We start from the raw sequence: 72,089 nt of genomic DNA, 5'->3' as shown, positions 1-72,089 counted from the left end.
AACCAACTTATTGGAAATCATACATACTGATGTGTGCGGTCCAATGAGTGTTGAGGCTTGCGGTGGCTATCGTTATGTTCTCACCCTCACCGATGACTTGAGTAGATATGGGTATGTCTACTTAATGAAACACAAGTCTGAGACCTTTGAAAAATTCAAGGAATTTCAGAGTGAGGTTGAGAATCAACGTGACAGGAAAATCAAGTTCCTGTGATCAGATCGTGGAGGAGAATACTTGAGTCATGAGTTTGGCACACACTTAAGAAAATGTGGAATAGTTTCACAGCTCACGCCGCCTGGAACACCTCAGCGTAATGGTGTGTCCGAACGTCATAATCGCACTCTATTAGATATGGTGCGATCTATGATGTCTCTTGCTGATTTACCGCTATATTTTTGGGCTATGCTTTAGAGACTGCCGCATTCACTTTAAATAGGGCTCCGTCGAAATCCGTTGAGACGACACCGTTTGAATTATGGTTTGGGAAGAAACCTAAGCTGTCGTTTCTAAAAGTTTGGGGATGCGATGCTTATGTCAGGAAACTTCAACCTGAAAAGCTCGAACCCAAGTCAGAAAAATGCGTCTTCATAGGATACCCTAAAGTAACTATTGGGTATACCTTCTACCTCAGATCCGAAGGCAAGATCTTTGTTGCCAAGAATGGATCCTTTCTAGAGAAGGAGTTTCTCTCGAAAGAAGTAAGTGGGAGGAAAGTAGAACTTGATGAAGTATTACCTCTTGAACCGGAAAATGGCGCAGCTCAAGAAAATGTTTCTGAGGTGCCTGCACCGACAAGAGAGGAAGTTAATTATGATGATCAAGATACTTCTGATCAAGCTCCTACTGAAATTCGAAGGTCCACAAGGACACGTTCCACACCAGAGTGGTACGGCAACCCTGTCTTGGAAATCATGTTGTTAGACAACGGTGAACCTTCGAACTATGAAGAAGCGATGGCGGGCGCGGATTCCGACAAATGGCTAGAAGCCATGAAATCCGAGGTAGGATCCATGTATGAAAACGAAGTATGGACTTTGACTGACTTGCCCGTTGAGCGGCGAGCCATAGAAAATAAATGGATCTTTAAGAAGAAGACAGACGCGGATGGTAATGTGACCATCTATAAAGCTCGCCTTGTCGCTAAGGGTTATCGACAAGTTCCAGGGGTTGACTACGATGAGACTTTCTCACCGGTAGCGAAGCTGAAGTCCGTCCAAATCATGTTAGCGATTGCCGAATTCTATGATTATGAAATACGGCAAATGGACCTCAAAACGGCATTCCTTAATGGTTTCCTTAAGGAAGAATTGTATATGATGTAGCTGGAAGGTTTTGTCGATCCTAAGGATGCTGACAAGGTGTGCAAGCTCCAACGCTCGATTTATGGGCTGGTGCAAGCATCTCGGAGTTGGAACATTCGCTTTGATGAGATGATCAAAGCGTTTGGGTTTACACAGACTTATGGAGAAGCCTGCGTTTACAAGAAAGTGAGTGGGAGCTCTGTAGCATTTATCATATTATATGTAGATGACATAATTTTGATGGGAAATGATATAGAGCTTTTGGACAGCATCAAGGCCTACTTGAATAAGAGTTTTTCAACGAAGGACCTTGGAGAAGCTGCTTATATATTAGGCATCAAGATCTATAGAGACAGATCAAGACGCCTCATAGGTCTTTCGCAAAGCACATACCTTGATAAGATATTGAAGAGTCCAATATGGATCAGTCTAAGAAGGGGTTCTTGCCTGTGTTGCAAGGTGTGAAATTGAGCTCGGCTCAATGTCCGACCACGGCAGAAGATATAGAAGAGATGAGTGTCATCCCCTATGCCTCAGCCATAGGTTCTATTATGTATGCCATGCTGTGTACCAGACCTGATGTAAACCTTGCCGTAAGTTTGGTAGGAAGGTACCAAAGTAATCCCGGCAAGGAACACTGGACAGCGGTCAAGAATATCCTGAAGTACCTGAAAAGGACTAAGGAAATGTTTCTCGTTTATGGAGGTGACGAAGAGCTCGTCGTAAAGGGTTACGTCGACGCTAGCTTCGACATAGATCTGGATGACTCAAAGTCACAAACCGGATACGTGTATATTTTGAATGGTGGGGCAGTAAGCTGGTGCAGTTGCAAGCAGAGCGTCGTGGCGGGATCTATATGTGAAGCGGAGTACATGGCAGGCTCGGAGGCAGCGCATGAAGCAATTTGGGTGAAGGAGTTCATCACCGACCTAGGAGTCATACCCAATGCGTCGGGGCCGATCAAGCTCTTCTATGACAACACTGGAGCTATTGCTCTTGCCAAGGAGCCCAGGTTTCACAAGAAGACAAGGCACACCAAGCGTCGCTTCAACTCCATTCGTGAAAATGTTCAAGATGGAGACATAGATATTTGTAAAGTACATACGGACCTGAATGTAGCAGATCCGTTGACTAAACCTCTCCCTAGAGCAAAACATGATCAACACCAGAATTCCATGGGTGTTCGGTTCATCACAATGTAACTAGATTATTGACTCTAGTGCATGTGGGAGACTGTTGGAAATATGCCCTAGAGGCAATAATAAAAGCATTATTATTATATTTCCTTGTTCATGATAATTGTCTTTATTCATGCTATAATTGTGTTATCCAGAAATCGTAATACATGTGTGAATAAAAGACACCAACATGTCCCTAGTAAGCCTCTAGTTGACTAGCTCGTTGATCAACAGATAGTCATGGTTTCCTGACTATGGACACTAGATGTCATTGATAACGAGATCACATCATTAGGAGACCCAATCCTAAACATAGCATAAGATCGTATAGTTCGTTTGCTAGATTTTTCCAATGTCAAGTATCTTTTCCTTAGACCATGAGATCGTGTAACTCCCGGATACCGTAGGAGTGCTTTGGGTGTACCAAACGTCACAACGTAACTGGGTGACTATAAAATTATACTAAGGGTATCTCCGAAAGTGTCTGTTGGCTTGACACGGATCAAGACTGGGATTTGTCACTCCATATGACGGAGAGGTATCACTGGGCCCACTCGGTAATGCATCATCATAATGAGCTCAAAGTGACCAAGTGTCTGGTCATGGGATCATGCATTACGGTACGAGTAAAGTGACTTGCCGGTAATGAGATTGAACGAGGTATTGGGATACCGACGATCGAATCTCGGGCAAGTAACATACCGATTGACAAAGGGAATTGTATACGGGGTTGCTTGAATCCTTGACATCATGGTTCATCCGATGAGATCATCGAGGAGCATGTGGGAGCCAACATGGGTATCTAGATCCCGCTGTTGGTTATTGACCGGAGAGCGATCTCGGTCATGTCTACATGTCTCCCGAACCCGTAGGGTCTACACACTTAAGGTTCGGTGACGCTAGGGTTATAAGGATATGTATATGCAGTAACCCGAATGTTGTTCGGAGTCCCGGATGAGATCCCGGACGTCACGAGGAGTTCCGGAATGGTCCGGAGGTAAAGAATTATATATAGGAAGTGCTATTTCGGGCATCGGGACAAGTTTCGGGGTCACCGGTGTTGTACCGGGACCACCGGAAGGGTCCCGGGGGTCCACCGGGTGGGGCCACCTATCCCGGGGGGGCACATGGGCTGTAGTGGGTGCACCTTGGCCTACATGGGCCAAGGGCACCAGCCCCAAGAGGCCCATGCGCCTAGGGTTTCAAGGAGGGAAGAGTCCCAAAGGGGGAAGGCACCCCTAGGTGCCTTGGGGAGGAGGGATTCCTCCCCTTGGCCGCACCCCCCTAGGAGATTGGATCTCCTAGGGCCGGCGCCCCCCCCTTGGCCCTCCTATATATAGTGAGGAGATGGAGGACTTCTCACCCCACGCCTTTGGTGCCTCCCTCTCCCTCTCCAACACCTCCTCCTCCTCCATAGAGCTTGGCGAAGCCCTGCCGGAGTACTGCAGCTCCACCACCACCACGCCGTCGTGCTGCTGCTGGAGCAATCTCCCTCAACCTCTCCTTCCCCCTTGCTGGATCAAGAAGAAGGAGACGTTACGCTGACCATATGTGTGTTGAACGCGGAGGTGCCGTCCGTTCGGCGCTAGGATCTCCGGTGATTCGGATCACGTCGAGTACGACTCCCTCATCCCCGTTCTTTGAACGCTTCCGTGCGTGATCTACAAAGGTATGTAGATGCAATCCAATCACTCGTTGCTAGATGAACTCCTAGATGGATCTTGGTGAAACCGTAGGAAAAATTTTGTTTTCTGCAACGTTCCCCAACAGCCCAACACCCCTCCAATTTGGCCCAAGACCCACCAAACTCTGCTCCATGTCCTAGAGCATTCGATCACGATCGCGTGGCTGAAAACCGCACCTCATTTGGACTCTCCTAGCCCCCTCTATGCCTATAAGTATCTCCCCCATCCGAAATCATGGGCGAAACCCTAGTCCCCCTCCTCCTCCAGCCGCCGGACAAAATCCGGACGGCCGGACGTGTCCAATTCAGCCGCCGTCGCCACATGGCGCTCTGCGATTCGCGCCGCCACCGCGCCCACTTCGCCGCGTCTACCCACGCGCCGGCCCGCCGGGGCCCAGGCGGGGCCCTCCCGGCCCGACTCCTCCCGCCGCCCGCCGCCGACCGGGCGCGCCACCCGCGCCGCTCGCCGGCGTCCTTCGGCCTTCGCCGCGCCGCCGCAGATCCCGGCTCCGGCGAACTCCGCCGCGGCCGCCCAGCTCGCCGCGCCGCCCGAAGGCCGGCAGCCACCCCACCGCCCATCGCCGGATCCGCCGCCTCCAGCCGCTGCCGCGCCGCCCGCCGGCTCCGGCCGCATCGCCGGACCGCGTCGCCGCCGCCGCCGGCGACCTCCCTCCGGCCGCCGTCGTCCTCTCCGATGAGGTCCGGTGGATCGGGACGAGATCCACCGGGATCTCATCCAAACGCAGCCCTGCACCGCCCGGTTCCCTCCGTCCCGGGATATCCTCGTCCCGTTGACTTTTGCACAGGGTATAAATTTCGTCCAAGTCCCAGAATTCCTGATCCAAGTTGCTCTGTTCAAGGCCCCGTAACTTTGCATCCGTAGCTCCGATTCATGCATATAGCATATCAAAATGCTCATCTCAGAGAGTACATCAGTTCACTCCATTGCATCATTTTCATTTGAGTTCATCTTGATGCCCGAAATGCTGTTAGAAGAGGGCTACTTGAGTTAATTGTCAGATCTGTTACTCCGTTTAGCACTTTTGTCATTTTTGCCATGATTATTGTGTGCATGCTATGCCCATGAGTTCTTCATATGTTTTGTTAAGGGTTTTGTCATCTTTCCAGAGGTGCAACCCATGTATTTTTAGGATGTGTGTGGTGACTTGTGCAAGATTGCAAAGAGGTGCACTTGCTAATTCTGTTTTCAGGGACTTAGTGATTTCACTAAGTCCTGGGATTGTTTAGTTCATGATGCCATATGTTCTTGTTGTTTCCTATTGATCCGTGCCTCTTTTGAGGATGATCAGTAAGGGAGTTTTGTTAATATTGTAGTGCTCTATCCATCCATGTCTTTGTTTGAAATTATGGAGCACCCTAGCTTGAGTCAATCGAGCTCTACTTTTGCTTCGTTGTGAATCTGGGCAGATCGTCAACTTGTTTGCGATTTTGCCGATGTTATTGTAGTTGATCCGTGCATGCTATGCTATTGTGCTTGCCATGTCTAGCTTGTATTTTGTGCCTTCTTAAAGGATATATGCTTTTCTTGCCATGACTTGCACCGTGGTGAGTGCATCGAGCTCGTAAACATGCCTTCGTGAGTTATGCTTCAGCATGTCCCAGTTTTCACTAAGTCTAAAAACTGATTATGTTTTTGCTATGTTCGTGTGCTTGTTAGTATATTTTGTGATCCCTTCTGGCTCAAGGTCACTAAGGGACTTTTGTTAAGATTGGTGAGTAGCTCCATGCCATGTCTTTCTTTGTCATGTTCAGGTCCTGTAGCATGTTGTTTTATTGCTCCGAAGAGGGCTATATGATCTGAAATTCCAGACAAGTGTTAATTTCACTAAGTCTGAGATCTGGTTGTCATTTGCGTTTTTGCCATGCTTGTTTGAACCTCCTAATGGATGAATTGGCCGTAGCTTAGTGCTAGACTTTTGTTAAGAATCTTGTGTGCATCCCTGCCATGTATTTTGTTGTCATGTTTGGTGGCTGTAGCATGTTCATTTCGTTGCATTTAGATGCCTACTTACTATAAATTGCAGACCGGTGTCATTTTTGAAATGCTTGCCATTTCCAAACCGTAACTCCGATTCCGGCGTTCTTTATATCGTTTTCAAGCGATTTCATCTCATCTTTCCAGTGCCACCCTTGGAATTCCAAGTTGAGGCCAGGTTCATGCATTTTCTGTCATATCTTGCGTTTTGCATCCCGCATCGCATCCCGCATAGCATATCATCTTTGCATTGTGTTGTTTGAGTTTGCACGTGGTTGATTGTATCCTTGTTGCTTGTTTGTCTTGTTTGGGTAGTGCCGGGAGACGAGTTCGCTACCGAGGAGCCCATTGAGTTTGCTTTCGAGGATCCAGTCAACTCTGACAACTGTGCAGGCAAGATGATCATACCCTCGAAATCACTACTATCTTTGCTATGCTAGTTTGCTCGCTCTTTTGCTATGCCATTGCTACGATGCCTACCACTTGCTTGAAAGCCTCCCAAATTGCCATGTCAAACCTCTAACCCACCATTGTCCTAGCAAACCGTTGATTGGCTATGTTACCGCTTTGCTCAGCCCCTCTTATAGCGTTGCTAGTTGCAGGTGAAGATTGGAGGCCGTTCCTTGTTGGAACATTTATTTACTTGTTGGGATATCATTACATTGCTATGTTATCTTAATGCATCTATATACTTGGTAAAGGGTGGAAGGATCGACCTCTCGCCTAGTGTTTTGTTCCACTCTTGCCGCCCTAGTTTCCGTCATATCGGTGTTATGTTCCCGGATTTTGCGTTCCTTACGAGGTTGGGTTATAATGGGAACCCCTTGATAGTTCGCCTTGATTAAAGCTTTTCCAGCAATGCCCAACCTTGGTTTTACCATTCGCCACCTAGCCTCTTTTTCCCTTGGGTTACCAGAGCCCAAGGGTCATCTTATTTTAACCCCCCCGGGCCAGTGCTCCCTCTGAGTGTTGGTCCGAACTGAGCTGCCTGCGGGGCCACCTCGGGGAAACTTGAGGGTTGGTTTTACTCGTAGCTAGTCTCATCTGAGTGTGCCCTGAGAACGAGATATGTGCAGCTCCTATCGGGATTTGTGAGCACATTCGGGCGGTGTTGCTGGTCTTGTTTTAACCTGTCAAAGTGTCTTGAGTTACCGAGATACCGAGTCTGATCGGAACGTCTTGGGAGGAGGTCTATTCCTTCGTTGACCGTGAGAGCTTGTCATGGGCTAAGTTGGGACTCCCCTGTAGGGATTGAATTTTCGAAAGCCGTGCCCGCGGTTATGGGCAGATGGGAATTTGTTAATGTCCGGTTGTAGAAAACTTGAACCTTAACTTAATTAAAATGAATCAACTGAGTGTGTTACCGTGATGGCCTCTTCTCGGCGGAGTCCGGGAAGTGGACACGGTGTTGGAGTAATGTTTGCGCAGGTTGTTCTCTAGTTTCTCGCTCGTGCTTTGCCTCCTCTTCTCGCTCTCTTTTGCGAATAAGTTAGCCACCATACTTGCTAGTCGCTTGCTGCAGCTCCACTCATATTTTACCTTGCCTTACCTATAAGCTTGAATAGTCTTGATCGCGAGGGTGCGAGATTGCTGAGTCCCTGTGGCTCACAGATTACTATTACACCAGATGCAGGGCCTGATGATTCCGCTCCAGGAGACGCATACGAGCTCAAGTGGGAGTTCGACGAAGACTCTCAACGATACTATGTTTCCTTTCCCGATGATCAGTAGTGGTGCCCAGTTGGGGGTGAACGGGACCGGTATCACATGTTGGGTTCTCTTTTATTTTGGCGCCATAGTCGGGCCATGAGTGTTTGGTTGATGTAATGTTATTTATGTACTTGATTGACGTGGCGAGTGTAAGCCAACTATGTTATCTTCCCTTTCATCATTATATTACATGGGATGTTGTGAAGATTGCCTAACTTGCGACATATGCCTTCAATGCGATTATGTCTCTAAGTCGTGCCTCGACACGTGGGAGCTATAGTCGCATCGAGGGTGTTACACAACACTCTTCCCTCTCGTTGCTATGCATCACCATGATCTTGTGTGTGCGTAGGAAATTTTTTGAAATTACTATGTTCCCCAACACTCGCACCAGCCGGAGCAGGTATATTTCTGTTTTATCAAGTATCTTTCCGATTCACCACGTGATGTCCCGTTTGTGGTCGACTGAATGTCTTTTGATCGTTACTCTTTCAGGCCCTCATTGAAATGTACTCGATGCCCAACGGAGTGTAGGACCCAGGCGCTGAAGAAGAAGGGAGCGGGGGCGAGAGCGGCGAGGAGCATTCGGAAGCCGAGGAGGACGAGGAGAGCGATGAATCGACCGATGAGGAAGAAGTCGACTCGCCTCCTTGCAGGGAGAGGAGGTCCAAGCACACTCATGACCCGGCACGCGCTCCGGAGTTGGTGACTGCGCCGATCGGGCAATCCTCGAAGTGCCCCAGGACGTCTTCCCCGACGCCGACTGAGAAGCCTCCAAAGCAATCCAAGGTCGCGTCGCTTCCAGCGCCGAAAGTGCCGAAAGCCATCTCTTCCAAACCGCCCAAAGCTTTGCCTCGGATCAAAGTGACCGTTCCTACTATCTCCGTGTAACCATCTGACTTGTCCTTTATGTGGATTCGATTAACTGGGTGTAACCGATTGAATGCGGGCCTTTGCAGTGCTGCTACGTCAGGGACCTCTTCATACCAGTACCGGACGAGGAAATGGAGGATGCGGTAACCTCTAACCCAGGTATGAACTCTTGCGATTTCGATTCTTGATCCTTTTAGGGTCGAGTGGTTCACTTGGGGTCGAATGTTCTGTCTTGCAGATCCACCCAACATCATTGACCTTCCGGACAACGACGAAGATGTGGCTCCTAAGCCTAGGAAGAGCAAGAAGGTAACAGCTGGCAGGGTGGCTCGGCAAGAACCAACTGCAACGCCTCCCGTCTGTCAAGCTGAAGGCGCGGGCAGGGCCACTGAGGCATTCGCTGCACCCTTGCCGAGTGGGTATCCCACGCGGTCGACCGCACCTGTGGTTCCTTCAACCATCCAAATCCACACCACGGAGCCTCAAGCAGCCGCACCTGGGTCGTCTGCACTTTTTTTCACCAGCTACCCCGTCCCAGACAACCAGTCGGAAGCGGCTGCGGAAGCCATCCGACAGGCTGATATGATGATGGAGCGGGTGAAGATAGTGCACGAGAGCAGTCAGGCTGCCTACGACGCTAGTGCCGCCCTTCGGGCCAACGTCTAGGTGAGTAGACTTTCTGACTGTTTTTGTTCTTGAAAAATCTTCTTCTGCACAATCTCCTGTTGTTTGCGTTGAATTAGAGCACCCACTGGGTGTTGTTGTCGTTTTTGGTAGTTCCGCTCTTCCACTCGGTCTGGGCGAGTGGGATCAGAACCGGTGGGGGCACGCCAAGTGCACCCACTGGGTGTAGTCCCCGAGACCGCGGTCGACTGCTGGCAGTCGACTGTGGTCTGAGTTCTTCTTTCTTGACAGCGCAATTGTTCTTCCTCTCTCTTTTTTTACTCCTTGCACTCGACTCCGGCGGGCCGGTCGAGTGGGATCAGAACCGGTGGGGCACGCCAAGTGCACCCACTGGGTGTAGTCCCCGAGACCGCGGTCGACTGCTGGCAGTCGACTGGGGTCTGAATAGCTTGTTGTCCACTTCTTTAGGTTTTATTCACTCGGAAATGAACTGCCTTCGAACCTATTGATTGATCTGCCCCTTGCCTCCTGCATAAGTCTTGTACTCTTATCTCCAAGTTTGCCAAACTCTAAGAGAAGCAGAGGCAACTCAACTTAGACTTGGAATTGGCTCAGCAAAATCTAAAAAAAGCTCAAGACGAGGCCGCTGGTATGGAAGGTAACTGATTGCTGACTGAACTTCCATATATCTCTTTGATCTCTTTTTTGATTCGATTATTTCTTTTGCAGAGAAAATGAAGTTGGCTCTGGACAAGAAGGACTCGGACCTCGCCGCCGCGCAAAAAGCAGCCCAGGACAAAACCGTTCTCGCAGACAAGAAGCTTGCTTTAGTCGGAACGCTTGAAGGAGAGGTGACTAGACTGACATCTTGTCTTAATGAAGCTAACCGCGAAGTGACCAGCCTGAAGAAGGATAAGGTCGTCCTGAACAAAAAGTTGGAGTCTGCGATCTGCAAGAGGAACGACACGGAAGCTTATCAGAGGACCCTCGCTAAGAAGCTTTATCTCGTGCTGGGAGGTATTTCTTTTAATCCGACTGTCTTGATGCTTGCCATCGAATTTTGCTCGGTTGATTGAACTGACTTTTGGCTGCAGAACTCTGTCAAGACTTTGACGAAGAAACTGGAAGGGTCGAGACGGGTCTGGACCCTATCGCTTCCCCGGTCTGCGATAAAACTGTGATGAACGTGCTCCGACTGGAGTCCCGTATCGCCAGCGCCACAAGCTACCTCGCACGCCTGAAGGAGGTTGTCTCTCGAATCGACTCGACGCTTTGGTCGGGGGCGACGCTTCAGAATGATCTGGAATCTCTGATGACTCGACTGAATGAGATCCCTGACCGAGTGCAAGAATGGAAGAAATCCTCCGCCCGCTGTGGTGCTGACGTGGCGTTGTCCCTGGTGCGAGTCCATTGTAAGGAGGCTCGTGAAGAAAAGCTGGCTGCGATCAAAGTCGCTAACACCAAAAAGCACGACTTCCAGTCCTTCATGGAGACTTTCATTGCTGCCGCCACTCGGATCGCTGATGGGATCGATCTGGACTCATTCGTGGAGCCTGCCAGCCCTCCTCCGGCCGAGTGAACAATCTTATGAAACTTGGATACGCTTTAAATTTGCCTCGGAATGCCGAGTGGTTTCTGTAACCGTTAAACTCCTTCGGGCTTGGTGCTCGAGTACCTTTGATTCGCTGCTTGGAACCTTTTAGTATTTATCTGAATTTGGTTTATCTCCGAATGTGCTTGTGTTTGCCTTTGGATGGACTTTGCTTGCTGCACCTCTTCGTCCTTGCGGATAGGGATGGAGCGGACGTTGTATTTGTGCCGCAGCTCTGAAGGAGAAGGTGGCAGTCGACCTGCACCTCGTCGTCCTTGCGGATAAGGATGGAGCGGATGTTGTATTTGTGCCGCAGCTCCGAAGGAGAAGGTGGCAGTCGACCTGCACCTCGTCGTCCTTGCGGATAAGGATGGAGCGGACATTGTATTTGTGCCGCTGCTCCGAAGGAGAAGGTTGCAGTCGACCTGCACCTCGTCGTCCTTGCGGATAGGGATGGATCGGACGTTGTATTTGTGCCGCAGCTCCGAAGGAGAAGGCTGCATTCGACCTGCACCTCGTCGTCCTTGCGGATAGGGATGGAGTGGACGTTCTATTTGTGCCGCAGCTCCAAAGGAGAAGGTTGCAATCGACCTACACCTTGTCGTCCTTGCGGATAGGGATGGAGCTGACGTTGTATTTGTGCCGCAGCTCCGATGGAGAAGGTTGCAGTCGACCTGCACCTCGTCGTCCTTGCGGATAGGGATGGGTCTCAAACTTAGGCGAGTACTGGACTGCAGCTAAGCCCCCGAGTGGGAGGATTGCTCTCCACTCGGTAGGATTTTTCCAAACTTAGGCGAGTGCTGGACTGCCGTTAAGCCCCTTAGTGAGAGAATTTAGGCGAGTGCTCGACTGCAGCTAAGCCCCGAGTGGGAGGACTGCTCTCCACTCGGTAGGGTTTTTTCAAACTTAGGCGAGTGCTGGACTGCCGTTAAGTCTCTTAGTGAGAGAACTTAGGCAAGTGCTCGACTGCAGCTAAGTCCCCGAGTGGGAGGATTGCTCTCCACTCGGTAGGAGTTTTTCAAACTTAGGCGAGTGCTGGACTGCCGTTAAGTTTCTTAGTGAGAGAACTTAGGCGAGTGCTCGACTGTAGCTAAGCCCCCGAGCGGGAGGACTGCTCTCCACTCGGTAGGATTTTTTCAAACTTAGGCGAGTGCTGGACTGCCGTTAAGCTTCTTAGTGAGAGAACTTAGGCGAGTGCTCGACTGCAGCTAAGCCCCCGAGTGGGAGGATTGCTCTCCACTCGGTGGGATTTTTTCAAACTTAGGCGAGTGCTGGACTGCCATTAAGCCTCTTATTGAGAGAACTTAGGCGAGTGCTCGACTGCAGCTAAGCCCCCGAGTGGGAGGATTGCTCTCCATTCGGTAGGATTTTTTCAAACTTAAGCGAGTGCTGGACTGCCGTTAAGCCTCTTAGTGAGAGAACTTAGGCGAGTGCTCGACTGCAGCTAAGCCCCCGAGTGGGAGGATTGCTCTCCACTTGGTAGGATTTTTTCGAACTTAGGTGAGTGCTGGACTGCCGTTAAGCCTCTTAGTGAGAGAACTTAGGCGAGTGCTCAACTGCAACTAAGCCCCCGAGTGGGAGGATTGCTCTCCACTCGGTAGGATTTTTTCGAACTTAGGCGGAACGGATTCGCGACTAAGCCCACCCACTGGGGGATTTCAGGAGTAAATAAGAACAACACAATTGAATGAGAGAACCGTAAGCTCTTGTCTTTGATAAACTAATTACAAAAGGTGTTTCTTATTACATTTTATTCAAACGAGAGTTTAAGTATAAAAGGGGTGGAGCAGCTCCGCGTTCCAAGCCCGTGGCTCGTCTTTCTGATGATCGATACTGTAAAGATGGTATGCTCCGTTGTGGAGAACTTTGGTGACGATGAAGGGGCCTTCCCAAGTTGGAGCGAGCTTGTGTGGTTTCTGCTGATCCACTCGAAGAACCAAGTCTCCTTCTTGAAAGGCCCGACCCCTCACATTCCTGGTGTGGAATCGACGCAAATCTTGCTGATAAATGGTCGAGCGGATCAAGGCCATCTCTCTTTCCTCCTCTAAGAGATCGACTGAATCTTGTCGGGCCTGCTCTGCTTCTGCTTCGGAGAAGAGTTCAACTCGGGGTGCGTTGTGGAGCAAGTCACTTGGCAGAACAGCTTCGGCTCCATAGACTAAGAAGAAAGGAGTTCTTCTAGTCGACTGATTAGGAGTTGTCCTTAAGCCCCACAGAATTGACGGAAGTTCATCAACCCAAGCACCTACTGCGTGTTTGAGATCACGCATCAGTCGGGGCTTCAGTCCTTTGAGAATTAGGCCATTGGCTCTCTCTGCTTGTCCGTTCGACTGCGGGTGGGTAACAGAAGCATAGTCGACTCGAGTGCCCTGAGAGGCGCAGAAAATTCTGAACTCATCGGAATCGAAGTTCGACCCATTGTCCGTGATGATGCTGTGTGGGACTCCATATCTGAATGTCAATTCTCTGATAAAACTGACAACGGTGCTAGCGTCAAGGTTCTTGATAGGTTTGGCTTCGATCCATTTGGTAAACTTGTCGACTGCAACGAGCACGTGAGTGAAGCCACTTTTGCCGGTCCTCAGCGGTCCAACCATATCCAGTCCCCAAACAGCAAAGGGCCAGACGAGGGGAACGGTCTTCAGGGCTGACGCTGGCTTGTGAGACACATCGGAGTAAAATTGACAGCCTTCACATCTGTCGACTATATCTTTCGCCATCTCATTTGCTCGTGGCCAATAGAATCCAGCTCGGGATGCTTTAGCCACGATGGCCCGAGAGGACGCATGGTGGCCACAGGTCCCCGAGTGGATGTTATTGAGGATCATTCGACCTTCTTCTGGTGATATGCACTTCTGACCGACTCCAGTCACACTTTCTCTGAACAGCTGCCCTCTTATCACAGTAAAAGCTTTAGATCGGCAAACGATCTGCTGAGCTTCTTCTTCATCCTCTGCGAGCTCTTTCCTGAGGATGTACGCAATGTAGGGCACCGTCCAGTCGGGAGTAATGGCCAGAACCTCCATGATTAGGTCGACCACAGCTGGGACCTCGACTTCAGTCGGATCCGTGGCGCTCTTGGGTTGTGGGGGCTCTTCAGTGAAAGGGTCTTCCTGAACTGTCGGTGTGTGAACATGCTCCAAGAACACATTGCTGGGAATGGCTTCTCTCTTGGAACCTATCTTTGCCAATTCATCGGCTGCTTGATTTTTCAATCGGGGGATGTGGTGGATTTCTAACCCCTCGAACTTCTTCTCAAGCTTTCTCACCGTGTTGTAGTAACCAGTCATGATTGGGCTTCTGACGTCCCACTCCTTCATCACTTGATTAACTACCAAATCTGAGTCGCCATAGACCATGAGGCGACGGACGCCGAGTGAGATGGCCATGCGCAACCCATACAGGAGTGCTTCATACTCTGCTTCATTGTTGGAGGAATCAAAGTGAATCTGGAGGACATATCTGAGCTTGTTTCCTCGAGAGGATACAAGAACTACTCCAGCACCAGAACCGTTCAACATCTTGGATCCGTCAAAGAACATGGTCCAGTGCTCCGAGTGAACTTGAGTTGGCAGTTGCTGTTCGATCCACTCGGCGAGGAAATCTGCTATTGCTTGGGACTTGATAGCTTTCTTTGCCTCAAACTTGATATCCAAGGGAAGGAGTTCAATCGCCCATTTTGCCACTCGACCAGTTGCATCCCTATTGTGCAGAATCTCTGACAATGGTGTGTCGCTAACGACTATAATAGAGTGATCTGAGAAGTAGTGTGCAACCTTCTTCGTGGTCATGTAAATTCCATAGACAAGCTTCTGATAGTGAGGATATCTCTGCTTTGACGGGGTCAGGACTTCGGAAATATAATAAACTGGGCGTTGAACTTTGTACGTTTTTCCTTCTTCTTCCTGCTCGACCGTAAGTACTGTACTGACGACTTGTCCAGTGGATGCTATATAAAGCAAAAGAGGCTCTTTGTTGATTGGAGCAGCAAGCACCGGCTGGGTGGAAAGCAGGGCTTTTAGCTCTGCAAATGCTGTATCAGCTTCTGGAGTCCACTCGAACTTACCTGATTTCTTCATCAGTCGGTAAAGAGGCAGCGCCTTTTCACCGAGGCGAGAAATGAATCGACTTAGGGCGGCCAAGCAACCAGTAAGCTTCTGGACATCATGCACATGCACAGGGCGTTTCATTCGGAGTATAGCGCCTACTTTCTCTGGGTTAGCATCGATTCCTCGTTCGAAAACAAGAAAACCGAGCAACTTTCCGCCTGGAACTCCAAACGTGCACTTTGATGGATTGAGCTTGATATCATACCTTCTGAGGTTGGCAAAGGTATCAGCGAGGTCGGTCAGCAGGTCGGAACCTTTACGTGACTTGACCACAATGTCATCCACGTATGCTTCCATATTCCGACTGATCTGAGTGAGCAGGCACTTCTGAATCATTCGCATAAATGTGGCTCCAGCGTTCTTCAAGCCAAATGGCATTGTGACATAACAGAAGCACCCGAACGGGGTGATTAAGGCTGTCTTTATTTCGTCGGGTCCGTACAGACGGATCTGGTGGTACCCGGAGTAGGCATCCAAAAAGGACAAACGCTCGCACCCAGCAGTCGAGTCGACTATCTGATCGATGCGAGGGAGAGGGAAGTGATATTTCGGGCAGGCCCGATTGATATGCTTGAAATCAATGCACATGCGGAGTGATTCATCTTTCTTTGGGACCATGACAACATTGGCTAACCACTCGGAGTGGTAAATCTCTCGGATAAACTCAGCTGCCAAAAGCCGAGCCACCTCTTCGTCGATTGCTTTTCTTTTCTGTACGGCGGACCGTCGAAGATGCTCTTTGACTAGTTTCACTTTCGGGTCGACTCGCAAATGATGCTCAGCCAGTCCCCTGGAAACACCTGGCATGTCAGAAGGCTTCCATGCAAAGATGTCCCAGTTCTCACGGAGAACTGGATGAGCGCTTCTTCCTATTTGGAGTCGAGTGTGGTCGAAATGTGGGTCGGAGCTGCATTGGGGTCCGTCGGGTGGATGTGAACAGACTTCGTCTCGCCAGACAACTGGAATGTTGAATCCGTGGCTGGCTTCTTGGCTCGCAACAAGGCACTCGGGTCTACATTTTTCTGGTATTCTTGCAATTCTGCCACGGCCATCTGGGCATCGGCGATCTTTGAGCCCTTCTGGAAACACTCTTCCGCCTTTTTCCGATTACCAGAGATAGTGATCACTCCTCTGGGACCAGGCATCTTCAGTTTGAGGTACATGTAACAAGGTCAAGCCATGAATCGTGCATAAGCCGGCCTGCCCAGAATTGCATGATATGCACTCTGAAAATCCACGACTTCAAACGTCAACTTTTCTTTGCGGTAATTTTTGGCATCACCGAAAACCACGTCGAGTGCAATCTGACCGAGGGACGCAGCCTTCTTGCCCGGGATGACCCCATGGAAACTCATATGGCTTTCACTGAGTCTGGACATCGGAATGCCCATTCCTTTTAACGTTTCTTCATACAGAATGTTCAGGCCACTGCCACCGTCCATCAGGACCTTTGTCAGTCGAGTGCCTTCGACCATCGGGTCGACCACCAGCGCTTGCCTCCCAGGGGTGGCGATGTGCGCTGGATGATTAGACTGGTCGAATGTAATGGCAGTCTGCGACCATTTCAAGTAACTGGGTGTCGCCGGAGCGACCATGTTCACTTCTCTGTTGATGACTTTCAATCGACTCTTGTTTTCAACATCAGCAAAAATCATCAGAGTGGAATTCACGTGAGGATAACCATCATCATCTTCTCCTTCACTCTCAGCCTTGTCTGCCTCCTTCTTCTTTTCCTTGGGCTGTTTCTCTCGGAACTGCTGGATCAGGAGCCGACACTGTTGAGTGGTATGCTTCGGGTAAATGAAATTACCTTCTTCGTCTTTTTTGGTGTGGATATGGCACGGCAGATCCAACACATCATTTCCATCCTGATCTTTTACTTTCTTGGGGTTCCACGGCCCTTTGGGCTTCCCCTTGAACTTTTCTTGGACCACAGCCAAGGCCTCACCCGGAGCAGCTGGTTCGGCCTTGCGTTTTTGTTTCCGACTGGAGTTTCCTCCTCCGGCTTTGTGGGCGACTGCTTTGTGCTTGCCGCTCCGCAGTCGCTCCTTCGCTTCACCATTGGCATACTTGGTGGCGATTTCCATCATCCGAGTCAGAGTCATGTTTCCTGTCCGACCGAATTTCAGGTTCAACTCCCGGTACCTGACGCCTTCCTTGAAAGCACAAATAGCCTGATGATCAGACACATCTTCCACCGTGTGGTGCAGGGTGATCCACCTCTGGATATAATCTCTCAAAGTTTCATTCGGTTTCTGGACGCAACACTGTAATTCTGTCAAACCTGCTGGCCGCTTGCAAGTACCCTCAAACGTTCTGACAAACACTCGGGCGAGATCTTCCCAAGTATAGATGCTGCCAGGTGCCAACTGATTCAGCCATGCCCTAGCCAAGCCCTCCAACATCAGAGGAAGGTGTTTCATGGCCACCTCATCATTGCCGCCACCAATCTAGACAGCCACTCGGTAGTCTTCGAGCCAGGTGTCAAGCTTGGACTCTCCGGTGAACTTACTGACTCCAGTCGCCAACCTGAAGTTGGGGGGAATCACTGCAGCTCTGATAGCTCTGCTGAAGCACTCTGGGCCAGAGACATGCACCCTATTGCTGGTTTGCGGGCCTCTGTCATGGCCATCTCGGTGAGCTATGTTTCTGTTGACCAAGCCTTGTACGAGAATAGATCTCGCATCAAAGCCTGGCTCCCTGGGGTCGACTGGAATACCTCTTCCGACGCTGTTAGGGCGCCTGTCTTCATGTGGCCGCGGCACGTATGACCCACTCCTTGGAGGAGGCGTGGGCACTCGACGGCGACCATCGCGATCGGCTCGACGATCATACTGCTCCTGGTTTCTGTACTGATCATGCCGCTCTCCACGCCCCTCACGCCTCGGGGGCGATCTCGGGCTATGGGCCGACTGGACCGTATCTGCGACCACAGATCTGCTATGGATCCTATCCTGCGACTGAGACACGGCCGTATTCTGCTCTCCTGCTGCCCGGAGCAAGGCCCTGATCTGCGCTAGACCTCGGCCAGCTTCTGACTGGGAAGGTTGAATCGACTCTGCTATCCAGGCAGCAGCTGCTAGGTTTTGGATCGGTGTCCGGTATACTTGAGCCGGAGGTGGAGAAAGTTGGCGTCGGCTGGACTCAGGAGCACGTTGACGAGCGCGATCGTCGAGTGCGCGCTGTAGGTTCTCCAGTCGAGTGCGCTCAGCCACATTGGCCAAGCGAGCCTGTTCCAAGGCCTGGGCCTCGGGCGTTTCTCCAACTATAGAAGTATGCAGGGCATCCATGTTTCGGCGACGAAGTTCTTCTCTCTGCTGCGAGCAGAGAGGCTCGGGGCGGTACTCCTCGTGAAAGCGCGACGGATCTCCGTTCCCGTCACCTCCCTCTTCACGATCGAAGCCAGGAGGACCGCGTGGTCCATTGACCATCAGGACTTCCGCTGTCGAGTCATTGCTGCCGCACTCGGATGCAGTCTCTACGGAGCCGGTCGACAGATCGAACAGGTCGTAGAGAGACTCGTCGGGCTCGAGCGCCACGACTTGAGGGGTGGCCGACTGGCGGGCCACCGCATGCTTCACCCAACGTTGAATCCTCGACCGGCCGGTGCGCTTGCTCCGGCGGGTCGTAGGGAGGGGGAAAGCCGTTGGAGTCGACTGGTACTGGGTCGACGGTTGCCGCAGGAGGACGCCGTGGACGCACGCGTGAAAGTGCGTCGCCCCGCGGGCGGGGAGCGCGTCGACATCGAGTGGTGCCTCCTGAAGCCAAGCGGAGTCGTCGGCGACAAACACGAGCGCGCCGAGACGGATCTCGCGGCCCTCAGCCAAACCTTCGCCTGGAACCATGATGATGGCTATTCGAAAAAATTGCAACTTCTCCAATAAGTCGCTAAGACACCTGCCCCATGGTGGGCGCCAACTGTCGTGGATCTAAGACTGACAGTAGAATGGGGGGTAGGTATGAGGAGGCAAGATCCTAGCTATGGAGTAGTTGTACACACGAGTTTTACGAGTTCAAGCCCTTCTCGGAGGAAGTAACAGCCCTACGTCTCGGTGCCCTGAGGCGGTCGACTGGATTATATGTGTGTGTGTGAGTTTACAAAACTGCGAACCCCTGTCCCAGAGGAGGGGGGTGGCTTATATATATAGAGTGCGCCAGGACCCCAGCTCCCCTCCGTTACTCAGGGTTCAATGCTCATAAAGGAAAGGCGTTACTGGTAACGTCTATAGTAAAATGTCATAAATGCTCATAATGACATGGTTTAAGTCCTAACCGTAGGGTTCCTTATCTTCTGGTGGTCGAGTGTCTTCAAGGTGGTCGAGTGAGCGCATCTCCGCGGTCGAGTGGATGATGATTTCTCTTCGACTGCTTCTGATTCTTTGTAAAGATGTTCTTGGGGAGGGTATGCTGGACAGGTCCATGACCCTACCCTAGGTACATAGCTTCATCACGCGCCACCGTGGAATTCCACATACAATACATTTCTCTCTATTCCATCTTGTCTCCTGCGGCAGTGGACACAGCCAGATAATCCACGTGTGGAACGCTCCCCACGAGCGAACTAGGAGTGGAGGTGGTGAACTAGGATGGGGACTAGGCGATCGAGGAGGAGGTGTGGCGGGCGCTGTCGATGATTACCATCAGGGATACTGCTCGATAAGGGCGATGACTCCACGCGCCATGCCATCTCTATGCTGCTCGTAAGTGAGGCTATCATGATGAGTAGCCGGCACGACTGGATTCATGACGGGGCGTGACCTGATTTGGAGCTATCGTGACCTGGTGCACCGCTTGCAGAGCAAAATGTCTTGCCACCGCCCTCCTCATCTGAGGCCACATCGCGGGTGACGTGTTCACGGGCACAATAACCTCCCTGCTAGGGGCGCAATTCATCTTCTTTTTAATTAGGATGCATTATGTAATTTCAGGGACCCTTTTATAAATTTCATTGTTAGCTGGTGTGCCTCAAGGTGGGTTCAACCAATCAGAAACTTCATTAAAATGGACTAAATAATCTATTTTTCTATAGAATGACATTTACCATCCTAAGAAATTGACTTACCTCGTTAATAGATGTAAAATGAGCTTTGAATCGATGTGTAGTTTTCTCAAAAAAACACCGAAAATAAATAATATTTCTAAGAAATTTCTGTACGCATTTCCTACAAACCGAATATATTTATAAGAAATTTTTCTTCAGAATCCTTGTTTCTATGTTTTTTCTGTAAAAATCCTTCAAACCGACTAAGGCCTAAGAATGTGGTATTTTTGTAATTCATTCCACTCGTATTCGTCAAGCTCCACATGTCGTGTGTGTAGTGGTTAGAGTTATGTGAGGGTAGTATAGTTGCGTATGTCAGGCATCTATACCTTGTAGTTGGTGTATCTGAAAAAACAATTTTTTTTCAAGAATTTCAGTAGTACTGTATTTAATTCTGGTTTTCTTCGAAAGTGCTTGATTTCATTTGCGACATCTTCAAAACTTAAGCAAAGCCCACCCGTCGTTGCAGCCACGCACCTCTTCTCCCCTCCAATCGCCTGTGAGCATGATAAGAACCTTCCAGAAACTTCTGCAACCAACCCGCGGACCCCACTGGGCTTCTACTCCCCTCCGCCGCTTCTGCGGCCGCGCCCCGGCCCCGCCTGCGCCCGCCGGCGGCGACATCTTCCAATGGAACTCCGCCATCACCTCCCACCTCCGCGCCGGCAGGGTGGCCGCCGCGCGCCGACTGTTCGACGAAATGCCTGAGCGGAACGTGTTCACGTGGAACTGCATGCTCTCGGGCTTCGTCCAGAACCGGATGCTCGCGGACGCCCGCAGGGCGTTTGACGCGATGCCCGCGAGGAACTCCGTCTCATGGGCGGCGCTCCTGACCGGCTACGCGCGGAGCGGGAGGGTCGTCGAGGCCAGGGAGCTCTTCGACCGGATGCCGGACCGGAACGTGGTCTCCTGGAACGCGATGATGTCGGGCTACATGCGCAACGGGATGGTCGAGCAGGCGCGCGAGCTGTTCGACGCGATGCCGTCGAGGAACGACGTCTCGTGGCTGACCATGATCTCCGGTTACATCAGGAGGCGGCGTGTCCATGAGGCGAGGGAGCTCTTTGACCGCGCGCCTTCCCCGTCGACGTCTGTCTGCAACGCGTTGCTGTCGGGTTACGTCGCGCTTGGTTGCTTGAAGGACGCCGAGGAGCTGTTTGTCCGGATGCAGAGACGGAACCCTGTCTCGTGGAATGTTATGATCACAGGCTACGCGCGGGCTGGGAGGATGCAGGTTGCGCAGAGCCTGTTTGATGAGATGCCCCAGAAGGACACGATATCTCGGACAGCCATTATGCGTGGGTACTTGCAGAATGGAGACGTTGATGCTTCGTGGAAGGTGTTCGAGGAAATGCCTGATCGGGATGCTATTGCTTGGAACACAATGATCGGTGGTTTCGTGCAGAGCGAGAGGGTGGATGATGCGTTGAGATTGTTTGCTGAGATGCCAAATAGGGATCTCGTATCTTGGAACACGATCTTGCAAGGCTATGTTCAACAAGGGGACATGGCTAGTGCAAATACCTGGTTTAGAAGAATGCCAGAGAAAGATGAGACCTCGTGGAACACATTGATCTCTGGGTACAAAGATGAAGGAGCACTAGCTTTGCTGTCAGAAATGACCAGAGGAGGACTCAGGCCAAACCAAGCCACTTTGAGCGTTGTTATTTCTATCTGCGCCTCTCTTGTTGCGCTCGGATGTGGAAAAATGGTGCATCTCTGTGCAGTCAAAACTGGCTTTGAGCGTGATGCTTTGGTAATGAGCTCATTGATATCTATGTACTCAAAGTGTGGGCTAATCGCTGAAGCCTCACAAGTTTTCGAATTGATGTTGCAGCGAGATACAGTGACATGGAATGCCATGATTGCGACATATGCTTATCATGGTATGGCTGCTGAAGCTCTGAAACTCTTTCACAAGATGACTGAAGATGGGTTTCGTCCAGACCATGCAACCTTTCTTAGTGTATTGTCTTCTTGTGCACACAAAGGCTATTTATATGAAGGTTGTCGTTATTTTAGAAGCATGCAAGAAGATTGGAACTTGATTCCTAGGTCTGATCACTATTCCTGTATGGTTGATCTCCTAGGAAGATCTGGTTTTGTACACCAAGCTTATGCATTCACAAGAAAAATCCCATCTGACCTTCAAGTAAATGCATGGGAGACACTATTTAGCGCATGTAATGCTCACGGAGATGTTCAGCTTGGAGAAGTCATTGCAAAGAATGTCCTTCAGGCGCAACCTTCTGATGGAGGAATGTATACACTCTTGGCAAACTTATATGCTGCCAAAGAGATGTGGAGCAGTGCTGCCAATGTTAGAGGATTCATGAAAGAGCAGGGCTTAAAGAAGGAGACAGGGTGTAGTTGGGTTGAGCTGAAGGGGGAGGTTGTTTCCTTCTCATCAAATGACAATACACATCCCCTAATTGATCAGATATGCCAGGAGGTTGATAACCTTTCTGTCATGATAGAAGGGGCGATGTGATAAGGTTATGAAAAATGGAACTCTGGCAGTCTGTGAGATCAGTTGACGGCACTGTTGGCTCCAGAGTCCAAAATTTGGGAAAACACTGTCTTTTTTTGTCAGGGGCCGGGGGTACGCCCAAATGAGTTCTTGAAAGGATAGGATAGTGATGTGTTGGAGCCTGTTCAATTCTTTAGCGATGACCCCTTCCAAGATCGTAATCAAGAAGTTAAAAACAAGACAGTGAGGTACTGGAGCCATCAACTCTGCATTAGTGGTATTCCTTTAAATTTCATTCAGACATTCATTTCTCAGCAAAGAGTCAGAGTTTCTCAGCAAGACTACATTGGCCCACTATATCAATATTTTAGGATAAACCAGATAAGAAAAGTCTGCATTGTCTTATCAGCCAATAGCAGCATATGCATACAACTAGATGTCGCTGTCATGACAGGCAAGATATTTTTCCCATCACAGCAATTGGAGACCACACAGTAATGCCTTGCCAAACAGACTGGTACTTCGATAGCAATTTCCCTCCACTACCACACACTGGTACTCTCTCCCTCTCCCTCTCCCCCTACCCCTCTCGCCCTCCGTCTGAACCACCCACCCCCAGGCTTCAATGGCCATGGCAACCAATTATTCAATCTCCAACGCACCATTTACCTTTAAACCATCTGCCCCGCATAAACAAGTACACCATCCCAAACAAGCTATATATTTCATCCCTTTCTTTCCCTTTAAATTTGAGCTTTCTATTCATGCATTTTGTTTATTTTGTGAAGGTTCCAAATTGGAGATTTCCTACAATTAGCAGTGGTGATGGTGGTGGGAGCATTTTCACTATATCAAGGAGGAATTTAAGAACTTGGTTCCATGTCTGCGCTGTCACTGGGGACCAGAGCACCCGTGACGTCTTCAGTGCAAATTTCCCAAGCGATTACACAGAACTCATAGTGCAGGTAATTCCGGTGAAAACTTGTTTATTGACAACTGGTAGTTCCTACAATGTTCTGGGGCCTTTGGTGTGGTGCCAGTTTTACATGCCCATATTAGTCGCTTTGCTTATATGGGCCCTGCATCTCATTGTGTGCAGCTGTACTTGAGATGAACTCACACCTCAAATGACCAAATGTTAAATCCTTTGTCTTTCAGGCAGTTGTGAAATATCTGTATACTAGGCTACTAGCTACGCCATTTGTGACATATTATTGAAAAATATTTCGGTGGCCTACTTTGCTTATTGAACTTACCTAGATAAGCAGTAGAGTGGTTTATGCATTGTCAGTTTGTTACGCATGTTACATATTCAATTGGGCTACCTTCGCAATTAGGTGGGAAAACCAACATTCCACATTTAGGCGCAGCATTTTTTAGATCTATCTCTTCATGCTGCAAAGTTATTGTTGCGGACAGTTGTCAGGCAGATTGTTACTCGACGCAATCCTAATCCCTCTGGTGCTGATATTTGGAGTTTCAGCTGGGAACCTCTTTCTGGGCAACCAAGATCTACAACCTTTCCTTCAGCTCCATCCAAGACCTTATGTACTCCAACTGGATATGGAATTCCAAATCCCCTCTAAAGCCATGGATTTCTTCTGGCTTCTTCTCAATGATCGCCTCAACACCAAGGACATGCTGAGGAAGGAATTTACACTTAGATGATGGTGTCAACTGCATTCTTCGCAATGAAGGGCTCCTTGAGAACAAGGATCATCTGTTCTGGACCTGCAGCATCAGCAAGGATAGTTGGGAAACTCTTAACCTCTTCCCTTGTTGTGATGTGATGGGATGGAAAACCTGTTATCCTCTGCCAAAGCCTCTTTAAACCTTTCTTGATGGAGGTCATATTGCTGCCTGGAACATTTGGAAACAGAGAAATTTCCAAGATTTTTGGAAATGCCAATCCTAGCCTAACTCCTAGTCCTTCGTTTTTAAGAACCTCTTCCTTCTTACAGAATGAAGGAGATTAATGATTAATCGACCATATCTTACCACTTGGCTGGATAGCCAGGGCTGAGCTTCTTTGTTCTTCTCTTTGTACTTTCACCTCACCCCCTTCTTTGTAAATGTCGTCTTTTCATACATTTTACTGTCGGGTCCTGCTCAATAGTTTCAGTTAAAAAAGCGAGTAACAGATATGAATGGTTGTGTGGAGTTTTGTGCCCAGCAACTCGACACTATACTGTATCTGGATACTGTAGACTGGATAGAATCCGTGAACATCCTAAATTGGTGGTACAGTTTGAGCTAACCTTGTTGGTACCATCTTCTCTCACATGCTTATGCGGCAGAGAGGGCGATCATATTAAGTCCTTACTTTGATGACGAACAATGCAATTAGTGCATTCACTGTAGCTTGGATAACAGTGTTTCTTCTGAAAGAAGATGCATGAATGATGTTAGGACTAATGGGCTATACCTGTAGTGATTTCAGGCTAAAGAAGCTACAGAATCAGCTTTTAAGGATGGAAAACAGCTATTGGTGAGTGACTGGACCGTCATTCTTATCACATACTTGGCTTTACTTTTTTCTTTTCTCTTCTTTTTTGCCAGTGATTTTGTATATATCATATAATACAGGAAATAGAGTTTCCTACAGCAGGACTACAATCTGTACCAGGTTCCACATAGATGAGCTTTCTGTATACTTAACTTACTATAAGTTATTTGTAACGTGAAAAAGCTCCAATTTGTTTCTGTTCAGGTGATGGCGAAGGTGGAATCGAGATGACAGGAAGCATGCTTCTCATTAGAGAATTTTGTGATCGCTTCGTACCTGCAGAGAAAGTTACCAGGACCAGAATTGTATGTCTTTCTTTGCATTCTTCTATTCATTAGTATCTATGCCTACAATTTAGTTTTGTGAGTGGATTTGGACCTCCATTATAGCAAGCAAGCTTATGCTTTACAGTAAAAAAAAAAGCAAGCTTATGCAATGGGTACGCTTTGGCCGATACCATGTGATTAAAGTATTTTATTTTGGATAGTAACGAACTTTAAATAGGTATACTTGTATTGTGCTCAAGTTTCTATTCCTTTGAATCTTTTTCCGAATTTTACTGTTCCGTCTCAACATGTTTCAGTTCTTCCCTGAGGCAAAAGAGGTTACTTTTGCGAGACAGTCAGCTTTTGAAGGGTGTTCATTGAAATTGGATTACCTAACAAAACCATCCTTATTCGAAGATTTTGGTTTTACAACGAAGGTCAAAATGGCAGACCGTGTGCGGCCTGAAGACGAGATATTCCTTGTGGCTTATCCCTATTTCAATGTCAATGGTGACCTCTGCTGATTTTTGAAATTTGAGCTATCCCTCCTTACTGTACTGTTCAGTCAAAGTTGAGGTTTGCTGCTATAATAAGATGTCAATGGTGTTTTGTAGAAATGCTTGTGGTGGAAGAGCTTTACAAGGAAGCAGTTCTTAATACAGAACGGAAAATGATTATCTTCAATGGAGAACTAGATCGGATAAGAAGTGGATGTATCCTTCAGTATAGAACTTCATGTTTAATTGATTATCTTGAACGTAGTAGAAACAATTATTCTGTGATTCTGGTTTTATAAATTTGACTTCCTTCATAAGCGAAGATTACCCGCCCTTTTTCTATCCAAAGCTGGGTGAACTTTCCAAGACCTTTCTTCCGAAACTGGAGACCGTATACTATATTCACAATTTTAAAGGGTCCAAAGGGGGAGTACTTTTCAGGTTTGCATTCTTTTCCTGAACATGTTGCTCCGTCCAATCCATATTGATTGTCGCTGCTTTAATACAATTTTAGTATAAAGTTGTACTAAAACAGCGACAATTAATATGGATTGGAGGGAGTATTAACGTTTGGTTTCTCCCCAAATCTACCTTGAATAATGTATAGGTCCATATGTTTGCATGAATAATTTTTAACATAGTCGTATTACAATATATCTTGTGCTTCTGGACATAAATTTGTTAACATCCTTGTTGCGTTGAAATATCAATTCTTGTAGCACTAAAACTCTTATTATTAGCTGCATGACCTTCTACGCATATATAGTTTTTAGGCATTCCTACTTAACGTGTATTATAAGACATATTTTTTTATTCAGCCATCTCGTCCGTACTGTATGCATGTAATAACTCTGTAATGCTGTCTTATTGATGATTTGATATGGTAGTCCGATCAACACAATGCTCTATTCAGTAATCAGTAGGAACCTCACATTGAATAACTTAGCGAAAATATTCTTGTCTGTTCGGCAGGTGTTACCCTGGCCCTTGGAAGGTGCTGAGAAAAGTAGGTGGCAGCTTTGTCTGTTTGCATGAACAAGAGGAGATGCCGTCACTGAAAGAAGTGGCCCTCGACATACTTCCTTCTGCCTAGAAAGTTCCTAGAGTTACCTCAGAGAAAAGGGAAAATAGATATCCTAAAGAAAATGGGGGAAAATGAAGCTTTCAGTAATCATCCGAGGGAAGCAAAAGTCTGCAAGAGTTCTTTCCCAAATGTATATGCTCTAGAGATTCATCATGGTCTTGTTGTGGAGGACATAAAATTTAGGTAGATAGGGAATAGTGGATTGGGGAACGCATGTATCTCCAGTAGGCGCAACACTCATGCCAGGTCAGCTTGTCCTATCTTGGAATACTATGGTGGACCAGATGAATGGCCTGACGCACCTGTGGGGAATTGGAAAAAAAGAACTCATCAATTATAGATTTTTTTCCTGGGGCTTAAACTTGGTACCTTATGGTGGTTATGATATCATGGAATTAATAAGAAATCTTAAATGCCATCCTTGTGTATATCTATGTGGAAAAAGATCCTGATATTGGGGGTGAGGTAACTTGCCTGATGCCTCTGATGGCAGAATTAATGGGGTCATCGAAAGTTCTTCCCCTTTGAGCTCGCCACGGAAGTGTAACATCCGGCATACTCAATGTCTGTTACAACCGGTCTTGCAAATTCCTGTTGGCTCCCAAGCCTAAGCTAAAACGTGAGGAGACCGGGGCACAAGCCAAGTATAAATTGTGAATGTGGCAGAGGCACGTTTGGTGCAAAGAAATGTTTCTACCATGCATTTCAGGGTGGCGCAACTTGTGAAACATCTAGCGTATGTCTCCAATTTATAGCGAGACCTGGCTCTGAGTAGTTGTAGTTGAAATCTTCATGCTACCATATTTTTACTGCTTTCTACATTCTTTTATCCACAGCAGCATATGCATATCTGGATGAAATGCAGAAGTGTGAGGTAGTAGTATTAAATCTTTCTTAAAGCCAGAGGCTCCAGGCGGGTGACTACGGCCATGTCCAATGTGGGGCGCTTGGGCAGGCGCCACTGATTGATTGGCAGTTAGAGCCATCAAATCTTGGCATCGGAGGTTGCGGGGTGCAAAGAGATGCGTTGGGCGCTTCCTTATTTTCTTCCCCACATTGGTGCATAGACAATTTAATTGGCGTATGATTAGCTCCCATGGTCAGGTAGGGCTCTTAGTTATTTTCTAATTTAACAATATTGTTTTTTCCTCCATAAGTGCCTGGTCAGGCGGCCGGCCTTGTAGATGGCCTAAATCCTAGCATAAACCCTAGCCGCCACTCCATCTCCGCACCCTGGCGGCGTCAGGGAGACTAATGATCGTGGGGGCATGCTATGGAGGGTTTGGTGGATTGTTGTGGGCCTGCAACGGGGATGCTCCACGCAGTGTTAGTGTTGCAGCGCAACGATCCTCAACGAAGGCCTGGCCTGGCTAGGTCATCGGAGAAGAGGGCGTCGGTGCATGGTTCTGAAGGGTGGCGAGCTCGACATCAATGTTGACCTGGCATGCAGTAGCGTGGGTGATTTTTTTTCTATTGTTCTTTAGGTATTCGTCGTGTTTGATTTAAGGTATCAAGGCAAAAATGTTGCCCCAGTGTAGGAATAACGTTATCCCCGCCCTTTCCCTATCCTGTTTGTGTGCTTATCACCGGTGAAGGGTGTGTGGAGCATATGCATATAAATAGGGATGCCGGTAAGTACCGAACGTTTGTGATTTTCCCATGGCAAATCGAAAGTTTTTATTTTGGCAATTTATATACACAAAAAATGACAAGTTTAGTTGTCAAGCATGGCAATTCCGTCTTCAGTTTGTTGTTTGCCAGAAAATTGCCATGCTTATCAACTAAACTTGTCATCCTTGCATTAACTAAGTTGCCATAAAAAGACGTTTGATTTGCCACGGGCAAGTCCCGAACGTCCAGGATTTATCATTTTCGTACAAATAATATATGAAAGAAATAAAAAGAAAAAAGAGAGTAGAAAAAGAAAAAAAAGAAGGGTTTGCCGAGTGTCACATGGCATAAACTGGGCAAAACATATGTTTGTCAAGTGCCACGTGGCAGGAATTTGGCAAAACATGTGTTTGTCCATTGCCACAGGACAGGAACTCAGCAAACGTGCGATTTACCAAGTGGCCTCCTTTTGCTTAGGAACTCGATAAAGATCATGCTTGTTAGTAAGTATCCAATGAATGGCAGTCGACAAACAACTAGACAAAAATCGGAGACTTCAGTAGTCTACTATAAAATGCAGAAAAATGTAACATGTGACGCTAATAGACAACCCACAACTTATTGATCTGCTCGCTGCTTTGGTCTTTCCTGTACCGGCGGTACGGTCACATCTCTTCAGTGCATGGATCCTCGATTCCAGAGTGGAAAAAACCCTAGCAACCGCAATCTTTCTCTCTCAGCTCTCGGTGGAGGTACACAGGCGCGAACCAGCGGGAATTTTGTTTAGACGCTGGACGACCACTCCGGCAGCGACCCAATATACAATCTAACAGTCCGCTGATGCCACATGATCAAGTCCAAGGTCTCCTTGCTAGGTGCACCGTCTCCATACGCACATGTGTGATGACATTTGTGTGTGCTAACCCCCAGGAGTCGTGCGGCATCGCGGGAGGCCAGCTTCGACTGGAAGCATGATGGCAAGTTCTTTCCCTTTGAGCTCCCCGTGAAAACGCAATATTTTTTAGTTCTCGTCGGCTTTGAGCAACGGTCTTGAAAATTCCTGATGGCTCTCAAGCCTAAGCTCAAAGATGAGAAGACCGTTTCAAAAAAGAAAAGACGAGGACACTGAAGCATGAATCGAATGTATATTGTCAATGTGACAGAGGTGAGGTGGGTGCAAAGAAATGTTTCTACCATGCATTTCGAGGTTTTGTAATAGTGAAGCGTCTAGTATATGTCTCCCATTTATAGCCTAGCCGGATCTGGCTCTGAGTTGTACTTTATCTAGCACATTCAAGTCGAGTGAGGACATCCTGAACCCGGATACATATGAACTCGTTTAAAAGAATGCATTTTAAAATGTCAAAAAATCCGAAACAAAATTACACGCATGCATCTTAGCAAAATGCATGCGCGGCACAAAGTTTTGCAAAAAAAAAAACCTCTTTTTAGTTTGCCTCTACAAAAAAGACAAATTTCAGTGCTTTTAAGTAGTGTTCCTCGATATTTTTTAATCTTTTTTGCACATGCTAAAGAAAATGTTGTTTTTCCATGAAACCTTGTGCGCGCACATAGAAGATGAAGATGTGCATGTGCAACTTTTTTTCCGAATTTTTTCACATTTAAAAATGTCTTTCCGGAAGTGGTTTCATGTGTATCCAGGTTAGTCCATGTATTCTTCAATCCAGGTCTGGTTATTTTCTAGGATCAAACAGTTTAGCTTTGAGAAGGATTTAATACCCCCACACTTCCACAAAACTGAGCCTAAAGCGAGGCCTCTCAACGTTTTGCATTTTCGGCCGTCCCCTTTAATGATTTGGACGTTTTTGACCATCGGCTCTACTGTCCTAAGGGGCTGCTACTCCGGAAGAAAAAACTAAGCACTCTCGTAAACTGGGCCAAGACAGCACATTTACATGACCAAGCGCTCCGGAGAGGAACATATCGGGGCTGCGGGCGAGCCGTCTTGCCGTCTTCCACGAGGGGATCCAGCACGAGGAGTCCAGCGGACGCGCGGGATGCGAGTGCCCGATGCTTGCGCGGGATGCTGCGTGGAGTCTCTCTCAACGTCATGCCGACGCCATATGAGTCGCGGAATGTCCTCCCGGTGGACGCAAGGGCTCTTCCTTCGGCGGGCATGGATGTGCCTTGCTGCTAGGATGCAGAGCCAGGTTTACATGAGGTGAATGCTAGCTCTTTACCTTCCTTTATCTCTGATCCCCAACACCCTTTGTAATTTGCCTTTTTCCCGTTCATCACGTCCTGCCTCATGCTTTGTTGGCACATGCCCGACCTCGACGACACTGTTGTCGAGTATTTTCCGACAATACGCAGCGATGTACAAGCTACAGCCGATTGCTTCCGGCTGCTTTGACAGAGACCCGCACGTACAATAGTAAACAAGCAGGCAAGCACCGTGGTGGATGGATTCTTGTGTCTAGCTAGCTAGCGTAGACCAAGTCGACGAAACACAATACGCGGAGTCGCCGAGTTATAGTAACAGGCTCGTGTCGAGCCTTTGTACTTTTATTGATTTGATCTGGCCTTGGTAGTGCTGATTACAACGGGGTACATGAGTATTTATATTAGCTAGCTAACCTACCAACTAATACAAGTCCTACTCGGTGAAGGTCACGTAATCCTAGCCGGACACATACGTACACAAGTACGGGAGAAACCAAAGTCGGGTTTAACTCCAACATGCTTGACAGGTATTCTTTTTGCATCCACTAGGGCGTCTACATCCAAGGGCGTCTCACATGGAATTACGAAACCTTAAGAATTAAACCGAGCAAAATTAAACAAAACAAGAGTTCAACCCAAGCACATGAAACTACATATGATGATGAAAACAAACACATCATGGCGAAAAATATATAATTAAACTTCATGAACCTGAAGAGTGAAGAACTCCGAATAAACACAACAACTAAAAATAATTCCTCTTTATTTATGTAAATAAATGAGCGAGCCAACGTAACAGCCAACCAATTAGCCAAAATCAACACAAGGCCCTTTTTATTGCTGCATACAAAACTTCTATATAGTGTCTAAATAACATGTGCTTTTCATGAAAGATTTCAACATCTGTACCAATAGTTTATACATACACAACTGATGAGTATATTGTGTACGTGTATATTTGTGTGTAGGGCCCACCTCCTGTTTCCTTTGTATAGTTGAGGTTGTGGCCCACCTCTGTACTTATATATACGTGCCTGGTGCACCGATCAATACATCGAGATTGCACAGCCCATAACTTATCCCTCTACATGGTATCAGCCTTTTCGGTCTAACCCTAGGGTAGCCGCCGCCGCCGCCGCGCCTTCACGCGCCGCCGCTGCCGCAACCCACCACCGCTGCGCCCTCTCCCTACCACCCCGCGCCGCTGCCGTGTTGGAAATATGCCCTAGAGGCAATAATAAAATGGTTATTATTATATCTCTTTGTTCATGATAATTGTCTATTGTTCATGCTATAATTGTGTTATCCGGAAATCGTAATACATGTGTGAATACATAGACCACAACACGTCCATAGTGAGCCTCTAGTTGACTAGCTCGTTGATCAAAAGATAGTCATGGTTTCCTGACTATGGACATTGGATGTCATTTTGATAACGGGATCACATCATTAGGAGAATGATGTGATGGACAAGTCCCAATCCTAAGCATAGCTCAAAGATCGTGTAGTTCGTTTGCTGTAGCTTTTCCGAATGTCAAGTATCATTTCCTTAGACCATGAGATTGTGCAACTCCCGGATACCGTAGGAGTGCTTTGGGTGTGCCAAACGTCACAACGTAACTGGATGACTATAAAGGTACACTACAGGTATCTCCAAAAGTGTCTGTTGGGTTGGCACGAATCGAGACTGGGATTTGTCACTCCGTATGACGGAGAGGTATCTCTGGGCCCACTCGGTAATGCATCATCATAATGAGCTCAATGTGACCAAGTGGTTGATCACGGGATCATGCATTACGGTACGAGTAAAGGACTTGCCGGTAAGGAGATTGAACGAGGTATTGGGATACCGACGATCGAGTCTCGGGCAAGTAACGTACCGATTGATAAAGGGAATTGTATACGGATTGATTGAATCCTCGACATCGTGGTTCATCCGATGAGATCATCGAGGAGCATGTGGGAGCCAACATGGGTATCCAGATCCCGCTGTTGGTTATTGACCGGAGAGTCGTCTCGGTCATGTCTGCGTGTCTCCCGAACCCATAGGGTCTACACACTTAAGGTTCGGTGACGCTAGGGTTGTTGAGATATTAGTATACTGTAACCCGAAAGTTGTTCGAAGTCCCGGATGAGATCCCGGACGTCACGAGGAGATCCAGAATGGTCCGGAGGTGAAGATTTATATATAGGAAGTCAAGTTTCGGCCATCGGGAAGGTTTTCGGGGTAATCGGTATTGTACCGGGACCACCGGAAGGGTCCCGGGGGTCCACCGGGTGGGGCCACCTATCCCGGAGGGCCCCATGGGCTGAAGTGGGAGGGGAACCAGCCCCTAGTGGGCTGGTGCGCCCCCCATGGGCCTCCCCCTGCGCTTAGGGTTGGAAAACCCTAGGGGTGGGGGGCGCCCCACTTGCCTTGGGGGGCAAGCCAACCCCTTGGCCGCCGCCCCCCCTTGGAGATGGCACCTCCTAGGGCCGGCACCCCCCTAGGGGTCCTATAAATAGTGGGGGGAGGGAGGGCAGCCGCACCCTAGCCCCTGGCCTCTCCCTCTCCCTCCCGTGACACTCCTCCATCTCCCTGTGCTTGGCGAAGCCCTGCCGAGATCACCGTTGCTTACACCACCACGACGTCGTGCTGCTGGATCTTCATCAACCTCTCCTTTCCCCTTGCTGGATCAAGTTGGAGGGGACGTCTTCCCAACCGTACGTGTGTTGAACGCGGAGGTGCCGTCCGTTCGACGCTAGGTCATCGGTGATTTGGATCACGACGAGTACGACTCCATCAACCCCGTTCTCTTGAACGCTTCCGCGCGCGATCTACAAGGGTATGTAGATGCACTCCTTTCTCCCTCGTTGCTAGATGACTCCATAGATTGATCTTGGTGATGCATAGAAAATTTTAAAATTCTGCTACGTTCCCCAACAGTGGCATCATGAGCTAGGTCTATGCGTAGTTTCTATGCATGAGTAGAACACAAAGCAGTTGTGGGCGTGGATATTGTCAATTTGCTTGCCGTTACTAGTCTTATCTTGATTCGGCGGCATCGTGGGATGAAGCGGCCCGGACCGACCTTACACGTACGCTTACGTGAGACTGGTTCCACCGATTGACATGCACTAGTTGCATAAGGTGGCTGGCGGGTGTCTGTCTCTCCTACTTTAGTCGGATCGGATTCGATGAAAAGGGTCCTTATGAAGGGTAAATAGAAACTGGCATATCACGTTGTGGTTTTGGCGTAGGTAAGAAACGTTCTTGCTAGAAACCTATAGCAGCCATGTAAAAACTTGCAACAACAATTAGAGAATGTCTAACTTGTTTTTGCAGCATGTGCCGTGTGATGTGATATGACCAAAAGGATGTAATGAATGATATATGTGATGTATGAGATTGATCATGTTCTTGTAATAGGAATCACGACTTGCATGTCGATGAGTATGACAACCGGCAGGAGCCATAGGAGTTGTCTTTATTTATTTATGACCTGCATGTCAACATAAACTTCATGTAATTACTTTATTTTATTGCTAAAGCGTTAGCCATAGTAGTAGAAGTAATAGATGACGAGACAACTTCAAGAAGACACGATGATGGAGATCATGATGATGGAGATCATGGTGTGATGCCGGTGACAACGATGATCATGAAGCCTCGAAGATGGAGATCAAAAGGAGCAAATGATATTGGCCATATCATGTCACTATTTGATTGCATGTGATGTTTATCATGTTTTACATCTTATTTGCTTAGAACGACGATAGCTTAAATAAGATGATCCCTCGTAATAATTTCAAGAAAGTGTTCCCCCTAACTGTGCACCATTGCGAAGGTTCGTTGTTTCGAAGCACCACGTGATGATCGGGTGTGATAGATTCTAACGTTCGAATACAACGGGTGTAAGCCAGATTTGCACACGCAATACACTTAGGTTGACTTGACGAGCCTAGCATGTACAGACATGGCCTCGGAACACGGAAGACCGAAAGGTCGATCATGAGTCGTATAGAAGATTCGATCAACATGAAGATGTTCATCGATGTTGACTAGTCCGTCTCACGTGATGATCGGACACGACCTAGTTAACTCAGATCATGTTTCACTTAGATGACTGGAGGGATGTCTATCTGAGTGGGAGTTCATTGAATAATTTGATTAGATGAACTTAATTATCATGAACTTAGTCTAAAGTCTTTACAATATGTCTTGTAGATCAACTGGCCCACGTTGTCCTCAACTTCAACGCGTTCCTAGAGAAAACCAAGCTGAAAGATGATGGCAGCAACTATACGGACTGGGTCCGGAACCTGAGGATCATCCTCATAGCTGCCAAGAAAGATTATGTCCTAGAAGCACCACTAGGTGACGCACCCATCTTAGAGAACCAAGACGTTATGAACGCTTGGCAGTCACGTGCTGATGATTACTCCCTCGTTCAGTGCGGCATGCTTTACAGCTTAGAACCGGGGCTCCAAAAGCGTTTTGAGAGACACGGAGCATATGAGATGTTCGAAGAGCTGAAAATGGTTTTCCAAGCTCATGCCCGGGTCGAGATATATGAAGTCTCCGACAAGTTCTTCAGCTGTAAGATGGAGGAAAATAGTTCTCTCAGTGAGCACATACTCAAAATGTCTGGGTTACATAACCGCTTGACTCAGCTGGGAGTTAATCTCCCGGATGACGCGGTCATTGACAGAATTCTTCAGTCGCTTCCACCGAGTTACAAGAGCTTTGTGATGAACTTCAATATGCAGGGGATGGAAAAGACCATTCCTGAGGAATATTCAATGCTGAAATCAGCAGAGGTGGAAATCAAAAAGGAACATCAAGTGTTGATGGTGAATAAAACCACTAAGTTCAAGAAACACTACTAGGAAAAGGGCTATAGATGGAATTGACACTAATGGCGCACCAGACATGTGGTGCGCCATTACTATATACTAATGGCGCACCATGTGTTGGTGCACCATTAGTAATTTTTTTTTAAATTTCATCAAAACTATTAATGGCGCACCGTGGGAGTGGTGCGCCATTACTAGTTGAACTAGTAATGGCGCACCACTCCCACGGTGCGCCATTAGTAACTTTTTTAACTAGTAATGGCGCACCACCCCTACGGTGCGCCATTAGTAATTTGGCCACCACTTCCACCGAATGCACCCCCCCGTGGACCGCCTTTTCAGTTTTTTAAAAAATAAACAAAAATGACGGAAATGTCAAAAAAATAAAAGAAAATAAGTTTTCCATGTGATATGTGGTCTAGTTGTTGTGAAAATTTGCAAATATGAATTTCGACTTTATTTGCGAAATCTCTCGAGAATTTGTAAAATGGGCATAACTTTTGCGTATGAACTCGGATGAAAAAGTTTTTTATATGAAAAATCATCTACTCGAAAAGTTACATCCGAATTTAACCGGGGGAACCCCGTTAAACATTTTCAAAATCCTCAAAAACCTAACAGAAAAAAATACGAGGCTTTTAAGATCTGGAGAGGCAAAAAAATTCAAAAAAAATCAAACTTACTAATGGCGCACCTACCCATGGTGCGCCATTACTATCTTCCCGCCTTCAAAATTCAAAATAAGTCAAAAGAATAAAAAATTTACTAATCGCGCACCTGCCCATGGTGCGCCATTAGTATCTTCCTGCCTTCAAAATTCAAAATAAATAAAAAAAATAAAAAAGAGTTAGTAATGGCGCACCTGCCCACGGTGCGCCATTACTATGCCATATATATGGCTGGGTGTGGTCCTCTCCTCCTTCATTTTTCTCCTCCACTCCACCTCTCCTCCACTCCATCTTCCCTTCTCTCCTCCACCATACTACCCTCCTCCTCTCCGACGACCTCCTCCTCCTCCTCCTCCTCTCCGGCGACCTCCTCCTCCTCTCCGGGGACCTCCTCCTCCTCTCCGGCGACCTCCTCCTCCCTCCTCTCCTCCCTCCTCTCCTCCCCTCCCCTCCCCTCACGGTTTCTCCTCCCTCCTCTCCGGTGAGCTCCTCCTCCCTCCTCTCCTCCCATCCCCTCATGGTTTCTCCTTCCTCCTCTCTGATGCTCCGGTGAACTCCTCTCCGGCGACCTCCTCCTCCTCCTCCTCTCCGGCGACCTCCTCCTCCTCCTCCTCTCTGGCGAACTCCTCCTCCTCTCCGGCGATGTAGGCGAGCGCCTCTCCGGTGACCTCCTCCTCCTCCTCTCCAGCGAACTCCTCTCCGGCAAAAGAACACGGCAAAAGAACATAAAAGATCCAAAAACAGGAACAAAATTTGAAATAATATCATGCCAAAAAACAAGCAAAAAATGGGCAAAAAAATCACGATCCAGATCCAAATTCAAAATTTAAAAATAGCAATGGCGCACGGTGGGGGTTAGATGGTGCGCCACTACTATTTCCCGCCTTCAAAATTCAAAAATACTAATGGCGCACCAGTGGCCTATACTAATGGCGCACCAGTGGTGCGCCATTAGTAAAAAATACTAGTGGCATGATACTAATGGCGCACCAGTGATGCGCCATTAGTAGGCAAAACTGGTGCGCCATTAGTAGCCCTTTTCCTAGTAGTGAAAGGCAAGGGTAAGAAGAACTTCAAGAAGGACGGCAAGGGAGTTGCCGCGCCCGGTAAGCAAGCTGCCGGGAAGAAGCCAAAGAATGGACCCAAGCCTGAGACCGAGTGTTTTTATTGCAAGGGAAGTGGTCACTGGAAGCGAAACTGCCCCAAATACTTAGCGAACAAGAAGGCCGGCAACACTAAAGGTATATGTGATATACATGTAATTGATGTGTACCTTACCAGTACTCGTAGTAGCTCCTGGGTATTTGATACCTGTGCGGTTGCTCACATTTGTAACTCAAAGCAGGAGCTGCGGAATAAGCGGAGACTGGCGAAGGACAAGGTGACGATGCGCGTCGGGAATGGTTCCAAGGTCGATGTGATCGCTGTCGGCACGCTACCTCTACATTTACCTACGGGATTAGTTTTAAACCTCAATAATTGTTATTTAGTGCGAGCTTTGAGCATGAACATTGTATCAGGATCTCGTTTAATTCGAGATGGCTACTCATTTAAATCCGAGAATAGTGGTTGTTCTATTTATATGAGAGATATGTTTTATGGTCATGCTCCGTTGGTGAATGGTTTATTCTTAATGAATCTCGAGCGTAATGTTACACATATTCATAGTGTGAATACCAAAAGATGTAAGGTTGATAATGATAGTCCCACATACTTGTGGCACTGCCGCCTTGGTCACATAGGTGTTAAACACATGAAGAAGCTCCATGCAGATGGACTTTTGGAGTCTCTTGATTACGAATCATTTGACACGTGCGAACCATGCCTCATGGGTAAAATGACCAAGACTCAATTCTTAGGAACAATGGAGGGAGCAACCAACTTATTGGAAATCATATATACTGATGTGTGCGGTCCAATGAGTGTTGAGGCTCGCGGTGGCTATCGTTATGTTCTCACCCTCACTAATGACTTGAGTAGATATGGGTATGTCTACTTAATGAAACAAAAGTCTGATACCTTTGAAAAGTTCAAGGAATTTCAGAGCGAGGTTGAGAATCAACATGACAGGAAAATCAAGTTCTTGCGATCAGATCGTGGGGGAGAATACTTGAGTCACGAATTTGGCACACACTTAAGAAAATGTGGAATAGTTTCACAACTCACGCCGCCTGGAACACCTCAGCGTAATGGTGTGTCCGAACGTCGTAATCGCACTCTATTGGATATGGTGCGATCTATGATGTCTCTTACCGATCTACCGCTGTCATTTTGGGGCTATGCTTTAGAGACTGCCGCGTTCACTTTAAATAGGGCTCCGTCGAAATCCGTTGAGACGACACCGTATGAATTATGGTTTGGGAAGAAACCTAAGCTGTCGTTTCTAAAAGTTTGGGGATGCGATGCTTATGTCAAGAAACTTCAACCTGAAAAGCTCGAACCCAAATCGGAAAATGCGTCTTCATAGGATACCCTAAAGAAACTATTGGGTATACCTTCTACCTCAGATCCGAAGGCAAGATCTTTGTTGCCAAGAATGGGTCCTTTATAGAGAAAGAGTTTCTCTCGAAAGAAATAAGTGGGAGAAAAGTAGAACTTGATGAAGTATTACCTCTTGAACCGGTGAGTGGCGCAGCTCAAGAAAATGTTCCTGAGGTGCCTGCACCGACTAGAGAGGAAGTTGATGATGATGATCATGAAACTTCAGATCAAGTTGCTACTGAACTTCGTAGGTCCACGAGGACACGTTCCGCACCAGAGTGGTACAGCAACGCTGTCTTGGAAATCATGTTGTTAGACAATGGTGAACCTTCGAACTATGAAGAAGCGATGGCGGGCCCGGATTCCGACAAATGGCTGGAAGCCATGAAATCCGAGATAGGATCCATGTATGAAAACGAAATATGGAGTTTGACTGACTTGCCCGATGATCGGCGAGCCATAGAAAATAAATGGATCTTTAAGAAGAAGACAGACGCGGATGGTAACGTAACCATCTATAAAGCTCGGCTTGTCGCTAAGGGTTATCGACAAGTTCAAGGGGTTGACTACGATGAGACTTTCTCACCCGTAGCGAAGCTGAAGTCCGTCCGAATCATGTTAGTAATTGCCGCATTCTATGATTATGAGATATGGCAAATGGACGTCAAAACGGCATTCCTTAATGGTTTCCTTAAGGAAGAAATGTATATGATGCAGCCGGAAGGTTTTGTCGATCCTAAGAATGCTGACAAGGTGTGCAAGCTCCAACGCTCGATTTATGGGCTGGTGCAAGCATCTCAGAGTTGGAACATTCGTTTTGATGAGATGATCAAAGCGTTTGGGTTTACGCAGACTTATGGAGAAGCCTGCATTTACAAGAAAGTGAGTGGGAGCTCTGTAGCATTTCTCATATTGTATGTGGATGACATACTGTTGATGGGAAATGATATAGAATTCTTGGAAAGCATAAAGGCCTACTTGAACAAGTGTTTTTCAATGAAGGATCTTGGAGAAGCTGCTTATATATTAGGCATCAAGATCTATAGAGATAGATCGAGACGCCTCATTGGTCTTTCACAGAGTACGTACCTTGAAAAGATATTGAAGAAGTTCAAAATGGATCAGTCAAAGAAGGGGTTCTTGCCTGTATTGCAAGGTACGAGATTGAGCACGGCTCAATGCCTGACCATGGCAGAAGATAGAGAAAAGATGAGTGTCGTCCCCTATGCCTCAGCCATAGGGTCTATCATGTATGCTATGCTGTGTACCAGACCTGATGTAAACCTTGCCGTAAGTTTGGTAGGAAGGTACCAAAGTAATCCCGGCATGGAACACTGGACAGCGGTTAAGAATATCCTGAAGTACCTGAAGAGGACTAAGGATATGTTTCTCATTTATGGAGGTGATGAAGAGCTCGTCGTAAAGGGTTACGTCAATGCTAGCTTTGACACAGATCTGGATGACTCCAAGTCACAAACCGGATACGTGTATATTTTGAATGGTGGGGCAGTAAGCTGGTGCAGTTGCAAGCAAAGCGTTGTGGCGGGATCTACATGTGAAGCGGAGTACATGGCAGCCTCGGAGGAAGCACAAGAGGCAATCTGGGTGAAGGAGTTCATTACCGACCTAGGAGTCATACCCAATGCGTCGGGCCCGATGACTCTCTTCTGTGACAACACTGGAGCTATTGCCCTTGCCAAGGAGCCCAGGTTTCACAGGAAGACCAGGCATATCAAGCGTCGCTTCAACTCCATTCGTGAAAGTGTTCAAAATGGAGACATAGAGATTTGTAAAGTACATACGGACCTGAATGTGGCAGATCCGTTGATTAAACCTCTCCCTAGAGCAAAACATGATCAACGCCAGAACTACATGGGTGTTCGATTCATCACAATGTAACTAGACTATTGACTCTAGTGCAAGTGGGAGACTGTTGGAAATATGCCCTAGAGGCAATAATAAAATGATTATTATTATATTTCTTTGTTCATGATAATTGTCTATTGTTCATGCTATAATTGTGTTATCCGGAAATCGTAATACATGTGTGAATACATAGACCACAACACGTCCATAGTGAGCCTCTAGTTGACTAGCTCGTTGATCAAAAGATAGTCATGGTTTCCTGACTATGGACATTGGATGTCATTTTGATAACGGGATCACATCATTAGGAGAATGATGTGATGGACAAGTCCCAATCCTAAGCATAGCTCAAAGATCGTGTAGTTCGTTTGCTGTAGCTTTTCCGAATGTCAAGTATCATTTCCTTAGACCATGATATTGTGCAACTCCCGGATACCGTAGGAGTGCTTTGGGTGTGCCAAACGTCACAACGTAACTGGGTGACTATAAAGGTACACTACAGGTATCTCCGAAAGTGTCTGTTGGGTTGGCACGAATCGAGACTGGGATTTGTCACTCTGTATGACGGAGAGGTATCTCTGGGCCCACTCGGTAATGCATCATCATAATGAGCTCAATGTGACCAAGTGGTTGATCACGAGATCATGCATTACGGTACGAGTAAAGTGACTTGCCGGTAACGAGATTGAACGAGCTATTGGGATACCGACGATCGAGTCTCGGGCAAGTAACGTACCGATTGACAAAGGGAATTGTATACGGATTGATTGAATCCTCGACATCGTGGTTCATCCGATGAGATCATCGAGGAGCATGTGGGAGCCAACATGGGTATCCAGATCCCGCTGTTGGTTATTGACTGGAGAGTCGTCTCGATCATGTCTGCGTGTCTCCCGAACCCGTAGGGTCTACACACTTAAAGTTCGGTGATTCTAGGGTTGTTGAGATATTAGTATACGTTAACCCGAAAGTTGTTCGAAGTCCCGGATGAGATCCTGGACGTCACGAGGAGTTCCAGAATGGTCCGGAGGTGAAGATTTATATATAGGAAGTCAAGTTTCGGCCATCGCGAAGGTTTTCGGGGTAATCGTGAAGGAAATATGCCCTAGAGGCAATAATAAAGTTATTATTTATTTCCTTATATCATGATAAAAGTTTATTATTCATGCTAGAATTGTATTATTCGGAAACATAATACTTGTGTGAATACATAGACAAACTAAATGTCACTAGTGTGCCTCTACTTGACTAGCTCGTTAATCGAAGATGGTTATGTTTCCTAACCATAGACATGTGTTGTCATTTGATTAACGGGATCACATCATTAGGAGAATGATGTGATTGACATGACCCATTCCATTAGCTTAGCACCCGATCATTTAGTATGTTGCTATTGCTTTCTTCATGACTTATACATGTTCCTATGACTATGAGATTATGCAACTCCCGTTTGCCAGAGGAACACTTTGTGTGCTACCAAACGTCACAACGTAACTGGGTGATTATAAAGGAGCTCTACAGGTGTCTCCAAAGGTACATGTTGGGTTGGCATATTTCGAGATTAGGATTTGTCACTCCGATTGTCGAAGAGGTATCTCCGGGCCCTCTCGGTAATGCACATCACATAAGCCTTGCAAGCATTGCAACTAATGAGTTAGTTACGAGATGATGTATTACGAAACGAGTAAAGAGACTTGCCGGTAATGAGATTGAACTAGGTATTGAGATACCGACGATCGAATCTCGGGCAAGTAACATACCGATGAGAAAGGGAACAAAGTATGTTGTTATGCGGTCTGACCGATAAAGATCTTCGTAGAATATGTGGGAGCCAATATGAGCATCCAGGTTCCGCTATTGGTTATTGACCGGAGACATGTCTCGGTCATGTCTACATTGTTCTCGAACCCGTAGGGTCCGCACGCTTAACATTACGATGACAGTTTCCTTATGAGTTTATATATTTTGATGTACCGAAGTTTGTTCGGAGTCCCGGATGTGATCATGGACATGACGAGGAGTCTCGAAATGGTCGAGACATAAATATTGATATATTGGACGGCTATATTCGGACACCGGAAGTGTTCCGGGTGATTTCAGAGAAAACCGGAGTGCCGGAGGGTTACCGGAACCCCCCGGGAGAAGTAATGGGCCTTATGGGCCCTAGTGGAGAGAGAGAGGGGCGGCCAGGGTGGGCCGCACGCCCCCTCCCCCTCTAGTCCGAATTGGACTAGGAGAGGGGGGGGGCGCCCCCCTTTCCTTCTCCGTCTCCCCCTTCCTTTCCCCCTCCTAGTAGGAGTAGGAAAGAAGGGAGTCCTACTCCTACTACGAGGAGGACTCCTCCTCCTTGGCGCGCCCTAGGGCCGGCCGGCCTCCCCCTTTGCTCCTTTATATACGGGGGCAGGGGGCACCTCTAGACACACAAGTTGATCCTCGTGATCGTTTTCTTACTCGTGTGCGGTGCCCCCTTCCACCATACTCCTCGATAATATTGTAGCGGTGCTTAGGCGAAGCCATGCGACGGTAGAACATCAAGATCGTCACCACGCCGTCGTGCTGACGGAACTCTTCCCCGACACTTTGCTGGATCGGAGTCCGGGGATCGTCATCGAGCTGAATGTGTGCTAAAACTCGGAGGTTCCGTAGTTTCGGTGCTTGATCGGTCGGGCCGTGAAGACGTACGACTGCATCAACCGCGTTGTCATAACGCTTCCGCTTTCGGTCTATGAGGGTACGTAGACAACACTCCCCCCTCTTGTTGCTATGCATCACCATGATCTTGCGTGTGCGTAGGAATTTTTTTGAAATTACTACGTTCCCCAACAGTGGTATCAGAGCCAGGTTTTATGTGTTGATGTTGTGCACGAGTAGAACACAAGTGAGTTGTGGGCGATATAAGTCATACTGCTTACCAGCATGTCATACTTTGGTTCGGCGGTATTGTTGGATGAAGCGGCCCGGACCGACATTACGCGTACGCTTACGCGAGACTGGTTCTACCGACGTGCTTTGCACATAGGTGGCTGGCGGGTTTCAGTTTCTCCAACTTTAGTTGAACCGAGTGTGGCTACGCCCGGTCCTTGCGAAGGTTAAAACAGCAACAACTTGACAAACTATCGTTGTGGTTTTGATGCGTAGGAAAGATTGGTTCTTGCTTAAGCCCGTAGCAGCCACGTAAAACTTGCAACAAACAAAGTAGAGGGCGTCTAACTTGTTTTTGCAGGGCATGTTGTGATGTGATATGGTCAAGACATGACGCTAAATTTTATTGTATGAGATGATCATGTTTTATAACCAAGTTATCGGCAACTGGCAGGAGCCATATGGTTGTCGCTTTATTGTATGCAATGCAATTGCGCTGTAATGCTTTACTTTATCAGTAAGCGGTAGCGATAGTCGTGGAAGCATAAGATTGGCGAGACGACAACGATGCTATGATGGAGATCAAGGTGTCGCGCCGGTGACGATGGTGATCATGACGGTGCTTCGAAGATGGAGATCCCAAGCACAAGATGATGATGGCCATATCATATCACTTATATTGATTGCATGTGATGTTTATCTTTTATGCATCTTATCTTGCTTTGATTGACGGTAGCATTTTAAGATGATCTCTCACTAATTATCAAGAAGTGTTCTCCCTGAGTATGCACCGTTGTGAAAGTTCTTCGTGCTGAGACACCATGTGATTATCGGGTGTGATAGGCTCTACGTTCAAATACAACGGGGGCAAAACAGTTGCACACGCGGAATACTCAGGTTATACTTGACGAGCCAAGCATATACAGATATGGCCTCGGAACACGGAGACCGAAAGGTCGAGCATGAATCATATAGTAGATATGATCAACATAGTGATGTTCACCAATGAAACTACTCCATCTCACGTGATGATCGGACATGGTTTAGTTGATTTGGATCACGTGATCACTTAGAGGATTAGAGGGATGTCTATCTAAGTGGGAGTTCTTTAGTAATATGATTAATTGAACTTAAGTTTATCATGAACTTAGTACCTGATAGTATCTTGCTTGTTTATGTTTGATTGTAGATAGATGGCCCGTGCTGTTGTTCCGTTGAATTTTAATGCGTTCCTTGAGAAAGCAAAGTTGAAAGATGATGGTAGCAATTACACGGACTGGGTCCGTAACTTGAGGATTATCCTCATTGCTGCACAGAAGAATTACGTCCTGGAAGCACCGCCGGGTGCCAGGCCTGCTGCTGGAGCAACACCAGATGTTATGAACGTCTGGTAGAGCAAAGCTGATGACTACTCGATAGTTCAGTGTGCCATGCTTTACGGCTTAGAATCGGGACTTCAATGACGTTTTGAACGTCATGGAGCATATGAGATGTTCCAGGAGTTGAAGTTAATATTTCAAGCAAATGCCCGAATTGAGAGATATGAAGTCTCCAAAAAGTTCTATAGCTGCAAGATGGAGGAGAACAGTTCTGTCAGTGAGCATATACTCAAAATGTCTGGGTATAATAATCACTTGATTCAATTGGGAGTTAATCTTCCAGATGATTGCGTCATTGACAGAATTCTCCAATCACTTCCACCTAGCTACAAGAGCTTCATGATGAACTATAATATGCAAGGGATGAATAAGACAATTCCCGAGCTCTTCGCAATGCTGAAAGCTGCGGAGGTAGAAATCAAGAAGGAGCATCAAGTGTTGATGGTCAACAAGACCACTAGTTTCAAGAAAAAGGCAAAGGGAAGAAGAAGGGGAACTTCAAAAAGAACAGCAAGAAAGTTGCTGCTCTAGAGAAGAAACCCAAATCTTGACCTAAGCCTGAAACTGAGTGCTTCTACTGCAAGCAGACTGGTCACTGGAATCGGAACTGCCCCAAGTATTTGGCGGATAAGAAGGATGGCAAGGTGAACAAAGGTATATGTGATATACATGTTATTGATGTGTACCTTACTAGAGCTCGCAGTAGCACCTGGGTATTTGATACTGGTTCTGTTACTAATATTTGCAACTCGAAACAGGGACTACGGATTAAGCGAACACTGGCGAAGGATGAGGTGACGATGCGCGTGGGAAACGGTTCCAAAGTCGATGTGATCGCGGTCGGCACGCTACCTCTACATCTACCTTCGGGATTAGTATTAGACCTAAATAATTGTTATTTGGTGCCAGCGTTGAGCATGAACATTATATCTGGATCTTGTTTGATGCGAGACAGTTATTCATTTAAATCAGATAATAATGGTTGTTCTATTTATATGAGTAATATCTTTTATGGTCATGCACCCTTGAAGAGTGGTCTATTCTTATTAAATCTCGATAGTAGTGACACACATATTCATAATGTTGAAACCAAAAGATGCAGAGTTGATAATGATAGTGCAACTTATTTGTGGCACTGCCGTTTAGGTCATATCAGTGTAAAGCGCATGAAGAAACTCCATACTGATGGACTTTTGGAACCACTTGATTATGAATCACTTGGTACTTGCGAACCGTGCCTTATGGGCAAGATGACCAAAACACCGTTCTCTGGTACTATGGAGAGAGCAACAGATTTGTTGGAAATCATACATACAGATGTATGTGGTCCGATGAATGTTGAGGCTCGTGGCGGATATCGTTATTTTCTCACCTTCACAGATGACTTAAGCAGATATGGATATATCTACTTAATGAAACATAAGTCTGAAACATTTGAAAAGTTCAAAGAATTTCAGAGTGAAGTTGAAAATCATCGTAACAAGAAAATAAAATTCCTATGATCTGATCGTGGAGGAGAATATTTGAGTTACGAGTTTGGTGTACATTTGAAACAATGCGGAATAGTTTCGCAACTCACGCCACCCGGAACACCACAGCGTAATGGTGTGTCTGAACGTCGTAATCGTACTTTACTAGATATGGTACAATCTATGATGTCTCTTACTGATTTACCGCTATCATTTTGGGGTTATGCTTTAGAGACGGCCGCATTCACGTTAAATAGGGCACCATCAACATCCGTTGAGACGACGCCTTATGAACTGTGGTTTGGCAAGAAACCAAAGTTGTCGTTTCTGAAAGTTTGGAGCTGCGATGCTTATGTGAAAAAGCTTCAACCTGATAAGCTCGAACCCAAATCTGAGAAATGTGTCTTCATAGGATATCCAAAGGAAACTATTGGATACACCTTCTATCACAGATCCGAAGGCAAGACTTTTGTTGCTAAATTCGGAAACTTTCTAGAGAAGGAGTTTCTCTCGAAAGAAGTGAGTGGGAGGAAAGTAGAACTTGATGAGATAACTGTACCTGCTCCCTTATTGGAAAGTAGTACATCACAGAAACCGGTTTCTGTGACACCTACACCAATTAGTGAGGAAGCTAATGATGATGATCATGAAACTTCAGAACAATATACTACTGAAACTCGTAGATCAACCAGAGTAAGATCCGCACCAGAGTGGTACGGTAATCCTGTTCTGGAAGTCATGCTACTAGATCATGATGAACCTACGAACTATGGAGAAGCGATGGTGAGCCTAGATTCCGCAAAATGGCTTGAAGCCATGAAATCTGAGATGGGATCCATGTATGAGAACAAAGTGTGGACTTTGGTTGACTTGCCCAAAGATCGGCAAGCAATTGAGAATAAATGGATCTTCAAGAAGAAGACTGACGCTGACGGTAATGTTACTGTCGACAAAGCTCGACTAGTCGTAAAAGGTTTTCGACAAGTTCAAGGGATTGACTACGATGAGACCTTCTCACCCGTAGCGATGCTTAAGTCTGTCCGAATCATGTTAGCAATTGCCGCATTTTATGATTATGAAATTTGGCAGATGGATGTCAAAACTGCATTCCTGAATGGATTTCTGGAAGAAGAGTTGTATATGATGCAGCCAGAAGGTTTTGTCGATCCAAAGGGAGCTAACAAAGTGTGCAAGCTCCAGCGATCCATTTATGGATTGGTGCAAGCCTCTCGGAGTTGGAATGAATGCTTTGATAATGTGATCAAAGCTTTTTGTTTTGTACAGACTTTTGGAGAAGCCTGTATTTACAAGAAAGTGAGTGGGAGCTCTTTAGCATTTCTGATATTATATGTAGATGGCATATTACTAATCGGAAATGATATAGAATTTCTGGATAGCATAAAGGGATACTTGAATAAGAGTTTTTCAATGAAAGACCTCGGTGAAGCTGCTTACATATTGGGCATTAAGATCTATAGAGATAGATCAAGACGCTTAATTAGACTTTCACAAAGCACATACCTTGACAAAATTTTGAAGAAGTTCAAAATGGATCAAGCAAAAAAAGGATTCTTACCTGTGTTACAAGGTGTGAAATTGAGTAAGACTCAATGCCCGACCACTGCAGAAGATAGAGAGAAAATGAAAGATGTTCCCTATGCTTCAGCCATAGGCTCTATCATGTATGCAATGCTGTGTACTAGACCTAATGTATGTCTTGCTATAAGTATAGCAGGGAGGTACCAAAGTAATCCAGGAGTGGATCACTGGACAGCGGTCAAGAACATCCTGAAATACCTGAAAAGGACTAAGGATATGTTTCTCGTATATGGAGGTGACAAAGAGCTCATCGTAAATGGTTACGTTGATGCAAGCTTTGACACTGATCCAGACGATTCTAAATCGCAAACCAGATACATGTTTACATTAAACGGTGGAGCTATCAGTTGGTGCAGTTCTAAACAAAGCGTTGTGGCGGGATCTACATGTGAAGCGGAGTACATAGCTGCTTCGGAAGCAGCAAACGAAGTAGTCTGGATGAAGGAGTTCATATCCGATCTAGGTGTCATACCTAGTGCATTGGGTCCAATGAAAATCTTTTGTGACAATACTGGTGCAATTGCCTTGGCAAAGGAATCCAGATTTCACAAGAGAACCAAGCACATCAAGAGACGCTTCAATTCCATTCGGGATCTAGTCCAGGTGGGAGACATAGAGATTTGAAAGATACATACGGATCTGAATGTAGCAGACCCGTTGACTAAGCCTCTTCCACGAGCAAAACATGATCAACACCAAAGCACCATGGGTGTTAGAATCATTACTGTGTAATCTAGATTATTGACTCTAGTGCAAGTGGGAGACTGAAGGAAATATGCCCTAGAGGCAATAATAAAGTTATTATTTATTTCCTTATATCATGATAAAAGTTTATTATTCATGCTAGAATTGTATTATTCGGAAACATAATACTTGTGTGAATACATAGACAAACTAAACGTCACTAGTGTGCCTCTACTTGACTAGCTCGTTAATCGAAGATGGTTATGTTTCCTAACCATAGACATGTGTTGTCATTTGATTAACGGGATCACATCACTAGGAGAATGATGTGATTGACTTGACCCATTCCATTAGCTTAGCACCCGATCGTTTAGTATGTTGCTATTGCTTTCTTCATGACTTATACATGTTCCTATGACTATGAGATTATGCAACTCCCGTTTGCCGGAGGAACACTTTGTGTGCTACCAAACGTCACAACGTAACTGGGTGATTATAAAGGAGCTCTACAGGTGTCTCCAAAGGTACATGTTGGGTTGGCGTATTTCGAGATAAGGATTTGTCACTCCGATTGTCGGAGAGGTATCTCTGGGCCCTCTCGGTAATGCACATCACATAAGCCTTGCAAGCATTGCAACTAATGAGTTAGTTGCGAGATGATGTATTACGAAACGAGTAAAGAGACTTGCCGGTAACGATATTGAACTAGGTATTGAGATACCGACGATCGAATCTCGGGCAAGTAACATACCGATGACAAAGGGAACAAAGTATGTTGTTATGCGGTCTGACCGATAAAGGTCTTCGTAGAATATGTGGGATTCAATATGAGCATCCAGGTTTTGCTATTGGTTATTGACCGGAGACATGTCTCGGTCATGTCTACATTGTTCTCGAACCCGTAGGGTCCGCACGCTTAACGTTACGATGACAGTTTCATTATGAGTTTATATATTTTGATGTACCGAAGTTTGTTTGGAGTCCCGGATGTTATCATGAACATGACGAGGAGTCTCGAAATGGTCGAGACATAAAGACTGATATATTGGACGGCTATATTCGGACACCGGAAGTGTTCCGGGTGATTTCGGAGAAAACCGGAGTGCCGGAGGGTTACCGGAACCCCCCGAGAGAAGTAATGGGCCTTATGGGCCCTAGTGGAGAGAGAGAGGGGCGGCCAGGGTGGGCTGCGCCCCCCCTCCCCTCTGGTCCGAATTGGACTAGGAGAGGGGGGGGGGCGCCCCCCTTTCCTTCTCCCTGTCCCCCTTCCTTTCCCCCTCCTAGTAGGAGTAGGAAAGAAGGGAGTCCTACTCCTACTAGGAGGAGGACTCCTCCTCCTTGGCGCGCCCTAGGGCCGGCCAGCCTCCCCCCTTGCTCCTTTATATACGGGGGCAGGAGGCCACCTCTAGACACACAAGTTGATCCTCGTGATCGTTTTCTTAGCCGTGTGCGGTGCCCCCTTCCACCATACTCCTCGATAATATTGTAGCGGTGCTTAGGCGAAGCCCTGCGACGGTAGAACATCAAGATCGTCACCATGCCGTCGTGCTGACGGAACTCTTCCCCGACACTTTGCTGGGTCGGAGTTCGGGGATCGTCATCGAGCTGAACGTGTGCTAAAACTCGGAGGTGCCGTAGTTTCGGTGCTTGATCGGTCGGGCCGTGAAGACGTACGACTACATCAACCGCGTTGTCATAACGCTTCCGCTTTCGGTCTATGAGGGTACGTAGACAACACTCTCCCCTCTCGTTGCTATGCATCACCATGATCTTGCGTGCGCGTAGGAATTTTTTTGAAATTACTACGTTCCCCGACAAATCGGTATTGTACCGGGACCACCGGAAGGGTCCCGGGGGTCCACCGGGTGGGGCCACCTATCCCGGAGGGCCCCATGGGCTGAAGTGGGAGGGGAACCAGCCCCTAGTGTGCTGGTGTGCCCCCCCATGGGCCTCCCCCTGCGCCTAGGGTTGGAAACCCTAGGGGTGGGGGGCGCCCCACTTGCCTTGGGGGGCAAGCCAACCCCTTGGCCGCCCCCCCTTGGAGATGGCATCTCCTAGGGCCGGCGCCCCCCTAGGGGTCCTATAAATAGTGGGGGGGAGGGAGGAAGGGCAGCCGCACCCTAGCCCCTGGCCTCTCCCTCTCCCTCCCGTGACACTCCTCCATCTCCCTGTGCTTGGCGAAGCCCTGCCGAGATCACCGTTGCTTCTACCACCACGCCGTCGTGCTGCTGGATCTTCATCAACCTCTCCTTCCCCCTTGCTGGATCAAGTTTGAGGAGACATCTTCCCAACCGTACGTGTGTTGAACGCGGAGGTGCCGTCCGTTCGGCGCTAGGTCATCGGTGATTTGGATCACGACGAGTACGACTCCATCAACCCCGTTCTCTTGAAACTCTTCCGCGCGCGATCTACAAGGGTATGTAGATGCACTCCTTTCTCCCTCGTTGCTAGATGACTCCATAGATTGATCTTGGTGATGCGTAGAAAATTTTAAAATTCTGCTACGTTCCCCAACACGCCGCCCGTGCTAGCTTCCGCCTCGCAGCAACTTGACTCATCCATCGATGATTTTTGCATGCGCCTCAAGAAGCTCGCCGATGAGCTCCGTGATCTCGGGGGAAAGATCGGTGACGAGCTCCTCATCAGCACCCTCTCCGGCGGCCTCAAGGAGGATTTCGGGAACGCCGCCTCCAACCTCACCCTCATCTCGGAGCCTATCTTTGCTAAGGTGGTCGCGTACCTCAAGTTGGAGGAGCGCCGGATGCGGGTGGCGCGGACTCATGCGACCCACATCGCCCTCGTCACCGGCACCCGCGGGGGTCCAGCCCCGCCACCGCCGCGCCCGACGCCGCCACTGCCGGCTGCGCCCGCCTTCTCGCCCGCCCCGGCCGCCCCCTTCCCGCCGCCCCAGCCGGCGGCCAATGGGGGGGGGGTCGTCGCGGCGGCCGTCGTGGTGGCCGCAAGCAGGGGGGCGCCGGCGCTCAGGGAGGAGCACCCCACCCACCACAGCAGGCTTATCAGCCGGCCCCGTGGTACGCCGGCTAGAACCCATGGACCGGCCTTGTGCACGCCTACTCCATGCCGGTTCCTCGGGCCCCTGCCCCGGGACTTCTCGGCGCCCGGCCACAGCCACACCAGACGTTCTACGCCGCGTCGCAGCCCTACGCGGCGCCCTACGGCCAGCAGCCGCAGCCAGGTGGGCCACAACCTCAGCACTTCCGCCACCTCCACCACTTCTGCCGCCCTTGTCGCTCTCGCCACCGGAGTGGATCTTTGGCATGCTCGCTTGGGTCATCCTAATCCTGCCACCCTTCGCCACATACTTCAGAGTTTTTCTTTCATGTGTAATAAGAACGAGGATCACTCGTGTCATGCATGTTGCCTCGGCAAACATGCTCGTCTTCCGGTTAGGGCTTCTTCTTTTGTTGCATCATACCCATTTGAGTTAATTCATAGTGATGTTTGGACCTCTCCTGTTGCCAGTAATACGGGCTTTCTTTATTACCTTGTCATACTTGATGATTTTTCGCATTATGCGTGGACCTTCTCATTGCGCCGCAAGTCGGATGTTATATCCACACTCGCCGCCTTCTACTCCTATGTTCTCATGCAGTTTGGTCGTCCCATTCTTGCGTTGCAGACAGACAACGGGAAGGAGTTTGACAACCTCGCTGTTCGTAATCTTCTCACCACACATGGCACGATTTTTCATCTCACTTGCCCGTACACCTCGCAGCAGAACGGTCGTGCTGAGCGCATCCTTCGCACTCTCAATGACTGCGTTAGGACTCTTCTCTTTCATGCCAACGTGCCTCCGCACTTTTGGCCTGACGCTCTCGCCACCGCTTCTCTCCTCATCAACATCCTCCCATGTCGTACTCGCGGGAACTTTACACCTCATCATCTTCTCTTCGGTGCACCCCCTCTTATGATGGGCTTCGCATCTTCGGCTGCCTTTGCTACCCTAGCATCGCCGCTACTGCGCCTCATAAGCTTGCACCCCGCTCCGTCGCCTGCATCTTTCTCGGCTACCCACCTAACACTAAGGGCTACCGCTGCTATGATCCCGTCTCCCATCGTGTCTTCACCTCCCGACACATTTACTTTGATGAGATGGTGTTTCCGTTTCAGCAGCAGGTACCTCTTGTCGCCTCATCACCGCCGGCCACCGGCGGCTCTTCGTCGACTTCGTCAGGTGGACGGTCTCATTCGGCCCGTGGACCGCCTCCGGGCTTTGGCGGTCCTCGCACCCTCACGCCGGCGCCCGCCCCCTCAGCCTCCTCGACCAACCCTGCCGGCGCGGCTAGCGCCCCTCCTTCACCCGCTGCTCCCGACTCGGGCGCCGCGGGGTCGGGCGCTGCTGGCTCGGCCGCCTCTTCAGCCGCCTTGACGCCGGCTCCGACGCTGGCCACCTTGCCGGTCCTGACGCCGGCCTCCTTGCCAGTTCCGACGCCGGCCACCTCGCCGGCCCTGACGCTGGCCTCCTCGCCGGCTCCGACGCCGGCCGGCTCGCCGGCCCCGACGCCGGCCGCCTCGCCGGCCGCCTCGCCGGCTGCCTCGCCGGTGGCTCCGACGGCGCCGCCTGGCCTAGTTACACGGGCTCGTACCAGCATTCATTGTCCGAGCCTCCGGTACTCGAGCGACGAGTATGTCCTCACAGCCTCCACCGCGGAGCCGTCGCCTCTTCCCGCGTCCGCTCGCGCCGCCCTCCATGATCCTCACTGGCTTGCGGCGATGCAGGAGGAGTTTGACGCTCTTCAACGGAACCGCACCTGGACACTGGTTCCCCGGCCTCCTCGCGCCAATGCCATCACCGGCAAGTGGGTCTTTCGCCATAAGACCCACTCGGATGGTATTCTCGAGCGCTACAAGGCTCGCTGGGTGGTCCGTGGTTTCCGCCAGCGCGCTAGAGTGGACTTCACTGAGAGGTTTGCCCCGGTTGTAAAACCGGGCACGATCCGCACCGTCCTCCAGCTCGCCGTCTCCCGCGGCTGGCCCGTTCACCAGATGGATGTCTCCAACGCCTTTCTCCACGGCCATCTTGAGGAGCAGGTGTATTGTGAGCAAGCCACTGGTTTCATCGACGCCTCACTTCCTGGCCATGTGTGTCTCCTGTCCCGCTCTCTTTACGGGCTCAAGCAAGCACCCCGCGCCTGGTACCAGCGGATCGCCGGGCTTCTTCAGACACTGGGCTTCAGTGTTACTCGCTCGGACGCCTCATTGTTTGTCTATCGCCACGGTGACACGACTGCATACTTGCTTCTTTACGTCGATGACATCATCCTGACAGCCTCCTCCGCAGCTCTTCTTCAGCAGATTACTCTCCGGCTGCGTGACGAGTTTGCCATTAAGGACTTGGGTGCTCTACATTATTTCCTCGGCATTGAGGTCGTTCGATGCCCGGATGGTTTCTTTCTTCATAAGCAGAAGTATGCAAATGAGCTTCTTGAGCGTGCTGGCATGCTCAACTGTCACCCTGTTGCTACTCTTGTTGACACGAAGGCCAAGGTCTCTGCTCTTGAGGGCTCGCCTGTGTCGGATGCTCCTTTCTACCGGTCTATCGTCGGTGCTCTTCAGTATTTGACTCTCACCAGATCGGATCTTCAGTATGCTGTTCAGCAGGTGTGTCTCCACATGCACGCCCCTCGTGACTCCCATTGGACTCTGTGAAGCGGATCCTTCGTTACATCTGCGGCACGATGACCCTCGGATTGACACTCACGTCGTCTACTTCTCCAGAGATGGTGGCCTACTCCGATGCAGACTGGGCTGGCTGCCCCGATACTCGTCGGTCCACCTCTGGCTACTGCGTCTACCTCAGTCCTTCACCCGTCTCGTGGTCGTCCAAGCGACAACCCATGGTTTCGCGCTCCAGCGCGGAGGCTGAGTACCGAGCTGTGGCCAACGCTGTTGCCGAGTGCACCTGGCTACGACAGTTACTTCAGAAGCTGCATCACGACGTCTCCCAGGCTACAGTTGTCTACTGCGACAACGTTTCTATGGTGTACCTCTCCGCCAACCCCGTTCATCATCGCCGGACTAAACACATTGAGCTGGACATTCACTTTGTGCACGAGCAGGTGGCTCTTGGACGTATTCGGGTTCTCCATGTGCCGACTGCACAACAGTTCGCCGATGTGATGACGAAGGGACTCCCGACTTCTACCTTCGAGGAGTTCCGTTCCAGTCTTTGCGTCACTGGCGCCGCTTCGACTGCCGGGGGGGGGGGTGTTGAGTATATTGTGTACGTGTATATTTGTGTGTAGGGCCCACCTCCTGTTTCCTTTGTATAGTTGAGGTTGTGGACCACCTCTGTACTTATATATACGTGCCAGGTGCACCGATCAATACATCGAGATTGCACAGCCCATAACTTGTCCCTCTACAACAACAACATAAAACATGACAATTTTGCTAAGTCTCAGTCGACCGAGACTTGATTATGTCTCAGTAGATACTATATTCATTTGATCTTGCATGGATATTTGTGCAATTTTTCTCTTTTTATTTTTTCCATTTTCTTTTGTTATACTATATCACTTGAGTGAGACTTGGCTAAGTCCCAGTCGACTGAGACCTAGCCACACCGAAAACATAAAGCGAACAAGCAACAACTGAATAATTAGTCAGATAGTTATGAGATAATGTTAATATCATTGTTTAAAAATATCTCACATAAAGTATCAACAGGCGCGGCATGGACACAGAGCGCTGCAGGTTCTTTTACAAGTTTTTGAAAAGTAGCCTGGATCATAAAAGAAATCGGGTGCATTGTCACAACAATGAGCCAGCTAGACCAGTATTTTTCTTTTATTGAGAGTCGCTCGAATAGAACTCAAGAATGTACGAATTGTGTGGTGCTGCTGCGCGTGAGAACAATTCGTACGTGAGATCAAGATGACATGAGTTTGTAGCACATGGACATGAGTTAGATATTTGTGTATAAAGAGCAATGTTCTCCTTGAAATTTAATTTCTGCCAAAAAATAAGGAATATCTTGCAGAGCCACATTTTTTCAATTGCTCATGTCCAGTATTTTTAAAATCAAATCTTATTACTTTTTGCATCACACATCATGCGATAGTATCAACATGTTTTTATTCAGCAAAACATGGATCATCATGCGGTAGTTTCAACATAAGTTGCAGAAACATCTGAGAAAAACGGGTTTTGCCCAGACCATCTCACACGTCCCATCAATAAACCCCTCCAGCTGGCAGGCCTTAGCACATGCATCATCACGGCACTTTATAGTGGTATAGCTCTCGCTGGCCTCCTTGCAAGTCTCGGCATCAGAGGCTACAGAACAGAGAACACAATATGCATGGCGTATGAAAAAAAACATATCCTATAGTGTTCTACAAAGATAAAAGATAATATAAGAGGCATCGAGTATGAATTTCACATATGACTAGCAAATGTATAGATGATGCATTGAGGAAGTTCCTTGTTCTTTAAATGATATTTTGATACAAAACATACCAGGAGCCAAGAGGAGTAGCATGAGAAATAGCAGGCTTGGAACCTTGAGGACTCCCATGTCTCAACGGTTATGAAGACACGAAGAAATGTAAGTGACCACAAAACTGATGCACATCCAAATAGTCTATGCCATCTCTTTATAGCCATGGATGTGTGGCCTAATGACAAATTAATAAAATATTAGTGGAAAATTAATGGCATTCTATATACTCACTCCGTCTAGATTCATAAGGCACAATTATCATTAATTACGGTTTCATTTTCCTTCCTATTCTCACCGGTGTGAAACAGTTTCCTTTTCTGAGCCAATGCACGCAGAGAAATAAGGGGCTATTTTCTGAAGAAAATTAATCCCGTAATTGACGCAGCCAGTTATTAATCACATAATTAGGCGCAAGAGGCCGGGGTGGCAGGGGCGCCTCGAGGAGGGAGGCATGGGTCCTCGCAGGCATTTACCGATATACCGGGAGGTTACCGACCCCCCGGAAGGTATATGGGCTTTATTGGGCCATAGTGGGAGAGAGGAGAAGGGAGCAAAGGAGGCCCCCCAAGCCCAATCCGAATTGGAAGGGGGGCCGGCCCCCTTTCCTTCCTCCTTCCTTCCCCTTCCTCTTCTCCTAATCCAACTAGGGAAGGGGGGGGGGAATCCTACTCCCGGTGGGAGTAGACTCCCCTTGGGGCGCACCTAGGAGGCCGGCCTCCTCCCCCTCCTCCACTCCTTTATATATGGGGGAGGAGGGTACCCCATAGACACACAAGTTGACCATTGATCTCTTAGCCGTGTGCGGTGCCTTCCTCCACCATAATCCACCTCGATCATATCGTAGCGGTGCTTAGGTGAAGCCCTGTTCCGGTAGTATCATCATCACCGTCATCACGCCGTCGTGCTGACGAAGCTCTCCCTCGACACTCTACTGGATTTTGAGTTCGTGGGACGTCACCGAGCCGAACGTGTGCAGATCGCGGAGATGCCGTACCTTCGGTGCTAGGATCGGTCGACCGTGAAGACGTACGACTACATCAACCGCGTTGTCATAACGCTTCCGCTTACGGTCTACGAGGGTACGTGGACAACACTCTTCCCTCTCGTTGCTATGCATCACTATGATCTTGTGTGTGCGTAGGATTTTTTTTTTGAAATTACCGCGTTCCCTTACAGTTTTAGCATCACCCTTTAACGAGAACGGAAACAACTTAAGGATAAAGTAATAGTGAGTTTTCTCATCATTAGTGAATAGAGTCAGATTCATAGCCTAAAAAGGATCAGACTCAACAAAAGTAATTAACTTAGGACCGACAGCGAAATCATAATCCTTATCGGAAATACAGATAGGTGAAGTAGCAAAAGCAGGGTCATATTTCATTCTAGCATTCAAAGATTTTTCTTTCAGCTTAGCTAATAGTTTCTTAAGATCACATCTATCATTTCAAGCTAAAAGTTCTCTAGCAGTTTCTTCGTCCATAACATAAACCTCAGGCATAACAGACAATTCATATTTAGGGGGAGAATCTTCATCATCACTTTCATCACTATTATCAGTTTCAATAATTTCATTCTCTCTAACCCTAGCAAGTTGTTCATCAAGAAATTCATCTAGTGGCACCGTATTATCAAGCATAGAAGTAGTTTCATCACAAGTATCACGCAAAGCAGAAGTGGCATCATCAATAACATGCGACATATCAGAATAAATAGCAGGTGTAGCTGTCGCAAGTTTACTCAAAACAGAAGGTGAATCAAGTGCAGGGCTAGATGGCAGTTCCTTACCTGCCCTCGTAGTTGAGGGAAAAATCTTGGTTCTTTCATCTTTCAAGTTCCTCATAGTGATCAATAGATATAAATCCCAAGTGACTCAAAGAATAGAGCTATGCTCCTCGGCAACGGCGCCGGAAAATATTCTTGATAACCACAAGTATAGGGGATCGCAACAGTTTTCAAGGGTAGAGTATTCAACCCAAATTTACTGATTCGACACAAGGGGAGCCAAAGAATATTCTCAAGTATTAACAGTTGAGTTGTCAATTTAACCGCACCTGAAAGACTTAATATCTGCAGCAAAGTATTTAGTAGCAAAGTGATATGATAGTAGCGGTAACGGTAGCAAAAGTAACAGTAGCAGTTTTGTAGTAATTGTAACAGTGGCAACGGAAAAGTAACTAAGCAAAGATCAATATGTGAAAAGCTCGTAGGCAATGGATTAGTGACGGATAATTATGTCAGATGTGATTCCTCATGTAACAGTTATAACATATGGTGACACAGAACTAGCTCCAGTTCATCAATATAATGTAGGCATGTATTCCGAATATAGTCATACATGCTTATGGAAAAGAACTTGCATGACATCTTTTGTCCTACCCTCCCATGGCAGCGGGGTCCTATTGGAAACTAAGGGACATTAAGGCCTCCTTTTAAAAGAGTACCGGACCAAAGCATTAACACTTAGTGAATACATGAACTCCTCAAACTACGGTCATCACCGGTAAGTATCCCGATTATTGTCACTTCGGGGTTAATAGATCATAACACATAATAGGTGACTATAGACTTGCAAGATAGGATCAAGAACTCACATATATTCATGAAAACATAATAGGTTCAGATCTGAAATCATGGCACTCGGGCCCTAGTGACAAGCATTAAGCATAGCAACATCAATCTCAGAACATAGTGGATACTAGGGATCAAACCCTAACAAAACTAACCTGATTACATGATAAATCTCATCCAACCCATCACCGTCCAACAAGCCTACGATGGAATTACTCATGCACATCGGTGAGTATCATGAAATTGGTGATGGAGGAAGGTTGATGATGACGATGGCGATGGATTCCCCTCTCCGGAGCCCCGAACAGACTCGAGATCAGTCCTCCCGAGAGAGATTAGGGCTTGGCGGCAGCTCCGTATCGTAAACACGATGAATCCTTCTCTCTTATTTTTTTCTCACCGAACATGAATATATAGAGTTGGAGTTGAGGTCGGTGGAGCATCAGGGGGCCCACGAGGCAGGGGGCGCGCCCCCACCCTCGTGGACAGGGTGTGGGCCCCCTAACGTTGATTATTTCGCCAGTATTTTTTATATATTCCAAAAATATTCTCCGTAAATTTTCAGGTCATTCCGAGAACTTTTGTTTCTGCACAAAAATAACAGCATGGCAATTCTGCTGAAAACAACGTCAGTCCGGGTTAGTTCCATTCAAATCATGCAAGTTAGAGTCTAAAACATGGTCAAAAGTGTTTGGAAAAGTAGATACGATGGAGACGTATCAACTCCCCCAAGCTTAAACCTTTGCTTGTCCTTAAGCAATTCAGTTAACAAACTGAAAGTGATAAAGAAAAACTTATACAAACTCTGTTTGATCTTGTTGTTGTAAATATGTAAAGCCAGCATTCAAGTTTTCAGCAAATATTATGAACTAATCATATTCACAATAACATTTAGGTCTCATGTTTACTCATATCAATGGGATAATCAACTAGCGAGCAATAATAATAAATCTCGGATGACAACACTTTCTCAAAACAATCATAATATGATATAACAAGATGGTATCTCGCTAGCCCTTTCTGAGACTGCAAAACATAAATGCAGAGCACCTCTGAAGATCAATGACTGACTAAACATTGTAATTCATGGTAAAAGAGATTCAGTCACAGTCATACTCAATGTAAACTAATAGTAATGCATGCAAATGACAGCGGTGCTCTCCAACTGGTGCTCTTTAATAAAAGAATGGTGACTCAACATAAAAGTAAATAGATAGACCCTTCATAGAGGGAAGCAGGGATTTGTAGAGGTGCCAGAGCTCGATTTTTGAAAAAGAGATAAATAATATTTTGAGTGGTATACTTTCATTGTCAGCATAACAACCGAGAGATCTCGATATCTTCCATGCTACACACATTATATGCGGTTCCCAAACAGAATGGTAAAGTTTATACTCCCCCTACCACCAACAAACATCAATCCATGGCTTGTCCAAAACAACGGGTGCCTCCAACTAACAACAATCCTGGGGGAGTTTTGTTTGCAATTATTATAATTGAAGCATGGGACCGGGCATCCCGGTTACCAGCCATTTTCTCGTGAGTGAGGAGCGGAGTCCACTCCTCTTGAGAATAACCCGCCTAGCATGGAAGATATAGACATCCCTAGTTGATAGATGAGCTATTCGAGCATACAAAACATAATTTCATTTGAAGGTTTAGAGTTTGGCACATACAAATTTACTTGGAACGGCAGGTAGATACCGCATATAGGAAGGTATGGTGGACTCATACGGAATAACTTTTGGGGTTTATGGGAGTGGATGCACAAGTAGTATTCCTGCTTAGTACAAGTGAAGGCTAGAAAAAGACTGGGAAGCCACTAGCTAGAGAGCGACAACAGTCATGAACATGCATTAAAATTAATCAACACTAAATGCAAGCATGAGTAGGATATAATTCACCATGAACATAAATATCATGGAGGCTATATTGATTTTGTTTCAACTACATGCGTGAACATGTGCCAAGTCAAGCCACTCGAATCATTCAAAGGAGGATACCACCCTATCATACCACATCACAGCCATTTTAATAGCATGTTGGCACACAAGGTAAACCATTATAAACTCCTAGCTAATTAAGCATGTCATGAGCAACTATAATTTCTAATTGTCATTGCAAACATGTTTCATTCATAATAGGCTGAATTAGGAACGATGAACTAATCATATTTACAAAAACAAGATAGGTTGAGTTCATACCAACTTTTCTCATCTCAATCAGTTCATCATATATCGTCATTATTGCCTTTCACTTGCACGACCGAACGGTGTGAATAATAATAATAGTGTACGTGCATTGGACTAAGTTGGAACCTGCAAGCATTTAACACACAGGAGAAGACAAGTGTAGGATCGAAAGTATGTCTAGAGGGGGGGGGTGATTAGACTACTTGACCAAATAAAAACTTAACCTTTTCCCAATTTTAGTTCTTGGCAGATTTTAGCTAATTCAGGACAAGTCAAGCAATCATCACATAATTCAAGGAAGCATGCAAAGAGTATATAGGCAGCGGAAAGTAAAGCATGCAACTTGCAAGAATGTAAGGGGAAGGGTTTGGAGATTTCAAACGCAATTGGAGACACGGATGTTTTTCCCGTGGTTCGGATAGGTGGTGCTATCCTACATCCACGTTGATGGAGACTTCAACCCACGAAGGGTAACGGTTGCGCGAGTCCACACAGGGCTCCACCCAAGGGTAATGGTTGCGCGAGTCCACACAGGGCTCCACCCACGAAGGGTCCACGAAGAAGCAACCACCCACAAAGGGTCCACGAAGAAGCAACCTTGTCTATCCCACCATGGCCATCGCCCACACAGGACTTGCCTCACTAGCGGTAGATCTTCACGAAGTAGGCGATCTCCTTGCCCTTACAAACTCCTTGGTTCAACTCCACAATCTCGTCGGAGGCTCCCAAGTGACACCTAGCCAATCTAGGAGACACCACTCTCCAAGAAGTAACAAATGGTGTGTAGGTAATGAACTCCTTGCTCTTGTGCTTCAAATGATAGTCTCCCCAACACTCAACTCTCTCTCATAGGATTTGGTGGAAAGAAGATTTGAGTGGAAAGCAACTTGGGAAGGCTAGAGATCAAGATTCATATGGTAGGAATGGAATGTCTTGGTCTCAACACATGAGTAGGTGGTTCTCTCTCAGAACATATGAGTTGGAATGATGTGTGTGTTCTGATGGCTCTCTCATCGAATGAGAAGGAGGTGGAGGGGTATATATAGCCTCCACACAAAATCCAACCGTTACACAGTTTTCCAATCTCGGTGGGACCGAATCAATAAACTCGGTCGGACCGAAAATGTTAACCTAGTGACCGTTAGAGATTTTCGGTGGGACTGACAAGCAACTCAGTAGGACCGATGTGGTTAGGGTTTGGGCATAACGTAATCTCGGTGAGACCGATTACACAAACTCGGTGGGACTGAATTTGGTAATTAGCTAACCAGAGAGTTGGTCAGGCAAACTCGGTGGGACCAATTTGCTCTTTCGGTGAGACTGAGTGGAACTTGGTGAGACCGAAAAGTTACAAAGGGGAAACACTGAGTTTACATTGCAATCTCGGTGGGACCGATTCGCTCTTTCGGTGAGACCGAAAAGTTACGAAAGGGAAACAGAGAGTTTGCAACCCCATCTCGGTGAGACCGAGATCCTTATCGGTAGGACCGAATTGCTAGGGTTTGGCAGTGGCTAATGACAAATGAAACTCGGTGACGCCGGATAGGAAGAATCGGTAGGACCGAGTTTGGCTTAGGGTTTAGGTCATATGTGGATATGGGAAAGTAGTTGAGGGTTTTGCAGCATATCACTAAGCACATGAAGCAAGAGGCTCATTAAGCAACACCTCATCCCTCCTTGATAGTATTGGCTTTTCCTAAAGACTCAATGTGATCTTGGATCACTAAAATATAAAATGAAGAGTCTTGAGCTTTTGAGATTGAGCCAATCCTTTGTCCTTAGTATTTTGAGGGTTCCACTTTCACATCCATGCCATGCCAATCATTGAGCTTTCCTGAAATAATCATCTTGGAATAGCATTAGCTCAATGAGCTATATGTTGTTATGAATTACCAAAACCACCTAGGGATAGTTGCACTTTCAACAAGGTAATACGGGCTCTTTGTTAGATCAACAATAATGCATATGAGAGCCACTCAACATTTTCATCATGGTTTTCTCCTCTCGACCCCCAAAGAAAAGAAAAGAAACAAAACTATTTACACGGGACAACTCCCAACAAGCAAAAGAAGAACGGGAAATCTTTTTGGGTTTTCTTTTTAATTACTACTACTACAAGAATAGAAAGTAAACTAGCTAAAAATTATAACTAATTTTTTTGTTTTTCTTAAGGTTTTTCAAACACACAAGAAGAATGGCAAAAAAGAAAATAAACTAGCATGGATGGTACAATGAAAAAGTATGAGCACCGACAACTGGCATGAGTGTGTGAACATGAATGTAATGTCGGTGAGGAATACATACTCCCCCAAGCTTAGGCTTTTGGCCTAAGTTGGTCTATGGCCACGGCTGAAAGCCGCCCTCTCAAGTGTACGGAGGAGTGTCCTCAGGGTGCCACTGGTTGGCGATCTCCTCCGGATCCCACTGATAAACAAACTGACTGTGAGGATCAAGTGGTGGCTCCGGCTCAGGCTCTGGAGCTGATGTCAGGCTCCAGTATGCATGAACGGCCTCCGACAAAACAATGTACGTGCCTGAAAATATGTTGAACAAAGAGGGAGCAGACAAGGTAATAGTCTCAAAGTAATTTTTATCAAATATCAGTCTATATTTAAGCATCTTCTTCTTATCCTTAACAAAAAAATCATGTGCTACCATACTCTTATAATCTAGAAAAAAAAGGAGGCATCAACTTTTCCTCTTTCTCATAATGCCTAATAGGTATGTTAAAGTGTGCAAGGCGCGAGGCAAAGATGCCTCCAAAGACGGGACCCTTTGTACGGTTCAGATTTAACCGTTTAGCAACAATAGCGCCTAAACTAAAAGTGGTATCTCGAAACAAAGCATGGCACAAAATAACAATATCAGGAGCACTAAGATTTCCACTGTTCCTGCGAGCAATTAAGCATCTACTAGCAAATATTGCAAAGTAATGTAGAATAGGAAAATGTATGCTAGTAATTCTTGCATCGGAAACTTTCCTCGTTTCCCCTACAGCAATCATATCAATAAATCCCTCCACATAATTACGATGTGGTTCCTCTATGCTGCCCTGAAAGGGTATTTTACAGACTCGGCAAAAATCATACAGTGACATTTGCTACCTTTCGAGCACTATGTTGGTTTTCCCTTGAAGAGGAAAGGGTGATGTGGCAAAGTAGCGTAAGTATTTCCCTCAGTTTTTGAGAACCAAGGTATCAATCCAGTAGGAGGCCACACACGAGTCCCTCGCACCTACACAAACAAATAAAATCCTCGCAACCAATGCAATAAAGGGGTTGTTGATCCCTTCACGATCACTTACGAAAGTGGATCTGATAGATATGATAAGATAATATTTTTGGTATTTTTATGATAAAGATGCAAAGTAAATAAAGCGAAATAAAACGGCACCAGAAATAGCTTGTTGACTGGAGATTAATATGATGGAAAATAGACCCGGGGGCCATAGGTTTCACTAGTGGCTTCTCTCGAGAGTATAAGTATTACGGTGGGTAAACAAATTACCGTTGAGCAATTGACAGAATTGAGCATAGTTATGAGAATATCTAGGTATGATCATGTATATAGGCATCATGTCCGAGACAAGTAGACCGACTCCTGCCTGCATCTACTACTATTACTCCACACATAGACCGCTATCCAGCATGCATCTAGAGTATTAAGTTCAAAAGAACAGAGTAACGCTTTAAGTAAGATGACATGATGTAGAGGGATAAACTCATGCAATATGATATAAACCCCATCTTGTTATCCTCGATGGCAACAATACAATACATGCCTTGCTGCCCCTACTGTCACTGGGAAAGGACACTGCAAGATTGAACCCAAAGCTAAGCACTTCCCCCATTGCAAGAAAGATCAATCTAGTAAGCCAAACCAAACTGATAATTCGAAGAGACTTGCAAAGATAACCAATCATACATAAAATAATTCAGAGAAGATTCAAATATTGTTCATAGATAAACTTGATCATAAACCCATAATTCATCGATCTCAACAAACACACCGCAAAAGAAGATTACATCGAATAGATCTCCACGAGAATCGTGGAGAACTTTGTATCCAAAATGAGAGAAGAAGCCATCTAACTAATAACTATGGACCCGAAGGTCTGAGGTAAACTACTCACACATCATCGGAGAGGCTATGGTGTTGATGTATAAGCCCTCCGTGATCGATGCCCCCTCCAACGGAGCTCCGGAAAAGGCCCCAAGATGGGATCTCTGTTGGGGAACGTAGTGATTTCAAAAAATTTCCTATGCACACACTAGATCTTGGTGATGCATAGCAACGAGAGGGAAGAGTATTGTCCACATACCCTCGTAGACCGAAAGAGGAAGTGTTAGCACAACGCGGTTGATGTAGTCATACGTCTTCACGGTCCGACCGATCAAGTACCAAACGCACGACACCTCCGAGTTCAGCACACGTTCAGCCCGATGATGTCCCTCGAACTCCAATCCAGCCGAGTGTTGAGGGAGAGTTTCGTCAGCACGACGGCGTGGTGACGATGATGATGTTCTACCGATGCAGGGCTTCGCCTAAGCACCGCTATAGTTTTATCGAGGTGGACTATGGTGGAGGGGGGCACCGCACACGGCTAAAAGATCAAACGATCAATTGTTGTGTCTCTAGGGTGCCCCCTGCCCCCATATGTAAAGGATCAAGGGGGAAGGTGCAGCCGGCCAGGAGGGGTGTGCTAGGAGGAGTCCTACTCCCACCGGGAGTAGGACTCCCTCCCTTTTCCTTGTTGGATTAGCAGAAGAGGGGAAAGAGGTGGAGGAGAAGAAGGAAAGGGGGGGCGCCGCCCCCCTCTCCTTGTCCTATTCGGACTAGGGGGAGGGGCACGCGGACCTTGCCTTGGCCGCCTCTCCTCTTCTCCACTAAGGCCCACTATGGCCCATTAACCCCCGGGGGGTTCCGGTAACCCCTCCGGTACTCCGGTAAAATCCCGATTTCACCCGGAACACTTCCGATATCCAAATATAGGCTTCCAATATATCAATCTTCATGTCTCAATCATTTCGAGACTCCTCGTCATGTGCGTGATCATATCCGGGACTCCGAACAACCTTCGGTACATCAAAACATATAAACTCATAATATAACTATCATCGAAACGTCAAGCGTGTGGACCCTACGGGTTCGAGAACTATGTAGACATGACCGAGACACGTCTTCGGTCAATAACCAATAGCGGAACCTGGATGCTCATATTGGCTCCCACATATTCTACAAAGATCTTTATCGGTCAAACCGCATAACAACATACGTTGTTCCCTTTGTCATCGATATGTTACTTGCCCGAGAATCGATCGTCGGTATCTCAATACCTAGTTCAATCTCATTACCGGAAAGTCTCTTTACTTGTTCCGTAATACATCATCCCGCAACTAACTCATTAGTTGCAATGCTTGCAAGGCTTAAGTGATGTGCATTACCGAGTGGGCCCAGAGATACCTCTCCAACAATCGGAGTGACAAATCCTAATATCGAAATACACCAACCCAACAAGTACCTTCGGAGACACCTGTAGAGCACCTTTATCATCACCCAGTTACGTTGTGACGTTTGGTAGCACACAAAGTGTTCCTCTGGTAAACGGGAGTTGCATAATGGAACATGTATAAGTCATGAAGAAAGCAATAGCAATATACTAAACGATCGAGTGCTAAGCTAACGGAATGGGTCAAGTCAATCACATCATTCTCCTAATGATGTGATCCCATTAATCAAATGACAACTCATGTTAATGGATAGGAAACATAACCATCTTTGATCAATGAGCTAGTCAAGTAGAGGCATACTAGTGACACTCTGTTTGTCTATGTATTCACACAAGTATTATGTTTCCGGTTAATACAATTCTAGCATGAATAATAAACATTCATCATGATATAAGGAAATAAATAATAACTTTATTATTGCCTCTAGGGCATATTTCCTTCAGTCTCCCACTTGCACTAGAGTCAATAATCTAGATTACACAATAATGATTCTAACACCCATGGAGCCTTGGTGCTGATCATGTTTTGCTCATGGAAGAGGCTTAGTCAACGGGTCTGCAACATTCAGATCCATATGTATCTTGCAAATTTCTATGTCTCCCACCTAGACTAGATCCCGGATGGAATTGAAGCGTCTCTTGATGTGCTTGGTTCTCTTGTGAAATCTGGATTCCTTCGCCAAGGCAATTGCACCAGTATTGTCACAAAAGATTTTCATTGGTCCCGATGCACTAGGTATGACACCTAGATCGGATATGAACTCCTTCATCCAGACTCCTTCATTTGCTGCTTCCGAAGTAGCTATGTATTCTGCTTTACACGTAGATCCCGCCATGAGCTTTGTTTAGAACTGCACCAACTGACAGCTCCACCGTTCAATGTAAACACGTATCCGATTTTTGATTTAGAATCGTCCGGATCAGTGTCAAAGCTTGCATCGACGTAACCATTTACGACTAGCTCTTTGTCACCTCCATAAACAAGAAACATATCCTTAGTCCTTTTCAGGTATTTTAGGATGTTCTTGACCGCTGTCCAGTGATCCACTCCTGGATTACTTTGGTACCTCCCTGCTAAACTTATAGCAAGGCACACATCAGGTCTGGTACACAGCAAGGCATACATGATAGAGCCTATGGCTAAAGCATAGGGAACATCTTTCATCTTCTCTCTATCTTCTGTAGTGGTCGGGCATTGAGTCTTAGTCAACTTCACACCTTGTAACACAGGCAAGAACCCTTTCTTTGCTTGATCCATTTTGAACTTCTTCAAAACTTTGTTAAGGTATGTGCTTTGTGAAAGTCCAATTAAGCGTCTTGATCTATCTCTATAGATCTTGATGCCCAATATATAAGCAGCTTCACCGAGGTCTTTCATTGAAAAACTCTTATTCAAGTATCCCTTTATGCCATCCAGAAATTCTATATCATTTCCAATCAACAATATGTCATCGACATATAATATCAGAAATACTACAAAGCTCCCACTCACTTTCTTGTAAATACAGGCTTCTCCAAAAGTCTGTACAAAACCAAATGCTTTGATCACACTATCAAAGTGTTTATTCCAACTCCGAGAGGCTTGCACCAGTCCATAAATGGATCGTTGGAGCTTGCACACTTTGTTAGCTCCCTCTGGATCGACAAAACCTTCCGGTTGTATCATATATAACTCTTCTTCTAGAAATCCATTCAGGAATGCAGTTTTGACATCCATTTGCCAAATTTCATAATCATTAAATGCGGAAATTGCTAACATGATTCGGAAAGACTTAAGCATCACTACAAGTGAGAAAGTCTCATCGTAGTCAATCCCTTGAACTTGTCGAAAACCTTTTGCAACAAGTCGAGCTTTATAGATAGTAATATTACTGTCAACGTCAGTCTTCTTCTTGAAGATCCATTTGTTCTCAATGGCTTGCTGTCGGTGTCAAAACCGGCGGATCTCGGGTAGGGGGTCCCGAACTGTGCGTAAGGCGGATGGTAACAGGAGGCGGGGGACACGATGTTTACCCAGGTCCGGGCCCTCTTGATGGAGGTAATACCCTACGTCCTGCTTGATTGATCTTGATGATATGAGTATTACAAGAGTTGATCTACCACGAGATCGTAGAGGCTAAACCCTAGAAGCTAGCCTATGGTATGATTGTTGTTGTCCTACGGACTAAACCCTCCGGTTTATATAGACACCAGAGGGGGCTAGGGTTACACAGAGTCGGTTACAAGGGAGGAGATCTACATATCCGTATTGCCAAGCTTGCCTTCCACGCCAAGGAGAGTCCTATCCGGACACGGGATGAAGTCTTCAATCTTGTATCTTCATAGTCCAACTGTCCGACCAAAGGATATAGTTCGGCTATTCGGAGACCCCCTAATCCAGGACTCCCTCAATAGCCCCCGAACCAGGCTTCAATGACGATGAGTCCGGCGCACAGATTTGTCTTCGGCATTGCAAGGCGGGTTCTTCTCCAAATTCTGAATATCTGCTGAGTAGAGTCCGGCTCCCCATAAATGTTCCACTTCTTGGCTTCCGCACCCAATAAGGGCTATCTTCCATGTGTCGAGCGAATGCAAGGAGCTAGGGCATTTTTACATTCGCCACCCTAGGCATGTAAGTAAACTGTCTATTAAAGAGACGGGGATTCTTAGATTCATACCACACCATCCTCCCACGGCGAGTATCCATCGGAGCGCGCTCGGAAAAATCCATTCCAACATGGCCGGCCATCGCAGCTCCTCCTCCCGCTCCCGTAGCCCTAAGCCCGGTGATTGGGAGAAGTGTTCCATCTCGCACAGCCAATTAGTAGAGTTACAGACCCAGGGATTTCTCCCTCCAGGGTATATGGTCCCCGTTCAAGCCGGGCTCGCCACCTATAATGGCGGGGAGCAAGCAGAGAGCTTCCCCAATCCCTCCAAGGGGGAGCGGGTATGCCTTGTCCCTTATTTACTAAGGGGACTTGGATTTCCGATCCATCCGTTCCTCCGCGGGCTCTTGGAGTTTTATGGCTCCAGTTGCATAATTTCACCCCCGCTTCCATATTACACATCGCTGGTTATGTTGCTCTTTCTGAGCTGTTTCTGGGCTACGAAGCTCATTTCGAGCTGTGGAAGAGGCTATTCTGCCTTGTGCCCCGCACACAGGAGGGTTCAATATATCAAGTGGGCGGAGCCGAAATATGGCGCATCGCCGGGACCGAATACCTGTCCGGTACCCTGAAGAAGACGTCCGAAGACTGGCCTTTGGAGTGGTTTTACATGGAGGACATCCCCCTTGCAGATCCTATTCGGATGGGTCTTCCCGAGTTCGACAATGCCCCTTTGAAGAAACGCCAAAGCTGGCGCCCACGGAGCCCTCAGGAGGAAGATAACGGAGAAGTCCTTTACCTGATGGGCCGGATAAAAGTGCTGGCTCAATTAGGACTGACAATAATCGAGGTTATGTCAATATGTATAATGCGGGGGGTGCAGCCACTTCAATATCGAGGGCACCCCATGTGGCACTTTAACGGGGAAGATGATGCCACCCGCTGCGGGCGTAAGGGACATGACTCAGTTGCTGCTCTAGCAAAAATTCTGTCCGATTTGTTCAAGGGAGAGGAAGAGGAGTTCATCCGTATTAAGCCACGGGATGGATTCTCCATGTACAACCCCCCAAGCTGGGTGAGCTGTCACTTTTTACTCCCAACCTTCCCGCATTCTTTGTCATAAATACTCACCTTGCCTTTCATGGCAGGAACTGTGAAAAGTCGTAAGGGAGGTCAACAGCCCACCTCCACAACCGGAGGACCCTGACCGGGCCCTCGATCCCGGACTTGAAGCGGATCTGAACATATTTGTGGAGCTGATTGACAGGACATTCTATCAATTGAGTTGCGATGATGCCATGGTGGCCATCATAGCCGATTATCCTGGGCTACTCCCTGCATCGCATGTAAGAAAAACCGGAGTCCCAACTTCTGAGAAGGATCCCCTTTTATGCACTTCACCTACCGTACACATATGGTGTTTTACAGGGAAGGCCCTCGGGACGCCATGCCGAACCCGCAGTGACTCGCCAACAAGGGACACCGAAGCCGGGTAGGCTAAAAAGGAAGGCGGTCAGGAATAAGACGCCGGTGCAGAGGTATGATACAGAACCTTTCCCCGTGGTTGTCGTCTTTCTTAAAATATAATGACGTCCATGTTTCCTAGTAGGAAAAACGCTCGCCGGACTATATCCGGAGAGGTTGTCGATCACGCCTCCACTAGTCGGGCTCCAGGGCCGGACATAGAGGCGGAAGCTAACACGGGGCGAACGCCGGATGCTCCTCCTACAGAGGATGCGGATATACTATCCGCTACAAATTCCAAAGTGGAGAGCGCCATGAATCACAAGCGTCGGCGGGCCGTACTTCGTGACGCTTGTTTCTCCCAAGAGGCGTTCGATGCCTTCAACTCCGGAGACGCGTACATCTGTGCTGCTCAAAACGGTCTTGCCAGAGCCACGGACCAGTATGTAAAGGATATACGGGTAACAAAATTTGACAATTATATATATCAGTAGCCCTTGAGACTTGAAACAGTTGACACAACTGATTTAAGGATCATTATATGTGCAGGTTCTTACAGAGAAGAATACCCAATTGTCTCAAGAGCTGGAGGAGTGCAAAGCCCAGCTACGGGCCGCGGTTGCTGCATTGAAGGAGTCCGAGAAGGCCCACTCTGGTAACACTTGTTTCCATTGCAAAGGATGACAGGTACCAGATAGTATGTGGCATGCATGCAAATCTAACAATAGATGTTGCAGATGACTCCGGAGTGAATCCGGAGGCCGTGCCGGAGAATGCGTAATGTGCTAATCGACATCTAAATGCTGGCGAGCGCGTGCTTACGTGGGTCAGGCAGGAGAAAAATAATCTCCAGGACGCCAATATCCAGCTGGGCGCGGACTCCATGAAGGAGAATAAGCGGCTTCGACGCGGCATTTTTAGCAAGTGCTTGAACGAACTTTTGAAAGAGTTCGGCGAAGAAGCCGGCTAACAGAGTTATGTCTACAGGTATGCTGACGGGTCGTCCTGCGGAGGAGATGCCCGGGTCTGTGGGTGATCTTCTACCAGAGCTCTCACAACTGCACGAACAAGTTCGGCAGGTGATGCAGGGTATTGCCCAAGCCTTGTGGCCATCCGCCTCCCCGCCACGAGGCATGGGGGAGCTTATAGAGAAGCTCAAGGGAGCGTGGCGGCGCTTCTGATTATGGAAGATATTAGCCTACCGACAAGGTGCAAGGGAAGACTGGGCCATGGTGAAGACGCGATATACCAAAGATGACCCAAACCACATGGCCGAGGTCGGACCTGTGGGGCCCGATGGGAAAGAGATCCCGTCAGTTTGGTGTATGACCAAGTAGAATTAGCCGCAAAGTATTCCCAACAGGATTGTAGGCTAGACAGCCTGTTGGATGGTATAGAAGAAGAATTTAGTCAGTCTTAGTGACTGTGTACTTTAAGTGACATATATAATGTCCCTAGCCGGATTGTAAATCATTTGTCATGGCGGACCTTTTTGCTTCGACCTCTGGACCCGATAGTCCGGAGTGTATCCGAATACCCGCTTGGTTATGTAAAACCCGGGGTATGCGTGGAAACCAGGTGTAGGGGTCATAAGTGCTTGAACAGACAAGTACCTAACTAGCTATGCTATATTACATGGATAGTAAGAAACATCTTCCAAGGAGAATAGTTCCGTTAAGGGTTCCTTTCCCTGGGTACGCATGCCCTAATGTGCATGTCTGAACTGCGAAAATAGA

At 47.2% G+C, this 72,089-nt stretch overlaps 2 protein-coding genes across 2 annotated transcripts; both read left to right on the top strand.

Moving 5' to 3' along the window:
* The first annotated feature begins 20,526 nt into the window (after positions 1-20,526).
* LOC147963946 (uncharacterized) lies at positions 20,527-23,126 on the top strand. Its single transcript, XM_087526588.1, has 2 exons — positions 20,527-22,826; positions 23,056-23,126. The coding sequence occupies exon 1, from the start codon at positions 20,614-20,616 to the stop codon at positions 22,597-22,599; it is 1,986 nt and encodes a 661-aa protein (XP_087382714.1). The 5' UTR covers positions 20,527-20,613; the 3' UTR covers positions 22,600-22,826; positions 23,056-23,126.
* Positions 23,067-27,349, top strand: LOC125517472 (LOW PSII ACCUMULATION protein (DUF1995)). Its single transcript, XM_048682666.2, has 9 exons — positions 23,067-23,275; positions 23,367-23,543; positions 25,019-25,066; positions 25,165-25,204; positions 25,289-25,389; positions 25,668-25,860; positions 25,965-26,063; positions 26,171-26,288; positions 26,820-27,349. The coding sequence occupies exons 1-9, from the start codon at positions 23,204-23,206 to the stop codon at positions 26,938-26,940; spliced, it is 969 nt and encodes a 322-aa protein (XP_048538623.1). The 5' UTR covers positions 23,067-23,203; the 3' UTR covers positions 26,941-27,349.
* Positions 27,350-72,089: the final 44,740 nt, after the last annotated feature.

Source organism: Triticum urartu, chromosome 6A (genome assembly GCF_056163025.1).
Source record: "Triticum urartu cultivar PI428250 chromosome 6A, HENAU_Tu73, whole genome shotgun sequence".
Taxonomy (NCBI): Eukaryota; Viridiplantae; Streptophyta; class Magnoliopsida; order Poales; family Poaceae; genus Triticum; species Triticum urartu.
The sequence above is the reverse complement of the archived record's forward strand: the minus strand, read 5'-3'. Positions and strand labels throughout refer to the sequence as shown.

Coding starts and splice junctions, on each gene's coding strand:
- LOC147963946 (XM_087526588.1), top strand. CDS start 20,614: ATGATAAGAACCTTCCAGAAACTTCTGCAACCAACCCGCGGACCCCAC.
- LOC125517472 (XM_048682666.2), top strand. CDS start 23,204: ATGGCCATGGCAACCAATTATTCAATCTCCAACGCACCATTTACCTTT. Junction 23,544..25,018: donor ACACAGAACTCATAGTGCAG/GTAATTCCGGTG, acceptor TAGTGATTTCAG/GCTAAAGAAGCTACAGAATC. Junction 26,289..26,819: donor AAAGGGGGAGTACTTTTCAG/GTTTGCATTCTT, acceptor TCTGTTCGGCAG/GTGTTACCCTGGCCCTTGGA.